This window comes from Arachis hypogaea, chromosome 20 (assembly GCF_003086295.3).
Source record: "Arachis hypogaea cultivar Tifrunner chromosome 20, arahy.Tifrunner.gnm2.J5K5, whole genome shotgun sequence".
Taxonomy (NCBI): domain Eukaryota; kingdom Viridiplantae; phylum Streptophyta; class Magnoliopsida; order Fabales; family Fabaceae; genus Arachis; species Arachis hypogaea.
This window is the reverse complement of record NC_092055.1, coordinates 36,705,927-36,778,015: the sequence shown is the minus strand read 5'-3', so window position 1 is coordinate 36,778,015 and position 72,089 is coordinate 36,705,927. Positions and strand designations below refer to the sequence as shown.

The following is a 72,089-nucleotide window of genomic DNA, read 5'->3' as shown; positions in this document are numbered from 1 at the left end:
TAAATGATGTAGAAATCCACTTCCGGGGCCCACTTGGTGTGTGCTTGGGCTGAGCTTGAAGTTTACACGTGGAGAGGTCATTCTTGGAGTTGAACGCCAGTTTGTAACGTGTTTCTGGCGTTGAACTCCACTTTGCAACTTGTTTCTGGCGCTGGACGCCAGACTGCAGCATGGAACTGGCGTTGAATACCAGTTTACGTCGTCAATCCTTATTCAAAGTATGGACTATTATATATTTCTGGAAAGCCCTGGATGTCTACTTTCCAACGCAATTAAAAGCGCGCCATTTGGAGTTCTATAGCTCCAAAAAATCCACTTTGAATGCAGGGAGGTCAGAATCCATTAGCATCTGCAGTCCTTCTTCAACCTCTGAATCTGATTTTTGCTCAAGTCCCTCAATTTCAGCCAAAAAATACCTGAAATCACAGAAAAATGCACAAACTCATAGTAAAGTTCAGAAATGTGAATTTAACATAAAAACTAATAAAAACATCCCTAAAAGTAACTAGATCCTACTAAAAATATACTAAAAACAATGCCAAAAAGCGTATAAATTATCCGCTCATCACAACACCAAACTTAAATTGTTGCTTGTCCCCAAGCAACTGAAAATCAAATAGGATAAAAAGAAGAGAATATACTATAAATTCTAAACTATCAATGAAACATAGCTCCAATCAGATGAGCGGGACTTGTAGCTTTTTTGCCTCTTGAATAGTTTTGGCATCTTACTTTATCCATTGAAGTTCAGAATGATTGGCATCTATAGGAACTCAGAGTTCAGATAGTGTTATTGATTCTCCTAGTTCAGTATGTTGATTCTTGAATACAGCTACTTTATGATTCTTGGCCGTGGCCCTAAGCACTTTGTTTTCCAGTATTACCACCGGATACATAAATGCCACAGACACATAACTGGGTGAACCTTTTCAGATTGTGACTCAGCTTTGCTAGAGTCCCCAATTAGAGGTGTCCAGGGTTCTTAAGCACACTCTTCTTTTGATTTGGACCTTGACTTTAACCGCTCAATCTCAAGTTTTCACTTGACACCTTCACGCCACAAGCACATGGTTAGGGACAGCTTGGTTTAGCCGCTTAGGCCAGGATTTTATTCCTTTAGGCCCTCCTATCCACTGATGCTCAAAGCCTTGGGATCTTTTTTTATTTACCCTTGCCGTTTGGTTTTAAGGGTTACTGGCTTTTTGCTTTTGCCTCTTGGTTTTAAGAGCTTTTGGCTTTTTCTGCTTGCTTTTTCTTTTTTTTTTCTATTTTTTTCGTTATTTTTTCTTTCTTTTTTTTCTGCAAGCTTTTGTATTCACTGCTTTTTCTTGCTTCAAGAATCATTTTTATGATTTTTCAGATTATCAAATAACATGTCTCCTTGTCATCATTCTTTCAAGAGCCAACATATTTAACATTCATAAACAACAACTTCAAAAGACATATGCACTGTTCAAGCATTCATTCAGAAAACAAAAAGTATTGTCACCACATCAAAATAATTAAACTAGCTTCAAGGATGAATTCGAAACCATGTACTTCTTGTTCTTTTGTTTTTAAAACAGTTTTCATTTAAGAGAGGTGATGGATTCATATTCACTACTTTAAGGCATAGACACTTAAATACTAATGATCATGTAATAAGACACAAACATAAATAAACATAAAGCTCAAAAATTGAAAAACAGTAAATTTAAGAACAAGGAATGAGTCCACCTTAGTGATGGTGGCGTTTTCTTCTTGAGGAGCCAATGATGTCCTTGAGCTCTTCTATGTCTCTTCCTTGTCTTTGTTGCTCCTCCCTCATAGCTCTTTGATCTTCTCTAATTTCATGGGAGATGATGGAGTGCTCTTGGTGCTCCTATCCTTAGTTGCTCCCAATAATTGTGTGGAGGAAAATGTATCCCTGAGGTATCTCAGGGATCTCTTAATTTGCAGTCAAATATTCTACCACTGAGCTATAGACCCTTGAGATGTATCTCTCCATCTCCTATGACTCGGAGGTGGAAGCTTTTGTCTTCCCTTTCCTCTTTCTAGAGGTTTCTCTGGCCTTAGGTGCCATCAATGGTTATGGAAAAATAAAAAAGCTATGCTTTTACCACACCAAACTTAGAATGTTGCTCGCCCTCGAGTAAAAGAAGAAAGAATAGTAGAAGAAGAAGAAGATATGGAGGAGATGGAGGGATGTGTGTATTCAGCTATATGGGTGGGCTTGCGTGGAAAAGAGATTTTGAATTTTGAAGGTAGGTGGGGTGTATGGATGTGAGTGATGAATGGAAAACAGAAGGGATGACTGTGAATGGAGAGAGAGAGGGTGATATAGGATTATGAGGAGGGAAGGTGAGTAGAGGTATGTGGGGATCCTGTGGGTCCACAGATCCTGAGGTGATCCTGTGGGGTTCACAGATCCTGAGGTGTCAAGGATTTACATCCATGCACCAATTAGGCATGTAAAATGCCTTTGCAAGCATTTCTGGCGTTTAGACGCCGAAGTGATGCTTGTTCTGGGCGTTCAACGCCCATATGCAGCATATTTCTGGCATTGAACGCCAGCTTCATGCTTGTTTCTGGCGTTCAGCGCCAGCTCCATGCTCTATTCTGGTGTTGAACGCCAGCCAGATGCTCCTTACTGGCGTTTAAACGCCTGTAAGTCCTTCCTCCAGCGTGTGATTTTTCTTCTGCTATTTTTGATTTTGTTTTTAATTTTTGTATTTATTTTGTGACTCCACATGATCATGAACCTAATAAAACATGAAAGAACAATAAAAATAAAAATAAAATTAGATAAATAAAAATTGGGTTGCCTCCCAACAAGCGCTTCTTTAATGTCAATAGCTTGACAGTGGGCTCTCAAGGAGCCACACAGGTGATCAGGTCAATTTTATAGACTTCCAACACCAAACTTAGAGTTTGGATATGGGAGTTCAACACCAAACTTAGAGTTTGGTTGAGGCCTCCCAACACCAAACTTAGAGTTTGATTGTGGGGGCTTTATTTGACACTGTACTGAGAGAAACTTATCGTGCCTCTTTTCCATGTTTACAGAAGGATAACCTTGAGTTTTAAATACAAGGGAGTCCTCATTCAATTGAAGGACTCGTTCACCTCTGTCAACATCAATCACAGCTTTTGCTGTGGCTAGGAAGGGTCTTCCAAGGATGATGGATTCATCCTCATCCTTCCCAGTATCTAGGATTATGAAATCAGCAGGGATGTAAAGGCCTTTAACCTTTACTAACATGTCCTCTACTTGTCCATAAGCCTGTTTTCTGGAGTTGTCTGCCATCTCTAATGAGATTCTAGCAGCTTGTACCTCAAAGATTTCCAGTTTCTCCATTACAGAGAGTGGCATGAGGTTTATCCCTGACCCAAGGTCACATAGAACCTTCTCAAAGGTCATGGTGCCTATGGTACAAGGTATTAGGAACTTTCCAGGATCCTGTTTCTTCTGAGGCAATCTCAGTTGATCCAATGCATTTAGTTCATTAGTGAACATGGGAGGTTCATCTCCCCAAGTCTCATTACCAAATAAATTGGCATTCAGCTTCATGATTGCACCAAGGAACTTGGCAACGTGCTCTTCAGTAACATCCTCATTCTCTTCAGAAGAAGAATACTCATCAGAGCTCATGAAGGGCATAAGGAGGTTCAATGGAATCTCTATGGTCTCTAGATGAGCCTCAGATTCCTTTGGTTCCTCAAAGGGAAACTCCTTGTTGATCACTGAACGTCCCAGGAGGTCTTCCTCCTTGGGATTCACGTCCTCCCCTTTCTCCTTGGATTCGGCCATGATGGTTATATCAATGGCCTTGCAATCTCTCTTTGGATTCTCTTCTGTATTGCTTGGGAGAGTACTAGGAGGAGTTTCAGTGATCTTCTTACTCAGCTGGCCCACTTGTGACTCCAAATTTCTAATGGAGGACCTTGTTTCATTCATGAAACTCAGAGTGGCCTTAGATAGATCAGAGACTAAATTTGCTAAGCTAGATAGATTCTGCTCAGAATTCTCTGTCTGTTGCTGAGTGGATGATGGAAAAGGTTTACTATTGTTAAACCTGTTTCTTCCACCATTACTAAAGCCTTGTTGAGGCTTTTGTTGATCCTTCCATGAGAAATTTGGGTGATTTCTCCATGAGGGGTTATAAGTGTTTCCATAAGGTTCACCCATATAATTTACCTCTGCTATTGCAGGGTTCTCAGGATCATAAGCCTCTTCTTCAGAAGATGCCTCTTGAGTATTGTTGGATGCAGTTTACATTCCATTCAGACTCTGAGAAATCATATTGACTTGCTGAGTCAATAGTTTGTTCTGAGCCAATATGGCATTCAAAGCATCAATTTCAAGAACTCCCTTCTTCTGAGGTGTCCCATTACTCACAGGATTCCTCTCAGAAGTGTACATGAACTTGTTATTAGCAACCATGACAATGAGTTCTTGAGCTTCTGCAGGCGTTTTCTTTAGGTGAATGGATCCACCTGCAGAAGTATCCAATGACATCTTAGCTAATTCAGACAGACCATCATAGAATATATCCAGGATGGTCCATTCTGAAAGCATGTCAGAAGGACATTTTCTGGTCAGTTGCTTATATCTCTCCCAAGCTTCATAGAGGGATTCACCTTCTTTCTGTCTGAAGGTTTGAACATCCACTCTAAGCTTACTCAGCTTTTGAAGAGGAAAGAACTTGGCTAAGAAAGCCGTGACCAGCTTATCCCAAGAGTTCAGGCTATCTTTGGGTTGAGAGTCCAACCATACTCTAGCTCTGTCTCTTACAGCAAACGGGAAAAGCATGAGCCTGTAGACCTCGGGATCAACCCCATTGGTCTTAACAGTATCACAGATCTGCAAGAATTCAGTTAAGAACTGAAAAGGATCTTCAGATGGAAGTCCATGAAACTTGCAGTTCTGCTGCATCAGAGAAACTAATTGAGGTTTCAGCTCAAAGTTGTTTGCTCCAATGGTAGGAATTGAGATGCTTCTTCTATGTAAATTGGAATTAGGTGCAGTGAAGTCACCAAGCATCCTCCTTGCATTATTATTATTTTCGGCTGCCGTCTCCTCTTCCTGTTCGAAAATTCCTGTTAGGTTGTCTTTGGATTGTTGTATTTTAGCTTCTCTTAGTTTCCTTTTTAGAGTCCTTTCAGGTTCAGGATCTGCTTCAACAAAAATGTTCTTGTCCTTGCTCCTGCTCATATGACAAAGAGGGGAATAACAAAGAAAATATGGAATCCTCTATGTCACAGTATAGAGATTCCTTTGTGTGAGTAGAAGAAGAAAAGAATGTAATGTAAAGAAGGGAAGAGGAAAAACTCGAACACAGAGAGGGAGGTGGTGTTCAAATTTTTGGATGGGAGAGAAATGTTAGTAGATGAATAAATAAATAAATAGAAGGGGATGACAGAGAGGGAATTTCGAAAATTAAACAAAATAAAATATTTTAAAATTAAATTTAAAATTCGAAAATTAATAATTAAAATTAAATTAAAATTAAAACAATTAGTTAATTAAAAAGGAATTTTGAAAAAAAAAGAGAGGGAATTTTCGAAAATAAGAGAGAGAAGATTAGTTAGGTAGTTTTGAAAAAGATATGATTGAACTTTAAAAAGATATGATTGAAACAAAAAGATAAGATTTGAAAATCAATTTTAAAAAGATAAGAAAGATTAAATTTTGAAAAGATAGGAAGTTAGAAAAGAAGTTAGAAAAGATTTTGAAATTGAATTTGAAAAAGATATGATTGAAATTTTAATTTGAAAAAGATTTGAAAAGAAAATTAAAAAGATTTGATTTTGAAAACTAAAGTTGATTACTTGACTAACAAGAAACTAAAAAAATATGATTCTAGAGTTTAAAGATTGAATCTTTCTTAATAAGCAAGTAACAACTTGAAATTTTTCAATCAATCATATTAAATGTTAGTAAAAATTTTGAAAATTAAGAAATAAAATAAGAAAAAGATTTTGAAAATCAAATTTAAAAAGTTTTCGAAAATACGAAGGTAAAATGAAAAAGATTTGATTTTTGAAAAAGATTTTGAAAAGATAAGATTTTTTAAATTGCAAATTTGATTTGATTCATAAGAAACAATTAAATTTAAAAATTTTTTGACTAAATCAAATCATATTTTCGAAAATTTTGAGTAAAATAAGAAAAAGATATTTTTTTATTTTTGAATTTTTAATGAAGAAAGAGAAAAACATGAAAAAGACTCTTAACATAAAAATTATGAATCAAAACACTCAATGCATGCAAGAACACTATGAATGTCAAGATGAACACCAAGAACACTTTGAAGATCAAGATGAACATCAAGACTTATTTTTGAAAATTTTTAAGAAAAGAAAAACATGCAAGACACTAAACTTAAAAATTTTTATTCTTTAGACATTAATAATTCAAGAATGCATATGAAAAATAAGGAAAGACATAAAACGAAAAAACATGAAGATCAAACAAGAAGACTAGCCAAGAACAACTTGAAGATCATGAAGAACACTATGAATGCATGAATTTTCGAAAATTTTTAGAAAAATAAAAATATGCAATTGATACCAAACTTAAAAATTGACTCAAGACTCAAACAAGAAATACTAAAATTATTTTTGATTTTATGATTTTGTAAAATTTTTTTGTATTTTTCGAAAATTAATTGGGAAAAACGAAAAATAAAATTTTTTTTTGAAAATAAAATGAAAAAGAAAATTACCTAATCTGAGCAATAAGATGAACCGTCAGTTGTCCAAACTCGAACAATCCCCGGCAACGGCGCCAAAAACTTGGTACGCGAAATTGTGATCCCTGGTAATGGCTCGAAAAACTTGGTGCTCTAATCTTAATTCATAATTTGTCACAACTCCGTGTAGCTGACCAGCAAGTGCATTGGGTCGTCCAAGTAATAAAACCTTACGTGAGTAAGGGTCGATCCCACAGAGATTGTTGGTATGAAGCAAGCTATGGTCACCTTGTAAATCTCAGTCAGGTGGATATCAAATGGTTATGGAGTTTTTGAATAATAATGATAAATAAACAGAAAATAAAGATAAAAATACTTAGTTAAAGCATTGGTGAGAATTTCAGATAAGCGTATAGAGATGCTTTCGTTCCTCTGAACCTCTGCTTTCCTGCTGTCTTCATCCAATCAGTCTTACTCCTTTCCATGGCAAGCTTTATGTAGGGCATCACCGTTGTCAATGACTACGTCCCATCCTCTCTGTGAAAAAGGTCCAAATGCTCTATCACAGCACGGCTAATCATCTGGAGGTTCTCGATCATACTGGAATAGGATTCACCCTCCTTTTGCGTCTGTCACTACGCCCAGAACTCGCGAGTTTGAAGTTCATCACAGCCATCCCTTCCCAGATCCTACTCGGAATACCACAGACAAGGTTTAGACTTTCCGGATCTCAGGAATGGCCATCCATGGGTTCTAACTTATACCACAAAGATTCTAATATCTCGGACTCGGTCCTCTGTATTAGATATCTAAGAAATACTCATTCTAGCTTGTTTGCATGTAGAACAGAAGTGGTTGTCAGGTACGCGTTCATAAGTGAGAATAATGATGAGCGTCACATAATCATCACATTCATCATGTTCTTGGGTGCGAATGGATATCTTAGAAGCGGAATAAGTTGAATTGAATAGAAAAACAGTAGTACTTTGCATTAATCTTTGAGGAATAGCAGAGCTCCACACCTTAATCTATGGAGTGCAGAACTTATACCATTGAAAATACATAAGTGATGGTCCAGGCATGGCCGAGAGGCTAGCCCCCAAGGTCTAAGAACTAAACATTCCCAGATTGTCTAATACAATAGTAAAAAGTCCTATTTATACTAAACTAGTTACTAGGGTTTACAGAATTGAGTAAATGATGTAGAAATCCACTTCCGGGGCCCACTTGGTGTGTGCTTGGGCTGAGCTTGAAGTTTACACGTGGAGAGGTCATTCTTGGAGTTGAACGCCAGTTTGTAACGTGTTTCTAGCGTTGAACTCCACTTTGCAACTTGTCTCTGGCGCTGGACGCCAGACTGCAGCATAGAGCTGGCGTTGAATGCCAGTTTAGGTCGTCAAACCTTATTCAAAGTATGGACTACTATATATTTCTGGAAAGCTCTGGATGTTTACTTTCCAACGCAATTGGAAGCGCGCCATTTGGAGTTCTGTAGCTCCAGAAAATTCACTTTGAATGCAGGGAGGTCAGAATCCATCAGCATCTGCAGTCCTTCTTCAACCTCTGAATCTGATTTTTGCTCAAGTCCCTCAATTTCAGCCAGAAAATATCTGAAATCACACAAAAATGCACAAACTCATAGTAAAGTCCAGAAATGTGAATTTAACATAAAAACTAATAAAAACATCCCTAAAAGTAACTAGATCCTACTAAAAACATACTAAAAACAATGCCAAAAAGCGTATAAATTATCCGCTCATCACCCTGGCATCCAAACACCAGTGAGGGATCAGACACACACAAGTGCTTATTGCAACCCCTCTAAAAAGGCTTCTCCAACCACCTCTGTAGGAAATAAACCTACAGCAACCAAGGTTGAGGAATACAAAGTCAAGATGCCTTATCCTCAAAAACTCCGCCAAGAGGAGCAGTATAAGCAATTTGCCCGCTTTGTAGACTATCTCAGGACTTTTGAAATAAAGATTCTGTTTGCAGAGGCAGTTGAGCAAATACCCTCTTATGCCAAGTTCATGAAAGAGATCTTGAGTCATAAGAAGGATTGGAGAGAAACTGAAAGAGTTCTCCTCACTGAAGAATGCAGTGCAGTCATTCTGAAAAGCTTCCCAGAAAAGCTTAAAGATCCCGGGAGCTTTATGATACCATGCATATTAGAGGATAATTGCACCAAGACAGCTTTATGTGATCTTAGGGCAAGCATCGACCTAATACCTGCATCCATTATCAGAAAGCTTGGTTTAACTGAAGAAGTCAAACCAACCCGGATATGTCTCCAACTTGCTGATGACTCCATTAAATACCCATCAGGCGTGATTGAAGACATGATTGTCAGGGTTAGGCCATTCGCCTTCCCCATTGACTTTGTAGTGCTGGAAATGAAGGAGCACAAGAGTGCTACTCTCATTCTAGGAAGACCTTTCCTAGCAACTGGACGAACTCTCATTGATGTCCAAAAGGGGGAAGTAACCCTGAGAGTCAATGAGGATGAGTTTAAGTTGAATGCTGTCAAAGCCATGCAGCATCCAGACACACCAAAAGACTGCATGAAAGTTGATCTTATTGACTCTTTAGTTGACGAGATCAACATGGCTGAGAGTCTCGAATCAGAGCTGGAAGACATCTTTAAAGATGTTCAGCCTGATCTGGAGGATTCAGAGGAATTGAAAGAGCCCCTGAAACTTTCTCAGGAAGAGGAAAAACCTCCTAAACCCGAGCTCAAACCATTACCACCATCCCTGAAATATGCATTTCTGGGAGAAGGTGACACTTTTCCGGTGATCATAAGCTCTGCTTTAAATCCCCCGGAAGAGGAAGTGCTACTTCAAGTGCTAAGGACACACAAGACAGCTCTTGGGTTGTCCATAAGTGATCTTAAGGTCATCAGCCCAGCGAGATGCATGCACAAGATCCTATTGGAGGACGATGCTAAGCCAGTGGTTCAACCACAGAGGCAGCTAAATCCAGCCATGAAGGAAGTGGTGCAGAAAGAGGTCACCAAGTTACTGGAGGTTGGGATTATTTATCCTATTTCTGATAGCCCCTGGGTGAGCCCTGTCCAAGTTGTCCCCAAAAAGGGAGGCATGACAGTGGTTCATAATGAAAAAAATAAACTGGTTCCTACAAGAATAGTTATAGGGTGGTGCATGTGTATTGACTATAGAAGGCTCAATACAGCCACCAGAAAGGATCATTTTCCTTTACCATTCATAGACCAGATGCTAGAAAGACTAGCAGGTCATGATTATTACTACTTTTTAGATGGCTATTCAGGCTACAACCAAATTTCAGTAGATCCCCAGGATCAAGAGAAAACAGCATTCACATGTCCATCTGGAGTATTTGCCTACAGAAGGATGCCATTTGGGCTATGTAATGCACCTGCAACCTTTCAGAGATGCATGCTCTCTATTTTCTCTGATATGGTGGAAACATTTCTGGAAGTCTTCATGGATGACTTCTCAGTATATGGAGACTCATTCAGCTCTTGTCTTGATCACCTAACACTGGTTCTGAAAAGATGCAAAGAGACTAACCTAGTTTTAAACTGGGAAAAATGTCACTTTATGGTGACTGAAGGGATTGTCCTTGGGCACAAGATTTCAAACAAGGGAATAGAGGTGGATCAAGCTAAGGTAGAGGTAATTGAAAAATTACCACCACCTGCCAATGTTAAGGCAATCAGAAGCTTTTTGGGGCATGCAGGATTCTATAGGAGGTTTATAAAGGATTTTTCAAAAATTGTAAAACCTCTGAGCAACCTGCTAGCTACTGACACGCCATTTGTGTTTGACACAGAGTGTCTGCAGGCATTTGAAACTCTGAAAGCTAAGCTGGTTACAGCACCAGTTATTTCTGCACCAGACTGGACATTACCATTTGAACTAATGTGTGATGCCAGTGACAATGCCATTGGTGCAGTATTGGGGCAGAGGCATGACAAGCTTCTGCATGTCATTTATTATGCTAGCCGTGTTTTAAATGATGCCCAGAAAAATTACACAACCACAGAAAAAGAATTGCTTGCAGTGGTTTATGCCATTGACAAGTTTAGATCATACTTAGTAGGATCAAAAGTGATTGTGTACACCGACCATGCTGCTCTTAAATATCTACTTACAAAGCAGGATTCAAAACCCAGGCTCATAATATGGGTGTTGCTTCTGCAAGAGTTTGATATAGAAATAAGAGATAGAAAATGGACAGAAAACCAAGTGGTTGATCATCTGTCCCGGATAGAACCAGTAGAAGGGGCGTTCTTTCCCTCTATTGAGATCTCTGAAACCTTTCCGGATGAGCATTTGTTCGCTATTCAGGAAACACCATGGTTTGCAGACATTGCAAACTATAAAGCTGCAAGGTTCATACCCAAGGAGTACAGCAGGAAACAAAAGAAAAAATTAATTACTGATGTAAAGTACTACTTGTGGGATGAACCCTATCTCTTTAAGAGATGTGCAGACGGAATAATCCGTAGGTGTGTGCCTAGAGAAGAAGCACAGAAGATCTTATGGCATTGCCATGGGTCACAATATAGAGGTCATTTCGGAGGTGAGCGAACAGCCACCAAGGTCTTCCAAAGTGCCTTCTACTGGCCTACCCTCTATAGAGATTCCCGAGAGTTTGTACGTAACTGTGACAGTTGCCAGAGATCTGGTAATCTGCCTCATGGTTACGCCATGCCTCAACAAGGAATCTTGGAGATTGAGTTATTTGATGTATGGGGTATTGACTTCATGGGGCCTTTCCCACCATCATACTCAAACACTTATATTCTGGTTGCAGTCGACTATGTATCCAAATGGGTAGAGGCCATTGCCACACCCACTAATGATACTAAGACAGTGCTGAAGTTCCTCTAGAAATATATCTTCAGCAGGTTTGGTGTCCCTAGAGCACTAATTAGTGATGGGGGCACTCACTTCTGCAACAAACAGCTTTACTCTGCTATGGTCCGGTATAGAATTAGTCACAAGGTGGCAACTCCATATCATCCACAGACAAACGGGCAAGCTGAAGTCTCTAATAGAGAACTGAAAAGAATCCTGGAATGGACTGTAAATACTCGTAGACAAGATTGGGCGAGAAGCTTAGATGATGCTCTGTGGGCTTACAGAACAGCATTCAAGACTCCTATAGGGACCTCTCCATACCAGCTTGTGTATGGTAAGGCCTGTCATCTGCCCGTGGAACTGGAACATAAGGCCTATTGGGCAACCAGATTCCTAAACTTTGATGCCAGATTAGCTGGAGAAAAAAGATTGCTCCAGCTAAATGAGCTAGAGGAATTCAGACTCACTGCTTTCGAAAATGCCAAGCTTTACAAAGAGAAAGCAAAAAGGTGGCATGACAGAAAGCTGTCATCTAGAGTCGTTGAACCAGGACAGAAGGTTCTGCTATTTAACTCTAGGCTCCGGCTATTCCCCGGGAAACTGAAATCCCGGTAGAGGGGACCATATGTGATTACAAGTGTGTCACCATATGGCTATGTGGAGCTTCAAGACATTGATTCTAATAAGAAGTTCATTGTTAATGGACAGTGAATGAAGCATTATCTTGAAGGCAATGTTGAGCAAGACTGCTCAAGGCTGATGCTAGATTAAAAGCTCAGCAAGGTCCAGCTAAAGACAATAAAGAAGCGCTTGCTGGGAGGTAACCCAACCATTAGCAAAACTTTTTTTGTTATTTTATTTTATTCTATTCTTCATTTTATTTATTTTTAAATTATAGAAGTTCAATATTAATAATCTTCAAGGTAAAGAATCAATTGCATAAGTTCACAGGGTTACAGAAGGATTTAGAGCACAAAACAGGGAAAAGAAGTTCACTGGCAAGAAAACGCCAGTAAGAGGCACAATTGGGCGTTAAACGCCCAAAAGAAGCATCTACTGGGCGTTTAACGCCAGTAATGATACCTTTCTGGGACTTAAACGCCAGAATGGGTACCATTCTAGGCGTTTAACGCCATACTTGCAGCGTCCTGGGCGTTCAGGAAAAATGCCCAGTGATAAAGGAATTCTGGTGTTTAATGCCAGCCAGAAGCAACAGCTGGGCGTTAAACGCCCAAAAGAAGCTACAGAGGGGCGTTAAACGCCCAAAACATGCAGCAATTGGGCATTTAATGCCAGGATTGTGGAAGGGAGGAAGTTTTTGTTCCCAACTTGATTTTTTTTAAAATTTTCATATTTCAATCCATTTTTCTTGCATAAACATGTTCCCATACATTCATTTTTTAAAATTTTTTTCCAAAAAATTTTAAAAATATCTTAATCCTAAAATTAAATCTTTCTCAATTCTTCTTCAACCTCTTCTCAAATCTTTTTCAAAACAAATCTATCTTTTTCAAAATTCTTTTTTTCAAACTCATCAATCTCTTTTTCAAATCTTCACAATATTTTTAGAACAAATCTATCTTTTTCAAATATCTTTCATATCTTTTCAATTTTAAATTACATCTGTTCCTATCTTACTTATCTTTTCCAAATCACATTTTCTATCATATCTTTTTAAAAGATTTTCGAAAACCCACCCCCTTCCCTTTAAATCCTCGTTCGGCCTCCCCCTCTCTTCCACAATTCAAACTTGGCTCACCCTCTATCCCTCTCCTTTCTTTTCTTTTGCTTGAGGACAAGCAAATCTCTAAGTTTGGTGTGTTTATCCATGATCACTAAGCCAATACCCACCAAGATCATGGCTCCTAAGGAAAAACAAACCGACTCAAGAGGCAAGAAAGAGAATATTCCAAAACCACTTTGGAATCAAGAAAAGTTCTTAACCAAAGAACATTCAGACCATTACTACAAAACAATGGGTCTAAGGTCAGTGATCCCAGAAGTTAAATTCGATCTGAAAGAAGACAAATATCCAGAGATCCAAGAGCAAATTCGAAACAGGAGCTGGGAAGTCCTAGCTAATCCTGAAACAAAGGTGGGAATAAACATGGTTCAGGAATTCTACTCTAATCTGTGGCAAACAGACAGACAGAGAATAGCTGGAACTGCGTTCTATGACTATCGAACTCTGGTCAGAGGGAAGATTGTTCACACCCACCCTGACAAAATAAGGGAAATCTTCAAGCTGTCTCAACTGCAAGATGACCCAGACTCCTTTAATAGGAGAATGATGAGACCAAATCAGATCTTGGAAAAAATCCTAGAGGACATATGCCTCCCTGGAGCTAAATGGACAACCAACACAAAGGGTGTCCCAAACCAACTCAAAAGAGGGGATCTCAAACCAGTCGCCAGAGGCTGGCTGGACTTTATTGGGCGCTCTATACTGCCCACTAGCAACCGCTCTGAAGTCACCATCAAAAGAGCAGTGATGATCCATTGCATTATGCTGGAAAAAGAAGTGGAAGTTCATCAGCTGATTTCTTGTGAGCTTTACAAAATTGCAAACAAGAACTCCAAAGATGCTAAATTGGCTTATCCAAGCTTGATCTCCCTGTTATGTAAAGATGCTGGAGTAAAGATGGGAGTAGATGAGTATATTTCATTTGAGCAACCAATCACCAAAAAGTCAATGGAAGGACAAGTGCAGGACGATCCCATCAAGAGGAGAGCACAGGAGTTCCTCCCGAAAATTCCTCAATTTGAATACTGGGGGCACCTAGAAGCATCTATCACCAAGTTGCAAGAAGCTATGGATCAACTGAAGGAAGAATAGCAAAATCAAAACAGCATGCTCTGCAAGCTGCTTAGGGAACAAGAAGAGCAAGGGCGTGAACTGAAAGAACTGAATCGCCAGAAGCTATCTCTTGAAGGGCCAAGCACTCCACAGACTAAAGAGGCATCTACCTCCCAAAGCAAAGGTTGTTGAGTCCTAACTCTGTGATAACCTTTTATCTATTTTAAGAGTCTATGAGTATTAAAATTAGAGTCATTTGTCTTTATGTCTTTAGTTTCTTTTCTTTTATTGCTAAGTATCTGCTTTTATGCCTAATTTATATTATTTCCAATAAATAATAAATAAAGATTAGAGTCTATGCCTTAAAGTTATGAACATCCTATGAATCCATCACCAACAAGAAGTACATGGTTTCGAATTCATCCTTGAAACTAGTTTAATTATTTTGATGTGGTGACAATACTTTTTGTTTTTTGAATGAATGCTTGAATAGTGCATATGTCTTTTGAATTTGTTGTTTATGAATGTTAAAATTGTTGGCTTTTGAAAGAATGAGGAAAACGGATAAATGTTATTTGATAATCTGAAAAATCATAAAAAATGATTCTTGAAGCAAGAAAAAGTAGTGAAGAACAAAGCTTGCAGAAAAAAAATGCGAAAAAAAAGAAGAAAAAAAATATATAAAGAAAAAGAAAAAGCAAGTAGAAAAAGCCAATAGCCCTTAAAATCAAAAGGCAAGGGTAATAAAAAGGATCCAAGGCTTTGAGCATCAGTGGATAGGAGGGCCCAAAAGGAATAAAATCCTGGCCTAAGCGGCTAAACCAAGCTGTCCCTAACCATGTGCTTGTGGCGTGAAGGTGTCAAGTGAAAACTTGAGACTGAGCGGTTAAAGTCAAGGTCCAAAGCAAAAAGAAGAGTGTGCTTAAGAACCCTGCACACCTCTAATTGGGGACTCTAGCAAAGCTGAGTCACAATCTGAAAGGGTTCACCCAGTTATGTGTCTGTGGCATTTATGTATCAGGTGGTAATACTGGAAAACAAAGTGCTTAGGGCCACGGCCAAGACTCATAAAGTAGTTGTGTTCAAGAATCAACATAATGAACTAGGAGAATCAATAAAACTATATGAATTCTGAGTTCCTATAGATGCCAATCATTCTGAACTTCAATGAATAAAGTGATATGCTAAAACTATTCAAGAGGCAAAAAGCTACTAGTCCCGCTAATCTGATTGGAGCTAAGTTTCATTGATATTTTGGAATTTATAGTATATTCTCTTCTTTTTATCCTATTTGATTTTCAGTTGCTTGGGGACAAGCAACAATTTAAGTTTGGTGTTGTGATGAGCGGATAATTTATACGCTTTTTGGCATTATTTTTACTAAGTTTTTAGTATGATTTAGTTAGTTTTTAGTATATTTTTATTAGTTTTTTAATAAAAATCATATTTCTGGACTTTACTATGAGTTTGTGTGTTTTTCTGTGATTTCAGGTACTTTCTGGCTAAAATTGAGGGACCTGAGCAAAAATCTGATTCAGAGGCTGAAGAAGGACTGCAGATGCTGTTGCATTCTGAGCTCCCTGCACTCAAAGTGGATTTTCTAGAGCTACAAGAGTCCAAATTGCAAGCTCTCAATTGCGTTGAAAAGTAGACATCCAGGGCTTTCCAGCAATATATAATAGTTTATACTTTGCTCGAAGATAAATGATACAAACTGGCGTTCAACGCCAGTTCTCTGCCCTATTCTGGTGTTAAACGCCAGAAACAGGTTACAAGTTGGAGTTAAATGGCCAAAACAGGTTACAACCTGGCGTTTAACTCCAGAAACAGCCTAGGCACGTGTAAAGCTCAAGTTTCAGCCCCAGCACACACCAAGTGGGCCCCGGAAGTGGATTTCTGTACTATCTATCGTAGTTTACTCATTTTCTGTAAACCTAGGTTACTAGTTTAGTATTTAAACAACTTTTAGAGATTTATTTTGTATCTCATGACATTTTAGATCTGAACTTTGTACTCTTTGATGGCATGAGTCTCTAAACTCCATTGTTGGGGGTGAGGAGCTCTGCTGTGTCTCGATGAATTAATGCAACTATTTCTGTTTTCTATTCAAACACGCTTGTGTTCTATCTAAGATGTTCATTCACACTTCAATATGATGGATGTGATGAACCGTGACATTTATCACCATTCTCAACCTATGAACACGTGACTGACAACCACCTCCGTTCTACCTTCGATTGAATGAGTATCTCTTGGATTCCTTAATCAGAATCTTCGTGGTATAGGCTAGAATCCATTGGCAGCATTCTTGAGAATCCGGAAAGTCTAAACCTTGTCTGTGGTATTCCGAGTAGGATTCAGGGATTGAATAACTGTGATGAGCTTCAAACTCACAAGGGTTGGGCGTAGTGACAGACGCAAAAGGATCAATGGATCCTATTCCAGCATGAGTGAGAACCGACAGATGATTAGTCGTGCGGTGACAGCGCACCTGGACCATTTTCACTGAGAGGACGGATGGTAGCCATTGACAATGGTGATCCACCAAGACACAGCTTGCCATAGGAGGAACCTTGCGTGCATGAAGAAGAAGACATGGGGAAAGAAGAGATTCAGAAGACAAAGCATCTCCAAAACTCCAACATATTCTCCATTACTGCATTATAAGTACTATTTAATTTATGCTTTTTACTCTTCATAAATATAATCACTCTTATCATTGATTTCCTGACTAAGAATTACAAAATAACCATAGCTTGCTTCAAGCCGACAATCTCCATGGGATCGACCCTTACTCACGTAAGGTATTACTTGGACGACCCAGTGCACTTGCTGGTTAGTGGTACGAGTTATGAAAAGTGTGATTTACAATTCGTGCACCAGCAACCCAATGTTATTTAATTATATCTATTTTATTTTTATTGTTATTTCATATTTTATTAGGTTGATGATAATGTGAAGTTACAAAAACTATTGAAAAATAAAAAATAAAATGAAAAACAGCATTAAAAACAGCACACCCTGGAGGAAGAGCATTTTGGCGTTTAAACGCTAGAAACAAGCATCTGTCTGGCGTTTAACGCCAGAAACAAGCACCAAGCTGGCGTCTAACGCCAGAAACAAGCACCAAGCTAGCGTTTAACGCCAAAAACAAGCATGAACCTTGCGTTAAACACCAAAAACAGGCTACATTTGGGCGTTTAACGCCAAAAATAGGCAGCAGTCTGGCGTTAAATGCCAGTATTGCATACTAAGGGCGTTTTACACGCCCAATTGGAGCAGGGATGTTAAGTCCTTGACCCCACTGGATCTGTGGACCCACAGGATCCCCACCTACCCTAACTCTCTCTCTTCACACCTTTTCATAACCCTCTTCCCCAAATACCCTTCACCAACCACCTCAATCACTCTTCCCCATCACCTCTTAACCACTCACATCCCTCCACTCTTTCCCATAAACCCCACCTACCTCCAAAATTCAAAATTATTTTCCCTCCCAAATCCAACCCTAATGGCTGAACCCTAAACCTCCCCCAACTCCTATATAAACCCCTCATTCCTTCTTCATTTCCACACAACACAACCCTTTCTTCTTCCCCTTGGCCGAATACACACCTCTCTCCCTCTTCTCCATTTTTCTTCTTCTTCTCTTTCTTTCTTTCTTCTTTTGCTCGAGAACGAGCAAACATTTTAAGTTTGGTGTGGTAAAAGCATTGCTTTTTGTTTTTCCATAACCATTAATGGCACCTAAGACCAAAGAAACCTCAAGAAAGAGGAAAGGGAAGGCAATTACTTCCACCTCTGAGTCATGGGAGATGGAGAGATTTATCTCAAAGGTCCATCAAGACCACTTCTATGAAGTTGTGGCCAAGAAGAAAGTGATCCCTGAGGTTCCTTTCAAGCTCAAAAAGAGCGAATATCGGGAGATCCAACAAGAGATTAGAAGAAGAGGATGGAAAGTTCTCTCTAATCCTATTCAACAAGTCGGGATCTTAATGGTTCAAGAGTTCTATGCAAACGCATGGATCACTAGGAACCATGATCAAAGTGTGAACCCGAATCCAAAGAATTGGCTTACCATAGTTCGGGGGAAATACTTAGATTTCAGTCCGGAAAATGTAAGGTTGGCGTTCAACTTGCCAATGATGCAAGAAAACGCACGCCCCTACACTAGAAGGGTCAGCTTTGATCAAAGGTTGGACCAAATTTTCATGGACATATGTGTAGAAGGAGCTCAATGGAAAGTTGACTCAAGAGGCAAGCCGGTTGAATTGAGAAGACCGGACCTTAAGCCTGTAGCTAGAGGATGGTTGGAGTTTATTCAACGCTCAATTATTCCTACTAGCAACCAGTCTGAAGTTACTGTAGACCGGGCCATCGTGATCCATAGTATCATGATTGGAGAGGAAGTAGAAGTTCATGAGATTATACCTCAAGAACTCTATAAGGTGGCTGACAAGTCTTCCACTTTGGCAAGGTTAGCCTTTCCTCACCTCATTTGCTACCTCTGCAATTCGGCTAGAATTGACATAGAGGGAGACATCCTCATTGATGAGGACAAGCCCATCACTAAGAAAAGGATGGAACAACAAGAGATCATGGACCTCAACAAGAGCATGAGAAAATTCCTCACTATGAAATTCCTGAGATGCTTCAAGGGATGCACTTCCCTCCATAAAACTATTGGGAGCAAATCAACACTTCCCTAGGAGAATTAAGTTCCAACATGGGACAACTAAGGATGGAGCACCAAGAGCACTCCATCATCCTCCATGAGATTAGAGAAGATCAAAGAGCTATGAGGGAGGAGCAACAAAGACAAGGAAGAGACATAGAGGAGCTCAAGAGCACCATTGGTTCTTCAAGAAGAGGAAGACGCCACCCTCACTAAGGTGGACCCGTTCCTTAATCTCCTTGTTCTTATTTTCCTATTTTTTGTTTACTATGCTTCATGTTTATTTATGTTTGTGTCTTTATTACATGATCATTAGTGTTTAAATGTCTATGTCTTAAAGCTATGAATGTCCTATGAATCCATCACCTCTCTAATTGAAAACTATTCTAAAAACAAAAGAACAAGAAGTACATGGTTTCGAATTCATCCTTGAAACTAGTTTAATTATTTTGATATGGTGACAATACTTTTTGTTTTCTGAATGAATGCTTGAACAGTGCATATGTCTTTTGATATTGTTGTTTATGAATGTTAAATATGTTGGCTCTTGAAAGAATGATGAAAAAGGAGAAATGTTATTGATAATCTGAAAAATCATAAAATTGATTCTTGAAGCAAGAAAAAGCAGTGAATACAAAAGCTTGCGAAAAAAAAGAAAAGAAAAAAGAAAAATGACAAAAAAAAGAGAGAAAAAGAAAAAGCAAGCAGAAAAGGCCAAAATCTCTTTAAACCAAAAGGCAAGAGCAAAAAGCCAATAGCCCTTAAAACCAAAAGGCAAGGGTAATAAAAAGGATCCAAGACTTTGAGCATCAATGGATAGGAGGGCCTAAAGGAATAAAATCCTGGCCTAAGCGGCTAAACCAAGCTGTCCCTAACCATGTGCTTGTGGCGTGAAGGTGTCAAGTGAAAACTTGAGACTGAACGGTTAAAGTCAAGGTCCAAAGAAAAAAAAAGAGTGTGCTTAAGAACCCTGGACACCTCTAATTGGGGACTTTAGCAAAGCTGAGTCACAATCTGAAAAGGTTCACCCAGTTATGTGTCTATGGCATGTATGTATCCGGTAGTAATACTGCTAAACAGAGTGCTTAGGGCCACGGCCAAGACTCATAAAGTAGTTGTGTTCAAGAATCAACATACTGAACTAGGAGAATCAATAACACTATCTAAAATCTAAGTTCCTAAAGATGCCAATCATTCTGAACTTCAAGGGATAAAGTGAGATGCCAAAACTGTTCAAAGGCAAAAAGCTACTAGTCCCACTCATCTGATTGGAGCTAAGTTTCATTTATATTTGGAATTTATAGTATATTCTCTTCTTTTTATCCTATTTGACTTTCAGTTGCTTGGGGACAAGCAACAATTTAAGTTTGGTGTTGTGATGAGCGGATAATTTATACGCTTTTTGGCATTGTTTTTACTAAGTTTTTAGTATGATTAAGTTAGTTTTTAGTATATTTTTATTAGTTTTTAAATAAAAATCACATTTCTGGACTTTACTATGAGTTTGTGTGTTTTTCTGTGATTTCAGGTAATTTCTGGCTGAAATTGAGGGACTTGAGCAAAAATCAGATTCAGAGGTTGAAGAAGGACTGCAGATGCTGTTGGATTCTGACCTCCCTGCACTCAAAGTGGATTTTCTGGAGCTACAGAAGTCCAAATAGCGCGCTATCAATTACGTTGGAAAGTAGACATCCAGGGCTTTCAAGCAATATATAATAGTCCATACTTTGCTCGAGTTTAGATGACACAAACTGGCGTTCAACACCAGTTTTCTGCCCTATTCTGGAGTTAAACGCCAGAAACAGGTTGCAAAGCAGAGTTAAACGCCAGGAACAGGTTACAAACTGGCGTTTAACTCCAAGGAAGACCTCTACACGTGAAAGCTTCAATGCTCAGCCCAAGCACACACCAAGTGGGCCCGAAAGTGGATTTCTGCATCATTTACTCATTTCTGTAAACCCTAGTGACTAGTTTAGTATAAATAGGACTTTTTACTATTGTATTTACAATATTTGATCAGTCTTATGCTATCTTAGACCTTTATGGAGGCTAGCCATTCGGCCATGCCTGGACCTTCATCACTTATGTATTTTTAACGGTAGAGTTTCTACACACCATAGATTAAGGTGTGGAGCTCTGCTGTTCCCCATGAATTAATGCAAAGTACTATTATTTTTCTATTCAACTCAAGCCTATTTCTTCTCTAAGATATTCATTCGCACACAAGAACATGATGAATGTGATGATTATGTGACGCTCATCACCATTCTCACCTATGAACGCGTGCCTGACAAGCACTTTCGTTCTACATGAAAACAAGCTTGAATGCATATCTCTTAGCCTTCTGATTCACGATCAGAGTCTTCGTGGTATAGGCTAGAATTATTGGTGGCCATTCTTGAGATCCGGAAAATCTAAACCTTGTCTGTGGTATTTTGAGTAGGATCTGGGAAGGGATGGCTATGACGAGCTTCAAACTCGCGAGTGCTGGGCGTAGTGACAGACGTAAAAAGATTACTGAATCCTATTCCAGTATGATCGAGAACCGACAGATGATTAGCCGTGCGGTGACACCGCATTTTGGACCATTTTCACTGAGAGGACGGAAAGTATCCATTGACAACGGTGATGCCCTACATAAAGCTTGCCATGGAAAGGAGTAGGAATGATTGGATGAAGACAGCAGGAAAGCAGAGGTTCAGGAGGAACAAAAGCATCTCTATATGCTTATCTGAAATTCTCACCAATGAATTACATAAGTATCTCTATCCTATTTTATATTTTAATTATATTTTAATTATCAATTCACCATAACCATTTGAATTCGCCTAACTGAGATTTGCAAGGTAACCATAGCTTGCTTCAAGTCGACAATCTCCGTGGGATCGACCCTTACTCACATAAGGTTTATTACTTGGATGACCTAGTGCACTTGCTGGTTAGTTGTACAAAGTTGTGACAAAGAACTAAGATTATAAACGTGCGTATTAAGTTTTTAGCGCCGTTACCAAAGAATGAACGATCACGATTTCGCATACCATACTTCAACCTCGGGTCGTTCTCTCTAGGACGCAATTGGAAGTGTTTATCTTTCAGTTGTGGAGGCAAAAAGGGGGGTTTTATGCAATCAAAGAACTAAAGATTAAAGAAACTAAGCAATAAAAGAACTAAGAGATGCTCAAAATTGTAATAAATCCAATTAAACAGAAGACGAGATCAAAACTAGTGAAAATGCTAGAAATTCAATAAAGAGCCTTGACTTGGGAATGAGAATCCAAGGAATCCTATCATCGCCATAACCACAACTATGATAATTATGATGAGTCAATCTCGCCTAATCAACCCTAACCATCGAGGAGTAAGTCAAGCAAGCATAATTGACCTTAATCCATAAGTCCTAGCTAACTTACCAAAATAGTTGATAAAAAGCTAGCGTCAATGGAAACAAGAGTCAACTAACTACCCAAGAATTACCACTAAATGTCGGACATTATGACTCTAGTATCCTAGGAACTCAAACCACAAGCTAAGGTGTGAAAATCTACTCAAATTCTAAGGTTGGCATTTTTACAAACACCTTGTGTGCATGAAAGTAAAACATGAAAAATTGCAAAGTAAAATAGAAAACTATGACCAACTATCAACAAAACCAAACATAAACAAGCAATCAAACATAAAAGAAGCATGAAACATAAAATTCACCAATCAAAACTTCAAGAACTCAAAATTGCAATTATAAACAATGTGCTTGAACAAAAGGAAATGAAAATAAAGACAATGTAATTAAAGAGGAATTAAAGAGTACTTACGATTGAAGATGATCAAAATCCAAAATTAAGCTTGCTATAAAATGCTACATGGAAATGAAAATGAAAACCCTAAGAGAGCAATCTACTCTACACTACTCCTACTCCTAATTACTCTCTAAAACTATCTAAGTGAACCCCCTCTAACTAATGTGTTGAATCCCCCTTATATAGCACTCCAAATTCAGCTCCAAGCCTTCAAAATTTGGGCCAAAAGCCCTCAGAAAATGCATAGCACGCGTTTCATTAACAAAATCACGTGCAGGGACCTATGCGGACGCACAGATGTATGCATCCACACACGCGGGTAAAAAGTCCTATGCGTACGCACAGGTACTCGTGCGTACGCACACGTCGCTGTGTGTGCTTTCCTTGTTTTCTTCATGTTTTCTCCCTTGTACATGCTTCCTTCCACTTTTGGTCATCCATTCTTGCCTCTAAGGCCTGAAATCACTCACAAACTATATCACATCATCGAATGACATAAAAGTGGAATTAAATTGCTCATTTCAAGCACAAAATTTCATGTTTTCACATTTAGGATCAAATTGGGGACAAAACACAAAAGTATTCTATTTTGGTGCTTAAGTATGAGTTCATGTGCTAGAATCCATCCAATTTGAGTCAAAATATACCATCAAATATGACTCATCAAGTTAGTAAGAGTTTTGTACACTATATGTACACAAAAAAATTATCTAAAGTTCATACTATTTCTCCATCATATATGGTTGATATCTTCATCATTAAAAAAAGTCACTCTTTCCAACTCCGGTTCATCAAGAGAAAGGTGAGCCAAGAGAAGCATATATAGAACCAAAAATTAAACCATGGAAAAACATTCTCTCTTACTTGGAATGGAGTAGGCAGACGACGACCGAAGATGCGATGACAGGCAGCGAGAACTGGTGAACAGGGAGAAACGACGACGAGCACAGAGGAAGTGGCGGCGACGACCAAAGGTGTTGAGATTGACGACTAACACTCATACAGTGACGATGACCGGAGGTGGTGGCAGACCAGCAGTGACGAGGAGAAAGTGTGGTGCCAAAGAGGGTGTGACAGCGGAAGGGAAAAAGTTAGGGACTTAGGGTTTTACTATTTTACTTTTGTAAAAACTAAAAATCACTAAAGTTTAACTTTTGGGCCATGTCCTGCGTGTCCAGGTTGTGTCCGGCAATGTTTTTTGTTTTTTTTTGGATAGGACACGGATGGACACGCAAGACAAGCGTGTCAGACGAGTGTCTATATGCGTTATGTTCACACACCGACACGACAACTCAACGAAGTGTCTGTGATTCATAAACCACCAATGTGTGTTTGTGTTTTATATATATATTGTGCATGTGAGGTTGAGCTAGTCTAATTTTGCAAGGGCCAAAATTTAATTCTGTAGACTCTAAATTATATTATCCGTGCAGAGATAGAGCTAGTCCAATTTTGTAGGGACTAAAATTTAGTGCATAATTTTAAAAGTTGGTCAGAATTAGTTAGTCGAACTACGAATTGATTGAAAATAAAGTTTGATTTAATGAAAAACTTGCTTCATAAAAGAACCAGATGAAAATCGAAAAATTAGCAAATTTCTAAATTATGAACAAAATGACGTCGTTTTAGGTTTGGAGAAGGAAAAAAAAAGTCAAACAAAACTCGAAATGAAGAGAAAAAAAACCCTAAAGCTTAAATCATCCATTCTTCCTTTTCCTAATCATGTTCTACCTTGCTTTCCTCATACCTAACCGTTGCATTTCCTTTTACCACCATTATCGCCTTCCCTTCACTAGCGCTAGCACCTTCCATCCTTGCGTTACTTATCATCACTATCGTTGCCTTTGTTGTCACTATCATAATCCAGTTAACTTTCCTCATAATCCAGTCACCTTACTTGTAAGTCTTAGTAATAACAAAGTATTTTTTTATGAACATATAAAAAAATTTTATTTAAAAAAAATTGATTATAAAATTTTTTCAACATCCATATGAAAAGCAATGTTAAAATGATTTTGTACTTGTTGAAGCAAAGTTCAACTTTACACCAAAAATGAAATTAAAGTAGGAATCGAGACTAGACCCTTAAGTCTCATGGTAAACTTTGAAGAATGTTTGCCAGACCAAAGAATAGCTTAACTCGATCATAACATTAGTCGTGAAGGGCGAAGATGAGCTTTGACTCTAAGGAAAAAGAACAAAGCTGGGGCTTTGAGCTTGATTCGAAGGGAATAGAAGGCTAATAGTTAATACGAGATAGGTTGAAAGGAAGCTTGAGACTAACAAGCACTACAATAAAAATGACCGTCGAATTTATTGTCAAATTTAGCGTCACAGAATAATGACAGATTTACTAGCAGTAAAGATATCGAATTCGTCAGGTTAAATTATTACCGGCAGATTTATGTTTTCGACTGTAAATTTGTCGGTAATAATTGGAGGGAAACAACAAAAATAGGCGCGTAAGTTTGTATTGGATTTGCCGTTGGATAAACCTACCAGTAAACTCAATGAGTAGAAATGCTGCATTTTAGTGACCTACAATGGTTTACCGTTGGATTTTTTTTACGGTAATTTTATCCTAAATTTGAAGTATGAACGTTCTCCCCCTTTTTTTCGAAGCCGTCTCTCTCTCTCTCTCTACCCTTTCTTCTCCTTCTCTCTTTCTCTCTAACCCTCTCCCTCCTTGCCACTCCGTCAACCCCGCCACTGCCTTCTCAATTAGTCTCTCTCTCTCTCTCTCTACTTTCTGCTTCCACTCTCTCTCTAACTTTCTCCTTCCCTGCCGCTCCATCGGCCCCGCCACCACATCCCCTCCAGCAGTCCCTCTCCCTCTCACCGCCATCCAATTCTGCTAGCCGCCCCCAATAGCACCAGCCACCACCAATATTTTCCTGTCCACCTTTGTATCTGTATTCTTTGGTAAATAAATTTCTATTTTTATTTTCGTTAAAGTTAGGATTAATTTAGGTTTTAGTTGTTAATTAGTATAATAATTTAGTTAGAAATAATTTTTCTGTTTAGTGAATTTATGTGGTTAAGATAGGATTAGATTAGGTTATTAGACTTTTGTGAGTTCTAATGCTGTAATAATGTGATACTGTTGTTGTTGTGATGTTAGTTTTGAATTGGAGTTGAATTTAGTAAATTAGTGATGCTCAAGCTTGAATACATATACTTCACATAGTTTAATACTGTTCAAATAGGCATATTACTAAATGTCTGTGTAATTAAATAATTAATTATCTATCATTCTAGTAGTTCTTTATTTTATGCATAGTTAGTGAAATTAACTATATTATATTACCTGTTATAATGTATCTGTTATAATGTATATTATATGTTAAATATTGCTTATGGATGACTTCTTGAGATCATTTTAAATGACTTATGGATGACTTCTTATTTGCATACGGACAAAATTATACATGTAGTAATATATATTGCTAAATGTTTGTGAAGTTGGAATGTACACTTACCTCTTTGGTTTTAGTTAATTTTAACATATAATGTATTTCTTTAACTAAGTTTAACGTAGTTTATTTTGATTAAGTATTTTGAATGATGTTGTGAATATGTTTAGCAGATTTTTGATTGGTATGTTCTTTGCAAACATGACGACAAGTAGATCTTGATGGAAATTTTTTAAAATGATTTTGTACGTCTAAAGATGGAAGGTCTGTTGTTGGACTAAACCTCAGTGAGTATGTACGCCACAATATTTAACCCATGTTATTGGCCATTAGATCTTTGCTTCAAGCTGTGAAGCTTGATTTGTTGAGACCTAGATCTTGATATCAATTGAAGATTTTTAATGGCCTAGAGAGGGGTGGGGGGGATTGAATTTGTGGCCTCTTTTAAATTTGTACACTTTAACTTCAAACTAAATTTAAATCAGAGTTGCTGATAAGTCTAAAATATTGATTATGCAAGCACAATTTAGTTTTGTCTCTTGACAATTAATCAGTAACAAAGCAAAAAAGTTACTTTTGAATACACTGAGTTGCTGTGACGTCTGTGAGATTGATGATGCAGGAGACAATTTCATTTTGTTTCATATCAAAAGAAAACAGAAATAGAATAGAGAAGAGTAAATGACACAGCTATGTATTCTGGTTTAACCACCGTGTAGAATGTGACTTACATCCAGTCTCTACCACAACAGTAGTAGAATTTTTACTATCTTTTCAAAAATTTACAAACACCAATTTCCAATTATTCAACTTAATCCTATCAAGGACAAACCAAATTTCTAGCTAATTTGATTTAGCTAGGTTCACTCTTAGATTTTCAACATCTAAGTGCTCACCCAACTTAGTAAGAGAATCTTCTCAGTATCATAAATACAAAACAATACATACAAAAGAGATCGAAATAATTTTTTGACTTTTCTCCATGATTACTTTCTTTGAATTTTTTCTCAATGGCTTTGACTAATATCTCACATATTTGCATTTTTCCATTGATTAAAAAGACAAAGAAGGATAAAACTGAAGAATAGAAAATTCAATGTAAAATCATAAAGGAGAAGAAGTTATAGCTAAAAAGCTATGAAGACTCAAATAGTGTGCTAACTCTACTTACTTCAATTTTTAGTCGTTTACTCTTATAGCTTCCAAAACTTGAGTTTGGTTGAACATCTTTGACTTTGTTCTTCTTTCCCATAAATTATATCAGAGACGCAGATAAGAGATGAGACAACAGTAATGATTTCATGGATTATAGAGTTGGCTTTAATCTTTACCTAGTTGATTCTCTTTCTTCCTTTTTCTTTCACTTCAAAAATTTGAACTATTGATCTATTCTTTGGCTCCAAGTTTCAATTGTGACCTTTAATTTATAAGGGAGTAAAACAACTTCTATTTTTTTTTCTTGCCCAAAAATGTGCAGTTAGAAGATGGTAGTTTCAACAAGTTAGAATGATTCCATAAAGATGATAGCTTTCTTTGTTTTGCCTCTGAACCAAATCTAATTTTATTTTTCTCTTTTGCCTTCAATCTTTGACTTTTTCCTCTTTTTCCCTTTTGGTGCATAAGTTTGGTGATCCACCTTTTTTCACTTTGCTTAAACCTAATCTGAACATATCTTTTTGCTTGTGAAACATCTTTTTCTCCTTAATTTAAAGTTAGTGACATGGGTTATGGTTATAAGAGAAAAGTAATTGCTTGTTTAGAGAGTTGAACACTTAATTACGGGCCAAAGAAGGGAATAAGTGCTATCAAGGAAGCTCTGGACTAGTTTTTGAACATTTTATTTTTCTGCACAATGAAAACATACATTACTCACATTTTTGGGCTTTCAACCCAATCTGTTTGTCCTCATCAATTTATTGCTATTTTTCTTTAAACTCAACAATGTTTTAGAGTGAAAGCTATGGACAAATGAGTAAATACTTCTTTCAAATTAAAGTATCATCTTATGGTACTGCATTGGAAGCTTATTTGGTTAACAATAATGTGGAAGAAACTGAGTGTCATAATCTTGAAGTTTGTAACAACTTCGTGAAGCTCAACCACTAGTGTCTACACCTTGCTATGATAATTTAAAGCTTGACGATAATTCTCCTTCAATGAAGGAGGAGCCACCAAAAGTAGAATTGAAATAGATTCCTAGTCACTTAAATTTATCTTTCATGGGAGAAAAAATCTTCATGTTATACTCGGTACATTTTTAAGTGACTTGGAAGAAGGAAAGCCGCTTAGAGTTTTGAAGGGCCACAAAGATGCTATTGGATGGAAAAATTCTGATTTACAGGAAATTAGTCCTACCCTCTGTACATAGAAGTTTTATGAAAGTCAATTACAAACTACATGTTCAACCCCAACAGTGAAGAATGTAGTTAAAACATGTTGTCAAGGTTAGACTTGTGTAGGTTGTACCAACAAAGAGAAGAATCAGTGTGGTTAAAAATAATTACAATGAACTCATTCCGAACAAAACAATTAGAGGATGATGTATATTCATTGACTACAGAAACTTAAATGATGCAATCAAGAGAAATCATTTTCCACTTTCTTTATTGACCAAATATTAGAAAGAATTACAGGTTTGTTATGCATAATATTATTTTTTTATGGTTATTTTGGTCATAACCAGATTTACATAGCTCTAGAGAATCAAAAGAAAAATACTTTCAGTTATCCTTTTGGAAAATTTGCATGCCAAAAGATGCCTTTGGATTATGAATGCCCCTACTAGTTTTCAACGATGCATAGTAATTATGAACCACCTTTCAAGGATGCAATGGGAAGATAATCAAGATTATTATAGACCAGTAATTATGAACAAAATTCACCCTCCAAATATAGAATTTATATTTAAACAGAAGTAAGATTTTTTATCATTAACTAAAAGAAAACCAATCCCAAAACATTGGGTAAGAATCAGAGGTTCACTACTTAAAGAACTGATGCATATAGCAGTACCAAAGACAGAAAAGTATCTGAGAATATGCCTGACATCACAAAAACATAATCCAATAAATATACCACAGATTAAAAATAGAATCAGTCCATAATTTGTTCCCTTTTCCTCCTCATGTAGTCTTCTCATATTAGCTACCCTGAGTCTCTGATCCCAAGTAACAAAAATAAAGCTCTCTCCCAGATCTAGCACTAATTTATCAGAAAATATTTTGATAAATAACAAAATCGCTTTTATAATATCAAATGTGTGTGTCTTTAGTCTTTACAATGCCATTCTAAAAAAAAAGATAAAAAAATTCAATTTAGTGGCCAATCAATGCGATCAATCTAAAAGAAAATGTACCAGATCATTATATAATTGGCTAAAATTAAATATGGTCTGCTGTAATTGAACAAAAAAGATGACACTGGCCGAAGAACAAAAATCTTTCCAAAGAAGAAGTATCAAAGAGATTAAAAAAATGCTTTGTACACAACAAAAATTAGTTATCGGGTATTTGTATATATTTACATGTGTTGTTTTATACATTTTCAAAATATATTTTACATTTCAAATATGTATTCTATATGGGTAACTTATTTATGACTAATATTTTGTGTATATGTTAGAATGTTCACAACATACCACATGATGCAATTCCTAACCTTTGTCCATATTACCTGAGTAATGAGCTTTAACTTGCTCTTTGTTTTAAATACATTATATGATATAATTTGGATAACCATTCACGTGGTCAATGTAAAAGGTAGTTATTTTGCTGACGTAGCATTACATAGTTGAATGTACGTGAAAAACTGTTTTATCTTGCTCCTACCCAAAAATACCAAGGTATTAGGATTTATCCTATGGATGGAATAGTTTAAGTAATGGAGTGAGTAAGATGGTTTGGTATTTCATCAAGGGATGGTGTATATGATATAATTTGGATAACCATTCACGTGGTCAATGTAAAAGGTAGTTATTTTGCTGACGTAGCATTACATAGTTGAATGTACGTGAAAAACTGTTTTATCTTGCTCCTACCCAAAAATACCAAGGTATTAGGATTTATCCTATGGATGGAATAGTTTAAGTAATGGAGTGAGTAAGATGGTTTGGTATTTCATCAAGGGATGGTGTTTGTTTCGGTGTTCTATGAATAAGGAATATTATGCATGAGCAGTGATTGGAGCTACAGACCACTGGTGTGACAAAAATGGTAGAGTTGCAGCTTAGATGGGAACCTTGAGGTATGTTCCCCTCTCAAAAGTTATTCTAAGGAAATTATCTTCGATGCTGATTGGAAAACCTCTCCTCCAAAATTATTAATCTCTGCACAAGAATGTACTTGAAAACATCTCAGTTACGACAAAAGTTCTCTCAAAGTCACTTAAGGCACATTCACATGACCATAATGATCATTTGTTTACATGTAAATTAAGAAGAATTTTATACAGTAAATGCCAACTAAATTTTGAAAAACAAAAAGTAACTATAGTTCTTGGGAGGTTTATATATTTGAGATTACATCAGAGCAAGTTATGTGCAAAAGGCATCTACGTTATGGACAATAAAAAGGATCTTTTGATGTACAAATTCTAGCAACTATACTCACCAGTACAGAGGCTTTGCTTTTCAAAGACACTCAAAGGAGTTTTGTAATAGTTAGAACAATCGAAACCCTATAGTTGCAGTCAGCTAGTCACCATAGAATGACCAACTACCAGTAGTCCATACAAGAACATGAATCTTGCTCAAATGGTGAAACCGCTTCCTGTCCCTGATAGTTATCTTGTGGTTGTAAATCTTTGATATTAATTTCATGGAGGAATGACAATCTTCACAAATTCGCAAGTTTTTCACAATCTGAAGTGGGGTCTTTGGTGTTGTACTAGTTAAGCCAAAGGCAACTGCAATATTCTCACTGTGGTAATGCAGCACACTTTCTTTGTGTCTCGTCCATCTTAAGCAAGACTTGTGTGGTCTCTGGCCTATAACCAAAATTTAATTTGTTCGAAATTTCTTCCAACATTGAGTGTATTTCTTTGGCACTAGGTGATGAGGAAAAAATGATTCCACACAAACTCACCGACAAGTGTATTGGGTTGCATCAAGTAGTAAAACTCACAAAAGTGAGGTCGATCCCACAGGAATTGATGGATTAAGCACTTTAGTATGGTGATGAATTTAGTTAAGCTAATATTTGGTGATTTGAGTGAAATTTAGTTAACAGAAAGTGAATTGCAAGAAAACTAGAGTGCAGAAAGTAAATTGACAGAACAGTAAATGGCAGAAAGCTTAAATGACTGAAACTTAAAGTGCAAGAAATTAAAAGAGCTGAAACATAAATGGCAAGAAATGTAAATAACTGAATCTTAAAGAGCAATGAATTTAAATTGCAGAAATCTAAATTGCAAGGAAACTTAAATTGCATGAATAATAAAGGGAAATGGGTGCAGTAAATCAAAACAAAGTTGAACAAAGTAAATTACAGTGAAATCAGAGAGATCTAAATGAAGAAATCAAAGAAAGTGATTCATCAGGGATTGGAGATATTGTAGTCCTTCAGGAATCAAGTGGGTCTCAACTCCTTTCTCGATCATTTGAGTAGATCTATGGCGGATTGAAATTGATTGGATCCCAATTTCTTGGCAATTCAATCTCTCTAATCACAATCAATCTTGCCAATTCCTTGATCTAATTGTCATGAGAAGAGTTAGAGCACATTCTCTCATCCATAAGCCACACTAACTCTCAAGATCTCAATTCCTCCCGAATGGTGTTGATCAAGAGAGTAGTGAAGGATAGAGCTCCAATTCTAATGCAAGTGATTCCCCTTCTGAGGCTCACACAAGAATTCAATTGAATTCAACCTCCTTCCGAAGTGAGGAATTCTAAATCAAAACAGAAGCTATCCAATAGATACAAAAATGAATTGAGAAGAAGAAGAATTTTATTGATTTATTGGAATTACAATAGAGCTCTTTCCCCTAATAAAATTGGGGTTTAATTCATCATTGCTCTAGTATCAAAACAGAAAAGAAAAAAATTGCAGAAGAAGATGAAGAACAAAAAATAAAATCAGATCTAGAATTCTTTAGACTCCTAAAAACTAAAAGAAAAGCTAAAAAGAAGATCCAAAGTAAAAGTCTCTAATGAAATCAAATTTTCTTCTATTTATACACTTTCCAATTCAGTCATCAAGTACTTGGAGTGGGCTTTTGGCCTCTGATGAAGTGGGTCAGGATTGGTACTTGGTTGCAGCTCCAGGATAACGTAGCATTCTGAAAGAGAGCAGAGCGTTCATTCACCGACGCGTACGCGTCTACTGCGCTTGCGCGTCCTTGCTCGCTAAATGCTCATCACGCGTATGCGTGCCGCACGCCCATGCGTCCCTTTGCGTTTTTTCACATCGACGAGTACGCGTCACATACGCATGCGCGTCCTTGTCATCTTCAGCCTCCATCATGCTTGCACGTATAATGTACACGTACGCGTCCCTAGTAGCGTTCTTTAAACGAGCGCTACGTTCGTGCCATGAGCGCTCCCCACGCGTGCGCGTCCTCTTCGCGTGCGCATGGATGGCAAAATTGTAACTCTCATCCTTTGCGCCATCCTCTACATTCGAATACGATGCACAAAATTAAGCAACTACAATAAAGAGTCCTGTTGTACTTACGACCCTAGCTATGTATCTCTTCTACGGACAACTTTTAATCTCCAACATTATAAATCACCAGGAACAAAGTTGAAAGCCAGACCTTTGTCGCAACCTGCATCGTAAAACACCACATGATTCTTCAATGGCTCGTTCGAAAGTGCTACCCCGCTTATTAAAACCGATGTCCAAACCTATTGGCGGACGAAGACTTTCCAATCGCATCCTGAAAGAAGTGATTAAAATCGGTAATTTACATTGATCCATTAGAACGTTACAAACTTATTTGTAGTGGTATTAAGTAGGACATAAGTTTATACAGCTATGCAAGGTATAAACGATGGAAGATGCAAACCTCAAGTACCCACAATTGGAAGGCGTCAGAACTTGGAATATTAAATTGTGTCAGAGTGAAAGCGGCAGCGCGTTCGGGTGAGGTTGCTGTGGCAGCTGGTTGGGTAGGAAGGCCGCCGTGGTGTGTGGAGCAGCTCGGTGCGGCGAAGAACTGTTGTATATGCTGGCCCCCAAGGAAGAAGTTGTCGTCGCCAGCTCCCCTGGGTTCAACTGGGGTAACCACGAGTGGGTTGCGTTTGGTTCGAGTGGACTCGGTATGTATGAGTCTGAACCTCAGGCAAGACCCAGGCCAGATTCTACCTCTACAGCCTGCAAATTATTGAAAATAGATTTCAAATGAGAAAGAATTCTATCAAAAATATAGTTATGCGAAGCAATGAAGGCCACAAAGTAAAGCATGATGCTCTCTTGACACCTATACCGAATGGATACGTTTATCACTATATATGTGCCAACTGTACAATGTATACTAAACTAAAATTGCATGTTATACCCCTCTCATGTATCCTCAATAACTTTTCAAATTACGTTTGTACGAACCAGACACAACCCAATATTATTGTATATACCATAATACTGATAGCTTGTAACTTATGTGTCAATAATAATCACTGAATAAGATGATGAAATAAAAACTCGAAAAGTGCTGAAACATACAAAATTGATACATCACTGAAAGAAAAGATATACGAGTCTATTGAACAATTAGGTAATAAGAAAGATTTTTATATTATTCAACACACACTTTATCTTTCAACGTAGACTTGCAGACGAGATTGCAACCCACATTACCAAAAATTGTGTACGTTAAATAGATCCTATTAACTTTGGCCAGCTATTATCCTTAGGATTGCAGCTGCATATTTCAAACTAGTTCACTCTTCTTTACCTGTCGGTGTGTACTGCTTGGGAATCTCAGAGACGATAGATAACTACAGATTCCATATTCGATTAATTACAACCTATTATATATAGTTTAATTAATCATTGATTTAGAGAGCCTTATTCAATTTTCCAAACTACTGGATGTCACCGTGCATCGCTAATTAATATCTAAAAAATAACAGAAGGCGCGAAACATACCTCCGAAGAAGTAGGTTGCTCAGGATTCCCACTGGGCTCTCTCGATGAAGAATTTCCGAGAGTGCCTGATATCCCTTTCGGAGACCGAATTTTCTCATATCCTTTTGCGACAGACACGTCCTCTTCGTGTGACCTGGCTTCCCACAAGAAGTGCAGCAACGCCTCTTCCCCCCAGGCTCATCCTGTGTCGAGGGTGCGGTCTCCCTACCGTGCTTAGGGGCCCCTTTGTCCTGGCTACAGACGGTTCCTTGACGACTGGTGCATGAAATTGTGATCATCAACAATGGCACCAAAGACTTGGAGCTCTTAAACGTGAATCACACTTTGTCACAATTTTGCACAACTAACCAGCAAGTGCACTGGATCGTCCAAGTAATACCTTACGTGAGTAAGGGTCGATCCCACGGAGACTATCGGCTTGAAGCAAGCTATGGTCACCTTGTAAATCTCAGTCAGGCTAATTCAGATGGTGATAGAGAATTGATAATTAAAAAATAAATAAAACATAAAATAAAGATAGAGATACTTATGTAATTCTTCGGTTGGAATTTCAGATAAGCGTATGAAGATGCTTTGTTCCTCTTGAACCTCTGCTTTCCTATTGCCTTCTTCCAATCATTCATACTCCTTTCCATGGCAAGCTTTATGTTGGGCATCACCGTTGTCAATGGCTACTTCCCGTCCTCTCAGTGAAAACGTTCTAAATGCGCTGTCACCGCACGACTAATCATCTGTCGGTTCTCGATCATGTCGGAATAGGATCCATTGATCCTTTTGTGTCTGTCACACGCCCCACAATCGCGAGTTTAAAGCTCGTCACAGTCATCCCTTCCCAGATCCTACTCAGAATACCACAGACAAGGTTTAGACGTTCCGGATCTCAGGAATGGCCGCCAATAATTCTAGCCTATACCACGAAGGTTCCAATCTTAGATCAGAAACCCAAGAGATATGCATTCAAGCCATTGCTAGTAGAACAGAGGTGTTTGTTAGGCACATGTTCATAGGTGAGAATGATGATGAGTGTCACGGATCATCACATTCATCAAGTTGAAGAACGAATGAATATCTTGGAGAAGAAGTAGGCGTGAATTGAATAGAAAAACAGTAGTACTTTATACTAATTCATGAAGAACAGCAGAGCTCCACACCTTAATCTATGGTGTGTAGAAACTCCACCGTTGAAAATACAAAAGTGATAATGGTGTAAGCATGGCCGAATGGCCAGCCTCCAAGGTCTAGGGACTAAACGTCCAAAGATGTGTGTCGAATACAATAGTAAAAGGTCCTATTTATAGAGAACTAGTAGCCTAGGGTTACAGAAATAAGTAATTAATGCAGAAATCTTCTTCCGGGCCCACTTGGTGTGTACTTGGGTTGATCATTGAAGCTTCCATGTGTAGAGACTTTTCTTGGAGTTAAACGCCAGCTTTTGTGCCAGTTTGGGCGTTTAACTCCAGCTTTTGTGCCAGTTTTGGAGTTAAACGCCAGGATTCTTGAGCTAACTTGAAACGCCTGTTTGGGCCATCAAATCTCAGGAAACGTATGGACTATTATATATTGCTGGAAAGCCCAGGATGTCTACTTTCCAACGCAATTGAGAGCACACCAATTGGGCCTTTGTAGCTCCAGAAAATCCACTTTGAGTGCAGGGAGGTCAGAATCCAACAGCATCTACAGTCCTTTTTCAGCCTCTGAATCAGATTTTTGCTCAGGTCCCTCAATTTCAGCCAGAAAATACCTGAAATCACAAAAAAATATACAAACTCATAGTAAAGTTCAGAAGAGTGATTTTTATTTAAAAACTAATAAAAATATAATAAAAACTAATTAAAATATACTAAAAATATACTAAAAACAATGCCAAAAAGCGTATAAATTATCCGCTCATCACAACACCAAACTTAAATTGTTGCTTGTCCCCAAGCAACTGAAAATCAAATAGGATAAAAATAAGAGAATATACAATGAATTCCAAAAATATCTATGAAGATCAGTATTAATTAGATGAGTGGGGCTTTTAGCTTTTTGCTTCTGAACAGTTTTGGCATCTCACTTTATTCCTTAAAGTTCAGAATGATTGGCATCTATAGGAACTCAGAATCCAAATAGTGTTATTGATTCTCCTAGTTAAGTATGTTAATTCTTGAACACAGTGGTGCACGAAATTGTGATCCCTAGTAATGGCTCCAAAAACTTGGTGCTCTAATCTTAATTCATAATTTGTCACAACTTCGATACAACTAACCAGCAAGTGCACTGGGTCGTCCAAGTAATAAAACCTTATGTGAGTAAGGGTCGATCCCACGGAGATTGTTGGTATGAAGCAAGCTATGGTCATCTTGTAAATCTCAGTCAGGCGGATATCAAATGGTTATGGAGTTTTCGAATAATAATAATAAATAAACAGAAAATAAAGATAGGAATACTTATGTAAATCATTGGTGAGAATTTTAGATAAGCGTATAGAGATGCTTTCATTCCTCTGAACCTCTGCTTTCCTGCTGTCTTCATCCAATCATTCCTACTCCTTTCCATGGCAAGCTTTATATAGGGCATCATCGTTGTCAATGGCTACATCCCATCCTCTCTGCGAAAAAGGTCCAAATGCTTTGTCACAGCACGGCTAATCATTTGAGGTTCTCGATCATACTGGAATAGGATTCATCCTCCTTTTGCGTCTGTCACTACGCCCAGCACTCGTGAGTTTGAAGTTTGTCACAGCCATCCCTTCCCAGATCCTACTCGGAATACCACAGACAAGGTTTAGACTTTTCGGATCTCAGAAATGGCCATCCATGGGTTCTAACTTATACCACAAAGATTCTGATTAAGGAATCCAAGAGATACTCATTCAATCTAAGGTAGAACGGGAGTGGTTGTCAGGCACATGTTCATAGGGAATGATGATGACTGTCACGATCATCACATTCATGTTGAAGTGCGAATGGATATCTTAGAAGCGGAATAAGTTGAATTGAATAGAAAAACAGTGGTACTTTGCATTAATCTTTGAGGAACAGCAGAGCTCCACACCTTAATCTCTGGTGTGTAGAAACTCTACCGTTTGAAAATACATAAGTGATGAAGGATCAGGCATGGCCGAATGGCCAGCCCCCAAACGTGATCAATATGATCCAAAGATGAACTAAAAATCATAATATGTCGAATACAATAGTAAAAAGTCCTATTTATACTAAACTAGCTACTAGGGTTTACAAAAGTAAGTAATTGATGCATAAATCAACTTCTGGGGCCCACTTGGTATGTGCTTGGGCTGAGCTTGAAGTTTACATGTGCAGAGGCTTCTTTTGGAGTTGAACGCCAAGTTGTAACGTGTTTTTGGCGTTCAACTCTGGTTCGTGACGTGTTTCTGGCGTTTAACTCCAGACTGCAGCGTAGAACTGGCGTTCAATGCCCTTTTGCGTCATCTAAACTCGGCCAAAGTATGGACTATTATATATTGCTGGAAAGCCCTGGATGTCTACTTTCCAACACAATTGGAAGCGCGCCATGTTGAATTATGTAACTCCAGAAAATCCACTTTGAGTGCAGGGAGGTCAGAATCCAACAGCATCAGCAGTCCTTCTTCTACCTCTGAATCTGATTTTTGCTCAAGTCCCTCAATTTCAGCCAGAAAATACCTGAAATCACAGAAAAACACACAAACTCATAGTAAAGTCCAGAAATGTGAATTTAACATAAAAACTAATGAAAACATCCCTAAAAGTAACTAGATCCTACTAAAAACATACTAAAAACAATGCCAAAAAGCGTATAAATTATCCGCTCATCACAACACCAAACTTAAATTGTTGCTTGTCCCCAAGCAACTGAAAATCAAATAGGATAAAAAGAAGAGAATATACTATAAATTCCAAAATATCAATAAAACATAGCTCCAATCAGATGAGCGGGACTTGTAGCTTTTTGTCTCTTGAATAGTTTTGGGATCTCACTTTATCCATTGAAGTTCAGAATGATTGACATCTATAGGAACTCAGATTTCAGATAGTGTTATTGATTCTCCTAGTTCAGTATGTTGATTCTTGAACACAGCTACTTTATGAGTCTTGGCCGTGGCCCTAAGCACTTTGTTTTCCAGTATTACCAACGGATACATAAATGCCACAAACACATAACTGGGTGAACCTTTTCAGATTATGACTCAGCTTTGCTAAAGTCCCCAATTAGAGGTGTCCAGGCTTCTTAAGCACACTCTTCTTTTGCTTTGGACCTTGACTTTAACCGCTCAGTCTCAAGTTTTCACTTGACACCTTCACGCCACAAGCACATAGTTAGGGACAGCTTGGTTTAGCCGCTTAGGCCGGAATTTTATTCCTTTAGGCCCTCCTATCCACTGATGCTCAAAGCCTTGGGATTCTTTTTATTTACCCTTGCCTTTTGGTTTTAAGGGTTATTGGCTTTTTGCTCTTGCCTTTTGGTTTTAAGAGCTTTTGGCTTTTTCTGCTTGCTTTTTCTTTTTCTATTTTTTTCGCTATTTTTTTCTTTCTTCTTTTTTTTTCTGCAAGCTTTTGTATTCACTACTTTTTCTTGCTTCAAGAATCATTTTTATGATTTTTCAGATTATCAAATAACATGTCTCCTGTTCATCATTCTTTCAAGAGCCAACATATTTAACATTCTTAAACAACAACTTCAAAAGACATATGCACTGTTCAAGCATTCATTCAAAAAACAAAAAGTATTGTCACCACATCAATATAATTAAACTAAGTTCAAGGATAAATTCAAAACTCATGTACTTCTTGTTCTTTTGAATTAAAAACATTTTTCATTTAAGAGAGGTGATGGATTCATATTCACTACTTTAAGGCATAGACACTTAGATACTAATGATCATGTAATAAGACACAAACATAGATAAACATTTAGCATAAGAAAACGAAAAACAGAAAGTTTAAGAACAAGGAATGAGTCCACCTTAGTGATGGTGGCGTTTCCTTTTTGAGGAACCAATGATGTCTTTGAGCTCTTCTATGTCTCTTCCTTGTCTTTGTTGCTCCTCCCTCATTGCTCTTTGATCTTCTCTAATTTCATGAAGGATGATGGAGTGCTCTTGATGTTCCACCCTTAGTTGCTCCCAATAATTGTGTGGAGGAAAATGTATCCCCTGAGGTATCTCAGGGATCTCTTGATTTGCAGTCAAATGTTCTACCACTGAGCTATAGACCCTTGAGATGAATCTCTCCATCTCCTATGACTTGGAGGTGGAAGCTTTTGTCTTCCCTTTCCTCTTTCTAGAGGTTTCTCTGGCCTTAGGTGCCATCAATGGTTATGAAAAAACAAAAAAGCTATGCTTTTACCACACCAAACTTAGAATATTGCTCGCCCTCGAGCAAAAGAAGAAAGAATAGTAGAAGAAGAAGAAGATATGGAGGAGATGGAGGGATGTGTGTATTCGGCTATATGGGTGGGCTTGGGTGGGAAAGAGATTTTGAATTTTGAAGGTAGGTGGGGTGTATGGATGTGAGTGGTGAATGGAAAACAGAAGGGATGACTGTGAATGGAGAGAGAGGGTGATATAGGATTATGAGGAGGTAAGGTGAGTGGAGGTATGTGGGGATCCTGTGGAGTCCATAGATGCTGAAATGATCCTGTGGGGTCCACAGATCCTGAGGTGTCAAGGATTTGCATCCCTGCACCAATTAGGCATGTAAAATGCCTTTGCATGCAATTCTGGCGTTTAAACGCCGAATTGATGCTTGTTCTGGGCGTTCAACACCCATATGCAGCATATTTCTGGCGTTGAACGCCAGCTTTATGCTTGTTTCTGGCGTTCAGCGCCAGCTCCATGCTCTGTTCTGGCGTTGAACGCTAGTCAGATGCTCCTTACTAGCGTTTAAACGCCAGTAAGCCCTTCCTCCAGGGTGTGATTTTTCTTCTGCTATTTTTTATTCTGGTTTTAATTTTTCTATTTATTTTGTGACTCCACATGATCATGAACCTAATAAAAAATGAAAGAACAATAAAAATAAAAATAAAATTAGATAAATAAAAATTGGGTTGCCTCCTAACAAGCGCTTCTTTAATGTTAATAGCTTGACAGTGGGCTCTCATGGAGCCACACAGGTGATCAGGTCACTGTTGTAGACTCCCAACACCAAACTTAGAGTTTGGATGTGGGGATTCAACACCAAACTTAGAGTTTGACTGAGGCCTCCCAACACCAAACTTAAAGTTTGATTGTGGGGGCTTTATTTGACACTGTACTGAGAGAAGCTTATCGTGTCTCTTTTCCATGTTTACAGGATGATAACCTTGTACTTTAAACACAAGGGAGTCCCCATTCAATTGAAGGACTAATTCACCTCTGTCTACATCAATCACAGCTCTTGCTGTGGCTAGGAAGGGTTTTCCAAGAATGATGGATTCATCCTCATCCTTCCCAGTATCCAGGATTATGAAATCAGCTGAGATGTAAAGGCTTGCAACCTTTACTAACACGTCCTCTATTTGTCCATAAGCCTATTTTCTTGAGTTGTCTGCCATCTCTAATGAGATTTTAGCAGCTTGCACCTCAAAGATTCCCAGTTTCTCCATTACAGAGAGTGGCATGAGGTTTATTCCTGACCCAAGGTCACATAGAGCCTTCTCAAAGGTTATGGTGCCTATGGTACAAGGTATTAGGAACTTTCCAGGATCCTATTTCTTCTGAGGCAATCTCAGTTGATCCAATGTATTTAGTTCATTGGTGAACAGGGGAGGTTCATCTCCTCAAGTTTCATTACCAAATAAATTGGCATTCAGCTTCATGATTGTACCAAGGAACTTGGCAACTTGCTCTTCAGTAACATCTTCATTCTCTTTAGAAGAAGAATACTCTTCAGAGCTCATGAATGGCATAAAGAGGTTCAATGGAATCTCTATGGTCTCTAGATGAGTCTCAGATTCCTTTGGTTCCTCAGAGGGAAACTCCTTGTTGATAACTGGATGTCCCAGGAGGTCTTCCTCCTTGGGATTCACGTCCTCCCCTTCCTCCTTGGATTCGGCCATGATGGTTATATCAATGGCCTTGCACTCTCCTTTTGGATTTTCTTCTGTATTGCTTGGGAGAGTACTAGGAGGGATTTCAGTGATCCTTTTACTCAGCTGGCCCACTTGTGCCTCCAAATTTCTAATGGATGACCTTGTTTCATTTATGAAACTCAGAGTGGCCTTAGATAGATCAGAGACTAAATTTGCTAAGCTAGATGGATTCTGCTCAGAATTCTCTGTCTGTTGCTGAGTGGATGATGGAAAAGGTTTACTACTATTAAACCTGTTTCTTCCACCATTATTAAAGCCTTGTTGAGGCTTTTGTTGATCCTTCCATGAGAAATTTGGGTGATTTCTCCATGAGGGATTATAGGTGTTTCCATAAGGTTCACCCATATAATTTATCACTACTATTGCAGGGTTCTCAGGATCATAAGATTCTTCTTCAGAAGATGCGTCTTGAGTACTGTTGGATGCAGCTTGCATTCCATTCAGATTTTGAGAAATCATATTGACTTACTGAGTCAATATTTTATTCTGAGCCAATATGGCATTCAGAGTATCAATTTCAAGAACTCCCTTCTTCTGAGGCGTCCCATTACTCACAGGATTCCTCTCAGAAGTGTACATAAACTGGTTGTTAGCAACCATGTCAATGAGTTCTTGAGCTTCTGCAGGCGTTTTCTTTAGGTGAATGGATCCACCTGCAGAAGTATCCAATGACATCTTAGCTAATTCAGACAGACCATCATAGAATATATCCAGGATGGTCCATTCTGAAAGCATGTCAGAAGGACACTTTTTGGTCAGTTCCTTGTATCTCTCCCAAGCTTCATAGAGAGATTCACATTTTTTCTGTCTGAAGGTTTGAACATCCACTCTAAGCTTACTCAGCTTTTGAGGAGGAAAGAACTTGTCTAAGAATGCCTTGACCAGCTTATCCCAAGAGTTCAGGCTATCCTTAGGTTGAGAGTCCAACCATATTCTAGCTCTATCTCTCACAGCAAAAGGGAAAAACATGAGCCTGTAGACTTCAGGATCTACTCCATTAGTCTTAACAGTATCACATATCTGCAAGAATTCAGTTAAGAACTGAAAAGGATCTTCAGATGGAAGTCCATGAAACTTACAGTTCTGCTGCATCAGAGAAACTAATTGAGGTTTCAGCTTAAAGTTGTTTGCTCCAATGGCAGGAATGGAGATGCTTCTTCCATGTATATTGGAATTAGGTGCAGTAAAGTCACCAAGCATCCTCCTTGCATTATTATTATTTTCGGCTGCCATCTCTTCTTCCTGTTCGAAAATTCCTGTAAGGTTGTCTCTGGATTGTTGTATTTTAGCTTCTCTTAGTTTCCTTTTCAGAGTCCTTTCAGGTTCTGGATCTGCTTCAACAAGAATGTTCTTGTCCTTGCTCCTGCTCATATGACAAAGAAGGGAATAACAAAGAAAATATGAAATCCTCTATGTCATAGTATAGAGATTCCTTTGTGTGAGTAGAAGAAGAAAAGAATGTAATGTACGGAAAGAGAAGGGAGGAGAATCCAAACACAAGGGTGAGGAGAGTAGAGATATGAGATGAAGAGAAGTGTTAGTAAGTAATTAAATAAATAGAAGAGGATGAGAGAGAAGAGAATTTTCGAAAATAATTTTTGAAAAAGAGTTGATGATTTTCGAAAATTAAGATAAAATTAAAATTAAAATTAAAATTTGAAACAATTAATTAATTAAGAGAATTTTTGAAAAAGAGGGAGGTATTTTCAAAAATTAGAGAAGGATAGTTAGTTAGGTAGTTTCGAAAGAGATAAGAAACAAACAAAAAGTTAGAAAAGATATTTTAAAATCAAATTTTTGAAAAAGATATGATTTTGAAAAAGATAAGATACAAAGATATTTTTGAAAAGATATGATTGAAATTAGTTTTGAAAAAGATTTGATTTTTAAAATCACAATTAATGACTTGATTCACAAGAAATCACAAGATATGATTCTAAAACTTAAAGTTTGAATCTTTCTTAACAAGTAAGTAACAAACTTGAAATTTTTGAATCAAAACATTAATTGTTGATGATATTTTCGAAAATATGATATAAAATTAAGAAAAAGATTTTTGAAAAATATTTTTAAAATTTTCGAAAATAAATAAGAAAAATGAAAAAGATATGATTTTTGAAAAAGATTTTGAAAAAGAAAAAATTTTTAAATTGAAAATTTGATTTGACTCATAAGAAACAACTAAATTTTTAAAAAGTTTTGAAAAAGTCAACTCAAATTTTCAAATTTATGAGAAGAAAAAGGGGAAGATATTTTTTTTTTGAATTTTTAATGATGAAAGAGAAAAATATTAAAAAGACTCAATGCATGAAAATTTTGGATCAAAACATGTGATGAATGCAAGAATACTTTGAATGTCAAGATGAACACCAAGAACACTTTGAATGTCAAGATGAACACCAAGAACATATTTTTGAAAAATTTTTTAATGCAAAGAAAACACCAATCTTGGAAATTTTTAATGCTTAGACAATATGAATGCATGAATGCATATGAAAAACACCATACAACACAAAATAATATAATATGAAGATCAATCAAGAAGGTTTATCAAGAACAACTTGAAGATCATGATGAATGCAATGCATGAATACAATTTTCGAAAAATGCAAGATGAGTATGCAATTGACACCAAACTTAAAAATTGACTCAAGAATCAAACAAGAAACACAAAATATTTTTGATTTTTATGATTTTATTAATTTTTTTTTTGGATTTTTGTATATTTTTTTTTCAAAAAATATATAGGAAAAAGAAAATAAGAAATTCAAAAATTTTTAATAAGAATTCCAGGAATCTTTCAATGTCAGCCTAAAGCTCCAATCCACGGGTTAGACATGGCTTAATAGCCAGCCAACTTTAGGATATAAATCAGACATTCAGCAGCTAAGTCATCAAATTAACTTGCCTCTATGCTGATGGTTTGGAAGCCTCAGTCCAAAAGAATTTGGATATGGCTTTACAGCCAGCCAGGCTTCAACATGCTTCATGAAACACTAGAATTCATTCTTAAAAATTTAGAATAATTTTCGAAAACAGATGAGAAATTTTTGAAAGATTTTTGAAAAATTTTTGAAGATAAAATAAAAACAAAATTACCTAATCTGAGCAACAAGATGGACCGTCAGTTGTCCAAACTCGAACAATCCCCGGCAACGGCACCAAAAACTTGGTATGCGATATTGTTACTCAGGTTGTAAAATTTGTTGTTTGTTCTCTCCCCGGCAACGGCGCCAAAAACTTGGTGCACGAAATTGTGATCCCTGGTAATGGCTCCAAAAACTTGGTGCTCTAATCTTAATTCATAATTTGTCACAACTTCGATACAACTAACCAGCAAGTGCACTGGGTCGTCCAAGTAATAAAACCTTACGTGAGTAAGGGTCGATCCCACGGAGATTGTTGGTATGACGCAAGCTATGGTCATCTTGTAAATCTCAGTCAGGCGGATATCAAATGGTTATGGAGTTTTCGAATAATAATAATAAATAAACAGAAAATAAAGATAGGAATACTTATGTAAATCATTGGTGAGAATTTCAGATAAGCGTATAGAGATGCTTTCATTCCTCTGAACCTCTGCTTTCCTGCTGTCTTCATCCAATCATTCCTACTCCTTTCCATGGCAAGCTTTATATAGGGCATCACCGTTGTCAATGGCTACATCCCATCCTCTCTGTGAAAAAGGTCCAAATGCTTTGTCACAGCACGGCTAATCATCTGAGGTTCTCGATCATACTGGAATAGGATTCATCCTCCTTTTGCGTCTGTCACTACGCCCAGCACTCGTGAGTTTGAAGTTCGTCACAGCCATCCCTTCCCAGATCCTACTCGAAATACCACAGACAAGGTTTAGACTTTTTGGATCTCAGGAATGGCCATCCATGGGTTCTAACTTATACCACGAAGATTCTAATTAAGGAATCCAAGAGATACTCATTCAATCTAAGGTAGAACGGGAGTGGTTGTCAGGCACGTGTTCATAGGGAATGATGATGACTGTCACGATCATCACATTCATGTTGAAGTGAAAATGGATATCTTAGAAGCGGAATAAGTTGAATTGAATAGAAAAACAATAGTACTTTGCATTAATCTTTGAGGAACAGCAGAGCTCCACACCTTAATCTCTGGTGTGTAGAAACTCTACCATTTGAAAATACATAAGTGATGAAGGTTCAGGCATGGCCAAATGGCCAGCCCCCAAACGTGATCAATATGATCCAAAGATGAACTAAAAATCATAATATGTCTAATACAATAGTAAAAAGTCATATTTATACTAAACTAGCTACTAGGGTTTACAGAAGTAAGTAATTGATGCATAAATCAACTTCTGGGGCCCACTTGGTGTGTGCTTGGGCTGAGCTTGAAGTTTACACGTGCAGAGGCTTCTTTTGGAGTTGAACGCCAAGTTGTAACGTGTTTTTGGCATTCAACTCTGGTTCGTGACGTGTTTCTGGCGTTTAACTCCAGACTGCAACATAGAACTGGCGTTCAACGCCCTTTTGCATCATCTAAACTCGGCCAAAGTATGGACTATTATATATTTCTGGAAAGACCTGGATGTCTACTTTCCAACGCAATTGGAAGCGTGCCATTTTGAGTTCTGTAGCTCCAGAAAATCCACTTTGAGTGCAGGGAGGTTAGAATCCAACAGCATCAGCAGTCCTTCTTCTACCTCTGAATCTGATTTTTGCTCAAGTCCTTCAATTTCAGCCAGAAAATACCTGAAATCACAGAAAAATACAAAAACTCATAGTAAAGTCCAGAAATGTGAATTTAACATAAAACTAATGAAAACATCCCTAAAAGTAACTAGATCATACTAAAAACATACTAAAAACAATGCCAAAAAGCGTATAAATTATCCACTCATCACACAGCTACTTTATGAGTCTTGGCCGTGGCCCTAAGCACTTTGTTTTTCAGTATTACCACCGGATACATAAATGCCACAGACACATAACTGGTTGAACCTTTTCAGATTGTGACTCAGCTTTGCTAGAGTCCCCAATTAGAGGTGTCCAATGTTCTTAAGCACACTCTTCTTTTTGCTTTGGACCTCGACTTTAACCGCTCAGTCTCAAGTTTTCACTTGCACCTTCACGTCACAAGCACATGGTTAGGGACAGCTTGGTTTAGCCGCTTAGGCCAGGATTTTATTCCTGTGGGCCCTCCTATCCACTGATGCTCAAAGCCTTGGATCCTTTTTATCACCCTTGCCTTTTGGTTTAAAGGGGTATTGGCTTTTTCTGCTTGCTTTTCTTTTTCTTTCTTTTTCTTTTCTCTCTCTCTTTTTTTTTGCATATATCCTTTTTTTTCTGCAAGCTTTTCACTACTTTTTCTTGCTTTAAGAATCAATTTTATGATTTTTCAGATCATCAGATAATATTTCTCCTTTTCCCATCATTCTTTCAAGAGCCAACAATTTTAACATTCATAAACAATCAAATTCAAAAATATGCACTGTTCAAGCATTCATTCAGAAAAACAATAGTATTGCCACCACATCAAAATAATTAAACTGTTTTAAAATTTGAAATCCATGCACTTCTTTTTCTTTTTCAATTAAAAACATTTTTCATTTAAGAAAGGTGATGGATTCATTTTCATAGCTTTAAGGCATAGACACTTAGACATTAATGATCATGTAATAAAGACACAAACATAGATAAACAAAAGCATAAAATTCGAAAAATAGAAAATAAAGAACAAGGAAATTAAAGAATGGGTCCACCTTAGTGATGGCGGCTTGTTCTTCCTCTTGAAGATCTTATGGAGTGCTTGAGCTCCTTAATGTCTCTTCCTTGCCTTTGTTGCTCCTCTCTCATGGTTCTTTGGTCTTCTCTAATTTCATGGAGGAGGATGGAATGCTCTTGGTGCTCCACCCTTAGTTGTCCCATATTGGAACTTAATTCTCCTAGGGAGGTGTTGATTTGCTCCCAATAGTTTTGTGGAGGAAAATGCATCCCTTGAGGCATCTCAGGGATTTCATGATGAGGAGTTTCCTCATGCTCTTGGTGAGGTTCTCTCACTTGCTCCATCCTTTTCTTAGTGATGGGCTTGTCCTCATCAATGAGGATGTCTTCCTCTATGTCAATTCCAGCCGAATTGCAGAGGTGACAAATGAGATGAGGGAAGGCTAACCTTGCCACAGTGGAGGACTTGTCCGCCACCTTGTAGAGTTCTTGGGATATAACCTCATGAACTTATACTTCCTCTCTAATCATGATGCTATGAATCATGATAGCCCGGTCTATAGTAACTTCAGATCAGTTGCTAGTAGGAATGATTGAGCGTTGGATGAACTCCAACCATCCCCTAGCCACGGGCTTGAGGTCATGCCTTCTTAGTTGAATCGGCTTCCCTCTAAAATCTCTCTTCTATTGAGTGCCCTCTTCACATATGTCCATGAGGACTTAGTCCAACCTTTGATCAAAGTTGACCCTTCTAGTGTATGGGTGTGCATCTCCTTGCATCATAGGCAAATTGAATGCCAACCTTACATTTTTCGGACCAAAGTCTAAGTATTTCCCTCGGACCATTGTAAGCCAATTCTTAGGGTCCGGGTTCACACTTTGATCATGGTTCTTGGTGATCCATGCATTGGCATAGAACTCTTGAACCATTAAGATTCTGACTTGTTGAATGGGGTTGGTGAGAACTTCCCAACCTCTTCTTCGAATCTCATGTCGGATCTCTGGATACTCATTCTTTTTGAGCTTAAAAGGGACCTCAGAAATCACCTTCTTCTTGGCCACAACTTCATAGAAGTGGTCTTGATGCACCCTTGAGAGAAATCTCTCCATCTCCCATGACTCAGAGGTGGAAGATTTTGCCTTCCCTGTCCTCTTTCTAGAGGTTTCTCCGGCCTTTGGTGCCATAAATGGTTATAGAAAAACAAAAAAGCTTTAGCTTTTACCACACCAAACTTAGAAGGTTGCTCGTCCTCGAGCAAAAGAAGAAAGAAGAGAGTATAAGAAGAAGAAATAGAGGAGATGGATGGGGCTTTGTATTTCGGCCAAGGGGGAGAAGTAGTGGTTAGGTTGTGTGAAAATGAAGGAGTGAAGATGGGTTTATATAGGAGTGGAGAGGGGGGTATGGTTCGGCCATTATAGGTGGGTTTGGGTCGGAAAGTGGTTTGAATTTGAATGGTGAGGTAGGTGGGGTTTTATGAATGATGGATGTGAGTGGTGAAGAGAATGGTGGGATTTGATAGGTGAGGGGTTTTTGGGGAAGAGGTATTGAGGTGATTGGTGAATGGGTGAAGAAGAGAGAGAGATGTGGGGTAGGTGGGGATCCTGTGGGGTCCACAAATCCTGAGGTGTCAAGGATTTCTCATCCCTGCACCATATGGCGTGTAAAATGCCCCTTGCTGCCAATCCTGGCATTAAACGCCAGGCTGCTGCCTATTTCTGGCATTTAACGCCAGCTTCTTGCCCATTCCTGGCGTTAAACGCCAGTCTGGTGCCCATTTCTGGCGTTAAACTCCCATAATGGTGCCAGACTGGGCGTTTAACGCCCATTCTGCTACCTTTACTGGCGTTTAAATGCCAGTAAGTTTCTCCTCCAGGGTGTTCTGTTTTTCATTCTATTTTTCCTTCTGTTTTTACTTTTTCAATTGTTTTTGTGACTTCACATGATCATCAACCTACAGAAAATATAAAATAACAAAAGAAAATAGAAATTTAACATAGATAAGTAAAGATTGGGTTGCCTCCCAACAAGCGCTTCTTTAATGTCAATAGCTTGACAGTGGCTCTCATGGAGCCTCACAGATGTTCAGAGCAATGTTGAAACCTTCCAACACTAAACTTAGAGTTTGAATGTGGGGGTTCAACACCAAACTTAAAGTTTGGTTGTAGCCTCCCAACACCAAACTTAGAGTTTGACTGTGGGGGCTCTGTTTGACTCTATATTGAGAGACGCTCTTCATGCTTCCTCTCCATGGTGACAGAAGGTTATCCTTGAGTTTTAAACACAAGGAAGTCTTCATTCACTTGAATGATCAATTCTCCTCTATCAACATCAATCACAGCTTTTGCTGTGGCTAGGAAGGGTCTGCCAAGGATGATGGATTCATCCATACACTTTCCAGTCTCTTGGATTATGAAGTCAGCAGGGATGTAGTGGCCTTCAACCTTTACCAAGACATCCTCTACAAGTCCATAAGCTTGTTTCTTTGAATTGTCTGCCATCTCCAGTGAGATTCTTACAGCTTGTACCTCAATGATCCCTAGCTTCTCCATTACAGAGAGAGGCATGAGGTTTATGCTTGACCCTAGGTCACATAGAGCCTTCTCAAAGGTCATGGTGCCTATGGTACAAGATATTGAGAACTTCCCAGGATCTTGTCTCTTCAGAGGTAATCTCTGCCTAGTCAAGTCATCTAGTTCTTTGATGAGCAATGGAGGTTCATCTTCCCAAGTCTCATTACCAAACAACTTGGCATTTAGCTTCATGATTGCTCCAAGGTACTTAGCAACTTGCTCTTCAGTAACATCTTCATCCTCTTTAGAGGAAGAATACTCATCAGAGCTCATGAATGACAGAAGTAAATTCAATGGAATCTCTATGGTCTCTGTGTGAACCTAAGATTCCCATGGTTCCTTTTTAGGGAACTCCATGGAGGTCAATGGACGTCCATTGAGGTCTTCCTCAATGGAGATCACTGCCTCTTTCTCCTCTCCAGGTTCGTCCATGTGAGACGTGTTTATGGCCTTACACTCTCTCTTTGGATTCTCTTCTGTATTGCTTGGGAGAGTACTGGGAGGGAGCTTAGTAATTTTCTTACTCAGCTGACCCACTTGTGCCTCCAAATTTCTAAATGAGGACCTTGTTTCAGTCATGAAACTTTGAGTGGTTTTGATTAGATCAGAGACAATGGTTGCTAAGTCTGAGTGGTTTTGCTTAGAATTCTCTGTCTGTTGCTGAGAAGACGATGAAAAAGGCTTGCTATTGCTAAACTTGTTTCTTCCATCATTGTTGTTGAAACCTTGTTGAGGTCTCTGTTGATCCTTCCATGAGAGATTTGGATGATTTCTCCATGAAGGATTATAGGTGTTTCCATAGGGTTCTCCTATGTAATTCACCTCTTCCATTGCTAGGTTCTCAGGATCATAAGCTTCTTCTTTAGAGGAAGCTTCCTTAGTACTGCCTTTTGCTGCTTGCATTTCAGACAGATTCTGAGAAATCATATTGATTTGTTGGGTCAATATTTTATTCTGAGCCAATATGGCATTCAGAGTATCAATCTCAAGAACTCCTTTCTTCTGAGCTATCCCATTATTCACAGGATTCCTTTCAGAAGTGTACATGAATTGGTTATTTGCAACCATTTCAATGAGTTCCTGAGCTTCTGCAGGCGTCTTCTTCAGATGAAGAGATCCTCCAGCAGAGCTATCCAATGACATTTTGGATAGTTCAGACAGACCATCATAGAAAATACCTATGATGCTCCATTCTGAAAGCATGTCAGAAGGACACCTTCTGATCAATTGCTTGTATCTTTCCCAAGCTTCATAGAGGGATTCACCTTCCTTCTGTCTGAAAGTTTGGACTTCCACTCTAAGTTTGCTCAATTTTTGAGGTGGAAAGAACTTTGCCAAGAAGGCATTAACTAGCTTTTCCCAAGAGTTCAGGCTTTCTTTGGGTTGTGAATCCAACCATGTCCTAGCTCTGTCTCTTACAGCAAAAGAAAAAAGCATAAGTCTGTAGACTTCAGGGTGAACCCCATTGGTCTTGACAGTGTCACAGATTTGCAAGAATTCAGCTAAGAACTGATGAGGATCTTCCAATGGAAGTCCATGAAACTTGCAATTCCGTTGCATTAGAGAAACTAATTGAGGCTTAAGCTCAAAGTTGTTTGCTTCAATGGCAGGGATTGAGATGCTTCTCCCATAGAAGTCGGGAGTAGGTGCAGTAAAGTCACCAAGCACCTTTCTTGCATTGTTGGCATTGTTGTTTTCGGCTGCCATGGTTTCTTCTTCCTTGAAGAGCTCTGTTAGGCCCTCTAAAGAGAATTGTTCTTTAGCTTCTCTTAGCTTTCTCTTCAAAGTCCTTTCAGGTTCAGGATCAGCTTGAACAAGTATGCCTTTATCTTTGTTCCTGCTCATATGAAAGAGAAGAGAACAAAAAAGTAGGGAATCCTCTATGTCACAGTATAGAGATTCCTTGAGGTGTCAGAGGAAAAGAAGAATAGAAGGAGGAGGTAGATAGAAGAGAATTCGAACATATAAAGAAGGAGGGAGTTCGAATTGTACCTTGAGGAGGAGTGTTAGTCCTTTAACTAGAAGGATGTGAGAAGAGGGGAAGAATTTTTGAAAATTAATTAAAAGATTTTGAAATAATTAAAAAGAAATTTGAAAATTTGATTGAGATTTTCGAAAATTAAGATTACGAAAGAAATTAAGTGATTTTTGAAAAGAGTTTGAAATTAGAAATTAAAAAGATATGATTGAGAAGTAATTTTGAAAAAGATGTGATTGAAAAGATATGATTGAGAAGATATGATTGAAAATCAATTTAGAAAAAGAAAGTTTTTAAAATTAAAGTTGATTACTTGACTAACAAGAAATTAAAAGATATGATTCTTAAAATTTAAAATTTGATCCTTTCTTAATAGGCAAGTAACAACTTGAAAATTTTGAAGTAAATCTTTAATTATAACAAGGATTTTCAAAAATTAAAAAAAATGGAAAGAAATTGATTTTGAAGAGATATGATTGAAAGGATATGATTTGAAAAAGATTTGATTTTGAAAAATTATGAAGATTTGAAAAAAAAATTGAATTAAAAACAAAATCTTCCCTCTAGTGTCCTTCTGGCATTAAACGCCCAGAATGGCATCTATTCTGGCGTTTAACGCCTAAAACTCTACCTTTTTGGGCGTTAAACGCCCAGCCAGGTACCCTGGCTGGCGTTTAAACGCCAGTTTGCCTTCTTCACTGGGTGTTTTGAACGCCCAGCTTTTTTTGTTTGATTCCTCTGCTGAATGTTCTGAATCTTCAATTCTCTGTATTATTGACTTGAAAAGACACAATTTTGAAAATATTTTTGAATTTTTGATGATGAGAAACAGTAAAAAATGCAACTAAGATCAAATAAACAATACATGCAGGACACCAAACTTAAAAATTTTCATATAAGAGACATTAACAAATTGATAATGCATATGAGAAATAACAAAACACACAAAACAAGAGAATTTAAAGATCAGAGCAATGAAATCATCAAGAACAACTTGAAGATCAATGAAGAATAATATGTATAAATTCGAAAAATGCAAGAAGAAGAAAGTCATGAAATTGACACCAAACTTAAAAATTGATACTAGACTCAAACAAGAAACATAAAATATTTTTTATTTTTATGGTTTTATAATTTTTTTTGTGATTTTTGAAACTTATATGGAAAAGAAAATAAAGAGAATCAAAACTTTTAATAAGAATTCCAGGAATCATGCAATGTTAGTCTAAAGCTTCAGTCTAAAAAGATTAGACATGTTTGGCCAAGCTTCAGCAGGACATTACATTCAGCAGCTATATTGATGAGAATCAATCAACTTTTGTGATGATAAGAACATCACCTTGAAACTCTAGAATTCATTCTTAAAAATTCTGAAAAGTAAAAAGAAAAGTACCTAATCTAAGCAACAAGATGAAACGTCAATTGTCCAAACTCGAACAATCCCCGACAATGGCGCCAAAAACTTGGTGCACGAAATTGTGATCATCAACAATGGTGCCAAAGACTTGGAGCTCTTAAACGTGAATCACACTTTGTCACAATTCCGCACAACTAACCAGCAAGTGCACTGGGTCGTCCAAGTAATACCTTACGTGAGTAAGGGTCGATCCCACGGAGACCGTCGGCTTGAAGCAAGCTATGGTCACCTTGTAAATCTCAGTCAGGCTAATTCAGATGGTGATGGAGAATTTATAATTAAAAAATAAATAAAACATAAAATAAAGATAGAGATACTTATGTAATTCTTCGGTTGGAATTTCAGATAAGCGTATGAAGATGCTTTGTTCCTCCTGAACATCTGCTTTTCTATTGCCTTCTTCCAATCATTCATACTCCTTTCCATGGCAAGCTTTATGTTGGGCATCACCGTTGTCAATGGCTACTTCCCGTCTTCTCAGTGAAAATGTTCCAAATGCGCTGTCACCGCACGGCTAATCATCTGTTGGTTCTCGATCATGTCGGAATAGGATCCATTGATCCTTTTGCGTCTGTCACACGCCCCACAATCGCGAGTTTGAAGCTCGTCACAGTCATCCCTTCCCAGATCCTACTCAGAATACCACAGACAAGGTTTAGACGTTCCGGATCTCAGGAATGGCCGCCAATAATTCTAGCCTATACCACGAAGGTTCCAATCTTAGATCAGAAACCCAAGAGATATGCATTCAAGCCATTGCTAGTAGAACAGAGGTATTTGTTAGGCACATGTTCATAGGTGAGAATGATGATGAGTGTCACGGATCATCACATTCATCAAGTTGAAGAACGAATGAATATCTTGGAAAAGAAGTAGGCGTGAATTGAATAGAAAAACAGTAGTACTTTGTATTAATTCATGAAGAACAGCAGAGCTCCACACCTTAATCTATGGTGTGTAGAAACTCCACCATTGAAAATACAAAAGTGATAATGGTGTAAGCATGGCTGAATGGCCAGCCTCCAAGGTCTAGGGACTAAACGTCCAAAGATGTGTGTCGAATACAATAGTAAAAGGTCCTATTTATAGAGAACTAGTAGCCTAGGGTTACAGAAATAAGTAATTAATGCAGAAATCTTTTTTCGGGCCCACTTGGTATGTGCTTAGGCTGAGCATTGAAGCTTCCATATGTAGAGACTTGGAGTTAAACGCCAGCTTTTGTGCCAGTTTGGGCGTTTAACTCCAGCTTTTGTGCCAGTTTTGGAGTTAAACGCCAAAATTCTTGAGCTGACTTGGAACGCCTGTTTGGGCCATCAAATCTTGGGCAAAGTATGGACTATTATATATTGCTGGAAAGCCCAGGATGTCTAATTTTCAACGCAATTAAGAGCGCGCCAATTGAGCTTCTGTAGCTCCAGAAAAGCCACTTTGAGTGTAGGGAGGTCAAAATCCAACAGCATCTACAGTCCTTTTTCAGCCTCTGAATCAGATTTTTGCTCAGGTCCCTCAATTTCAGCCAGAAAATACCTAAAATCACAAAAAAACACACAAATTCATACTAAAGTCCAGAAGAGTGATTTTTATTTAAAAACTAATAAAAATATAATAAAAAATAATTAAAATATACTAAAAACATACTAAAAACAATGCCAAAAAGCGTATAAATTATCCGCTTATCAATGACGTCCTGCTGCCTCACTCTAGCCTCACGGTCTACCCTATTCTCCCTTCGCCCATGTAGAATTTGTGCCAAAGAGGCTATTGCATCCCTGGCTACTGCAAAGTCATCCGCATCATCGGAAGCAAGTTTTGCGACAACACTCATTGCGCTACACAACGCGCCAAACCTTAGTAACCGAGTGTCGTGCCCCTCTGTCCCTGTTGGCGTCCATTCCTTGGCATATTTACACCACCGCATCAGTATCAAACCTGGTGGGATTTCGTCCAAACCCTCATACTTCATCATGCAAAATATGTGGCAGCAACGAATACCTTCACTGTTCCACATTTGACAATCACATTCAATCTTAGGCTCACTCAGATCCTATAGCACCTTGCGGACCTTACGACAGTTTGCCATATTTGAGAACTTGTAGACGGATGTCGTGCTTATGCTGTCTTTCCCCAAAAACAGTAAAATCCTAACCCCTTTGATTTGTTTTCTAACCTCCTTAAAGATTTTTCTGGTGTATATCTTTGAAGCAAACAGCTCTGTCTTATGAAGACCTGTCGTTAGTACGGGCGTGTAATACGACGAATAAAACTGGGCCGTCACCTCATTATTGCGGTAATCCTTCACCACCCTATCCAAGTTATGAAGCAATTCCAAAAGGCTGTTTGTCGATTTAAGGAACCCTTTGATGAATGCATTTATCCCCTCACATCTCGAAGTTGTCCTGTAGCCGGCACAAAAAGTTCCCCATAGATATTTCGTTGCCCAACTATGTCTTAATTCATAGGTGCTTTTGACCCAGCTATTGTTAATTAATCCTAGACTCTCCATGGCCGTCCTTCAATACTCCTTAAACTCCGTAACATCGAAGTTTGCGTAAACTGCCTTCTTGAACACCTTTCAAAATTCAGGTTCTTTCACTTGCAAGACACAATTTTTTTCCAAGTGCCACTCGCATAGGTGATGCCTAGCTGAAGGCACCACATCCACTGTTGCTACCCGCATGGCTTTATCCCCGTCAATGACCACGACAGAAGGCTTCTTGTTATCTATGACGTCGAGAATATTCAACAAAACCTACCTATATGTACGGACCTTCTCGTCCTCCAGTAATGCAAACCCAAAAATCACCGTTTGCTTGTGGTGATTTGATCAAGAGAAGACTACTAGAGGCTTCTTGTACTTGTTGGACCGGTATGTTGTATCAAATGCAAGCACGTCACCGAACAACTGATAATCTGCCATCATCTGCCCATCAGCCTAGAAGAGGCTACCAAGTCGATCCTCTACTGTTTTGGTGTATCTGGCGACCGTCATCATGTCAGCATTAGCCTTGCCTTCCAAATAACTTATCGTTGCTGCCATGTCTCCGTCGTTTATTTGAGCTATTCTTTGGCTGTGAACATAATTATATAGATTCCTTTTCGTAAATCAAAGCATCCCATATCCTCCTTACTGCCCGGCCATGTAAGCCATAATCTTCGGTGTGGCAATACCGAACTTCTTCAGACTATCAACTTGAGCCTTATCACTCTCACTCAAATTCCGATGACTAGGAAGAAGATGACTAAACATAGTTGCAATAAGAGGGTGGTTATGGCTGTCGTTGATCCTCCTGACTTTCCAAACCTGGACTTGCACATCAAAGTAAATTTTTAACTTTGCCATACAACCCGTGCGATTCTCCAATTTCTCCTCCCGTACTCTTTCTGTACGATTGTAGTGTTTCTCATGCCTTGTACCTTGCCAGTGACAAAAAATGTCTCGCGGTACCAAGACACCATTTATTCGAGCCAAGTCACCCTTCCTTACACCGAAACCCTTAGCCGGGCCAATTGTTTATAAGCTGCATAAGCCTCTTCCTCGGTATTAAACACTTTATCCAGAAAATCCTCTGCGAACCTAAACCCTGAAGCATCACCCTCACATGTCATCGGGTCTGCGCAAATGCCATTCCTGTGGACGTCGTCACCCTTTTCACCTGCCTCAAAGTCATTCCCAAATGAGGAGTTGTCATCGTCCCCACTCGAACTAGAAACACCAAAATACTCCTCTTCACTTAGCCGATCTGAGTCATCCTCTCCACCAATGAACTGAAAGCTCAAATCCATCTTCAAACTCATAGGACCTCAATCACCTGGAAGATATTCGTCGGTAACATGCTACAACCAAGGCGGATGTAAGTGAAGAAAATCGTACAATGGATTAAGAAGTTATCACAACCTAAGCATATGTAAATAGCTAAACCATACTTTAACAACAATAGATGGTCATCATCCATCCACTTGCAAATCGACCTAATGCAATGACTAGTCCCAGCCGAGAAAGATGCTGTAATAATCTCAACTTGAATACAGAGTCACAACCAGCAAATTTTTACATAATTAAACACATATCAAATCACTGTTGTTAACTGCAACTCCATATTTAACGCACATTGAATAACTAGTGAACTCATCAAGAAAGTTACAACAACAACAACAAACTTACATATAGTAGTATCCAATCTTGGAATAGTGTGTAGCGACCATGAATAAGCATCAATGTCTGAATGTTCCCTCAATACTTGCTCTCTTTCTACCTTCTCTTCCTGAATGAATGGTTTAGTTGAGCAATTCAGCAAAATTCCATAAGGTCAAAATAGTAAAGAACAATAACAATAACTGACTTAATTGACATTATAATAAGAACCAATATAGAAACGAATGGCAGCCATACTCTATCACAGTATTAGTATAGGAAATGTTTTCTTCCAAAAAGAGATAAGATAGATATTCCTACAATAGTGGTTTATTTATACGTCTACAGATTTAGGATAGATCAAGCATTTCCTCTTACAATATCTATTTTATTCATTATTGCCTTCAAAAAAATTTAAAACTAAGGGTTCCAGAAAAGAACCAAAGTCTTGCCATTTTTCATAATTTTATCAATAAAGTGTTGATTAGATAAAAATTTTAATTGTTTTATAGTATGCATTTAAATAAAGGATGAATACGAGGCCTGAAAGAGTTGACTTCCTTGTTCATCATAAACAATGAGTAAATTCCCTGCCTAGGTTCATTGATGTCATATTTGAGGCATGACTCACATGAAAACAAGTCTCACAAAGCATCTTCAAATGGTAAAATACCCTGCACCTGTTTTTCCAAGTTTACTAAAATATAAGAAGAAATATTTGACCTAAAAAAAATTCCAACCTTCGTTGAAAGCATTGAAACATTCCTAACATTTTCATTTCCAAACAGCACCTTTCAAGAGAAAGAAATGGTTCCAATGGGCAATGGCCAATGGCAATGATCAGTTACATAAAAAAAATAAACTTTTTCACACAGGCACCATTTTTTTACCCCCACATGCTTATAGCCATTACCTCCTACATTTTTCCTTAAATAATTTTTTCAAAAAAACCAGAAAATAAAATATGCCTACAAAATTGAATTACCACTCAAATCTATATGATTCATTTTCTCTCCCAATCACATAAGAGTTTCAAACTTCCAAATGAAATAATTGGCGAGCACATGATAAAAACTTCACTACTCACCGGAAAACATGGATAAGACGGCTAATGCTGCAAGGTTGAACCAGAGAAAATAGACCCTGTGGTTGAGTGACATAGAGCCCAAAGACAAGTGACAGAAATTGTATAGTGTGAGAAACTGTGCTTGCGTGTGTCTAATAAGAGAAGCTTGTGAATACAGTATAATCCAACAGAGCAAAAACAACCGATTTCATACCTCCCACTACAGGAAACACGAAAGATAGCAGTGATAAATTGCCTGCGGTTTTTCCATCAGCTGCAATTTGCTAAGATAGCTGCAATTGGCTTCCAATCTCTTCAATGTGACGCAGAATCGGATAGATTAGCGTCGAATCCATGAAGCACCGCCACTAACCCCAACTCTTTATCATATACTTGGTGGTTGTGTTACCTAATCAGATCAGATTACCCAAAATCAAGAAAAACAGGAACCTGCGAAAGGAGAGTGGAAGCACGCGAACCCCTGTTCTCTGCTCCACCGTATACCGCTGTGTCACCCTGGAGTCACGTGGCTGCCGACCCATCCTCCTCTTACCGCCGTTGACCGTTCTCCTCTACTCTACAGTGCGTGAAACCCCTAATCCCTATTCCACGGTGTGCGAAACCCACCCCTGTTCTCTGCTCCACGCGTCTGTGCCATCTTTGAGTCGCGTAGTTCCTCAGACATCCTCCTCTCACCGTCCTCGACTGTTCCCCTCTCCTCCACCCCTTACTCCCTCCTCTATCGTGCACGATTTGAGCTATCGCGACCTCTCCCCTAGTTCGTTCTTCCATCTAAATTTGTTTCCTATTTTCATCAAAATTTTCTATATCTTGTTAGTTCAACTTATGCTTTTAGGTTAGTTTGATTTAAATTTTGTCTATATCTTCTATTAATTCAGGATAATTGTTACTGTATAGAGTTAAAGGATTTGAAGGTACCACTATTGTGTTTTTGGGTTGGTCTGTTGGAATCAAAACATTAAGTTTGTATATAATTTTTTTTTCTTCTGTCTTCTATATGTTTGTGAATTGTGACATGGAGAGCCCATTGTGGCTTATGTTCTTAAGTTGTTTATTGTTGATTGAAAATAGGGTGCAGAGTTGATGAGCAAGTACGTAGTGAGTGTTTTGAGAGGCATAGTTGTTTCCTCTGTTGAAGAAGCAAGGAAGGCTATCAAGGATGTCTTTCCTAATGAAAGCGAGGTAATTTGATATAGTTATCAAATATTTTTTCTATATAGGAATTTCACTCTCTAATATGTTGAGATTTTCGATAGCGATGCTTTATAATTACTTCTTGTGGTTGCTTATAGATATTCTTGTTTTATCCAACAAATAAAAAGGAAGAAAGATAGGAAGGATATGAGTTGTGATAACCTTGATGCTTTCACATAAATTGAAAACTAAATGTTAATGTTTAGTTTCATAAATTGTCTGCATTTTTTCCTTTCAATATTAAACGAAAAGGATTTATTTGATCATTATCTACAATTTTTATTTGTGCAAATGTCTTCATTTTCAGTATGCATGTATATGCTAGCAATTTTCATCTTTTGACAATGATATTTATAGATGTAATACAGTGGCACTAGCCTTTTCAGATAATTAATACTTGTGGTGTCTAATTTTTTTAAATATTTTTTTAGCCAAAGTTGCATGGTTAGAACACATAGTTTCTTATACTGTATGTTTGTAGGATGAATAAAATGTTCATGTTGCCTTTTTAGCATATGATCTGGTAGTGTTTTCTATGGTTGGATTGGTCACCTGGACTTGCTTGTATTCATATGTGCTATTTGGTGCCTAGAAATTTGTTCTTATCATCTACGTATATACTTCTAGTTGATTCTATACATTTGTTGGACATTGCAATATATATATATATATATATCCCACCACCAATTACATAATTTGATGAGCACAATATACCCAATGAGAGTTGTTGTTTTGTTTGGAAATGATGTTCAAATTTTTTTATGCACAATCATATATGAAATGGATACACAGTCCTGCTCGATAGATTGATTTTTTGATATTTCTAATTGTCTGTTTTCTACAGATTTATTTGTGTAAAAAACTAGCACTTGTGAATGAGATGTACTTTTTTCTATAATCCTGGATCGTAAGTCTGCTAGTCCTGTAAGTATTCTGTACCGTTTGTGTAAATTTAATTTGCGTTATTTGCAAAGCGTTAAACCCTTGCAACTTCTTTATGGTATTTATGTAACTGAATTTCAATTCTTTTTCCTTTTATTAGTTTTACAGCTTGTCATTGCATGTAGTAAGGGAGGAACCAGTATTGAAGACCTTGCAGAGAAATTTCCAAGCATGATTATAAAGGTCTTATTCTTGACATTTCTCATTATTACTAAAATTTTTTGCGCTGCTAGTATATTTTCTTTGCATGATAGCCCGATGGGCTCCTTTTTTCTAGTAGGTACCAATTGATGTTTTTAAAGGAATTATTGATGAAGATGCTACAAAGGTGGTTGATGGCTTGGCTCCCAAAGGAGCTGATAGAAATAAATTTATTGAACAAGTGAAGAATTTGTATAATATTTTTCGCAAAACTGACTGCACTCTTTCGGAGTAAGCACATGGAATGTCTTATATTTGTTTTCAATATATTATTTTAAAAAGAATATGTACATTAATGACAATTTATTATCTTGAACATATCAATCCTTTTGTCAAGTCCTTTTTATGTAGTTTATTTCTCATCACTTATATGTATTATGTGTCTTTCTTCTTTCAACAAGTGGTCGCTGCAAAGGCAGATTTAAATTATATTTGGTTAGATGGAGAAATTGGTTGCATGGTGAATGGTGCAGGGTTAGCAATGGCCACAATGAATATAATTAAATTGCATGGGGGTACTCCTACCAATTTTCTAGATGTAGGTGGAAATGCCTCTGAAGGTCAGCTAATGTTAAAAAGAGACTCACATAAATTTGCGGCAGTTTCAAAACCGCCGCAAATCTTTCTTAAATCCACTGACCAAAATAGCGGCGGTTCTACAACTGCCGCAAAATCAATTATCTGATTTTGCTGCGGTTGTACCAGCGGTTCGTTATAACCGCCACAAAATCAAATTTCCACCCCCTAACTTGCAACGTTTGTGGAAAAGCTGGTATACTATTTTGTGGCGGTTAAAAGCCGTCGTAAATCCCTAAAAAAACCACTGCTATTCGGCGTGTCTCTTGTAGTATCCAACAACGACTGAACGCCAACAGCAACAACTTCCGATCACGCCGGCAGCGGAAGCATCTACGGCCAGACGCAGTCAACGCGGGATACGCCACGAACCCGCAACATCAATTGTAGCCTGTTTCCAGGCTTGGACCTCCACCACCCTAAGACCTTCAGCGGCTGTATCCCTATCCCTCGACCTTAGGGCTTCGCTTTTAGGAATAACATCTTCCTCAATGTTTCGCCTTCCATGGATGCATTAGGGCATGCGTTTCTCTTTTTTCCCTCCCATTCACAAAGAAAAAAAAAACCATCTTCTTTGGATACCTAATTTTTTGTTGGCAAAGCCCACCTCAAAAAGTCTATCAACAAATACTGCAACCAAAAAATCTTGACTTATAGCTCAGCCACTGTTACCATCAACCGGGAGACAAGTCCTGCAACAACAGAATAACGTGTCAATCTCATACTCATTTAGACACAAAATCTATAAATCTGTATAATTTAAATCTTTACCATAGATTGACCCATTAAATCCATGTCATAGTTAACTCCGTCACACAACTAAAGCTCACTACTCCCTCACAAAGCCTGATGCCTACGATGCTGCACCCTGAAAGTGGGACAAGGAACATGTAAGACACTGCCACAAGAACAAGATTTTTCTATACATCTTTACAAACTTGATCTGTACGGAAAGGAGCCCGTGATATTAATATCAAAGTATTTTTACATTAGAGACCAACATAAATAATGTTAAAAATTGCCATTGTAATGGTCTCGTCTGGCCGCTTGAAAATATAGAGTTCATTATTGGCTAAATTAAAAAATAGAATTCTATAGTTATTAAAAGCAGTAATTCAATCCACGCCTTAGTATAATTAATGTCTAATCCCACATCATTCCTTAACAAAAATATTATTTATATATTAAATTAATTATTATATATTTTTATATAAATATATATAATTTAATTTATTTTTAATATATATTTTATATTAATAACTAATTTTAATATACACTTAAATTGGTTATTTAAAGTTTAAAGTTATGCGTTAGACTCTCATCCTTTTTTCACTTCTTTTGTTATATATAAAGCACCAAACAGATTTTATTTTGTAATGATATAACTATAGAAAGGTGCCTATTTTGATCTTGACATTTTAGAGAATTAATAATGATTTCTATTTTCTAACATATACAAATATAGAAATTCCCTGCTCATTATTCATAATTTCTTGGTCCTACATTCATGATTGTATATATATATCTTAGTGATGATGGAATTTTCAAGTTTAGGCGTAAAATAAAAAGTGAAGGCAATATTTAATATAAACTCCATGAGTACAGAATAAAGAAGATTAAGTATTTTATTAATTAAGTATTTTTACAAACGTATACACACAACTGCAACTTTTTTTCAAATTAATTAGTTGAATGATTGAACCGTTAAATTGATTTAATTATTATAGGGACTAAAGATCATAATAAGAATGTCCTAGGATGCTTATTTCTAATTTCTAATCCTAATAAGTAATAAAGGTGATTCTAAAGTCAGAAAGGTGAGAAAATTAACATATCGAGTTTATTTAGCCGTACAAAGCAAAATTTGAACCGTAAAAATTTAGAAATAAGGAGAAGTTAAAATACTATTTTTTCTTTCCAACTATCTCTTTTTATTAAAAATTTTTGAAATTAGTAATTTCAAATTGTTAAGTTTTTTGAGCTCCCTTTTTATGTGGAGAAAAAGTTTAAATGTTAGTATCCAAACTCATGAATAATTGAGGAGTTAGGGTTGAGCAAAAGAGGTCTCATTTAGAAGAAGAACACTAAACACTAGAGAGAAGAGAAGAGAGAAAGTTATTTTCGCACATATACAAAGCTATCTCTATAAATTTGTCGCTGCAGATTCGTTAACTGTTGGATTGGGCTCAAATTCGAAGAATATGTTCCACACACATGGTTCTTTGTTTTACCGTTTGGATCTTTGATTCGATGTTTGTATTTGGAGATATTGACCACGCACAACAACTCTATTTTTGTGGTATTTTCATCTTCTTGTTCTTATTTTGTAAGCTTTGAAGCTTGGATTGTTTGGCTTATTGTATGCACGTTTTGTGCAGTAATTTGTGACTCTCTTGTATCCTATTTTTCATCATAGTGAAGTGATTTCCTGGTCTTGGTGACTCGTAATTTTTACTTCTCGCATTGAGGAGGTTTTCCACATTAAAAATCTTGGTGTGTTAGTTTGTTTCTAATTTCTAATTTATGTGATTTTTTCACTGTTACTGGATATTATTGTGCTGCTATTAATACTTATTGTGAGTGGGTATTGTTGCTCCTCTAATTCTTGCAAGTAGGGAATTGTGTATTTTATTCCTATCAATTAACGTCAGAGCTCATATTTGGGCATTTGGTTATAACTTGCTTGAAAGATGGAGACAAATAATTCTACTAGGACCATAAGTTTGAATTGCACTAATTACCATCTAAGGAATGGCAAAATAAAGAATTTGTTATTTGTCAAAAATCTATATTTACCCGTATTTTCTACACAAAAATTAGAATTTAAAACAGATAAGGAATGAGAGTTTATACACCAACAAGTTTGTGGTTTTATTAGGCAATGGTTAGATGATAATGTTTACAATCACATTACCAATGAGACTCATACTAGAACTTTGTGGAATCAAATTGAATCCTTATATACTTCCAAGTATGACAATAATAAATTGTACTTGTTAAATATTTTAATGAATTTGAGATACAAGAAGGGATCACAAGTATTAGATCACTTAAATGAATTTCAAGGGGTTTTGGATCAGTTGTCAAGCATGGGATTCAAGTTTGAAGATGAGGTTTAAGGGTTATGGTTGCTAAATACTCTACCAGATTCTTGGGAGATATTTTGTATCTCTCTTACTAATTCTACTCCGAATGGTAAAATGAGCATGCAACTTGTTAAATGTGGTATTTTAAAGAAAGAGATGAGAAGAAAGATGCAGAATTCTTCGTCACACTCTAAAATATTGGTCATTGAAAACAGGGAGAAATCAAAATAGAGGTCAAAAGGATAGAGGTAAAAGCAGGAGTAAATCTAAGTCAAGATACAAGAATATTGAGTGTCATTACTAATTGTCACAAAATAGGTCACGTTCAAAAATATTGCTTTCTTTGGAAAAAAGAGAACAAAGGTAAGGAAGAAAATAAGGATGATGGTGATAATAATCGTGTATCTTCTATTTTAGATGATCTCTTTACTGTTGATATTGTTGATTATGAGTATAAGGTCAAACTTGTTTCTGATGATGAGTTCAGCTGGATAATTGATAGTGGCGCCTCAATACATGTTATACCAAAGAAGAAGTTCTTCACTTCTCATACTCCAGGTAATTTTGAAGTGCTTAAGATGGATAATGATGGCTTGGCCAAGGTTATTGGTGTATGAGATATTTGTCTTGAGACTAATATAGGAATGAAGCTACTACTCAAAGATGTTAGACATGCTCCAGATGTTCGCTTGAATTTGGTTTCAGTTAAAAGGCTTGATAATGAAGGCTTTGTAAACACTTTCGACTTTGGACAATGGAAACTTACTAAAGGCAACTTAGTGGCGGCTCAAAAAAAAGGTACTTCAAGTTTGTATGTGATGCATGCCATGATTACAAAAGGTAGTGTGAATGCATTTGAAAATAAAGAAGTTTGTAGCTTATGGCACAGAAGACTTGGTCATATTAGTGAAAAAGGACTTAATTGTTTGGCTCAAAAGGATGCTCTTTTTGGTTTGAAAAATGCAGAGTTGGAAAGATGTTCTCATTGCATGGCTAGCAAACAAAGGAGATTATCCTTCAAGAAGCATCAACCTTCAAGAAAATCAAATTCTTTGGAATTGGTGCACTCTGATATTTGTGGTCCTTTAAAGGTACGGTCTTTTAGTGGAGCTATTTACTTTATTACTTTTATTGATGATCATTCAAGAAAGCTTTGAACTTATAATTTGAAAACAAAGAACCAAGTTTCAAAAAAAGTTCAAACAATTTCAAGTTTTGGTTGAGAGACAAACAGGTAAAAAGCTTAAATGTATTTGCACTGATAATGGTGGTGAGTATTGTGGATGATTTGATGAGTATTGCAAGCAACAAGGCATTAGGTATGAAAAGACGTCTCCTAAAATACCTCAGTTGAATGGTTTTGCAGAAATGATGAATAGAACATTGATTGAAAGAGTTAGGTGAATGCTTATTGAAGTTAAGCTACCTAAAGTCTTTTGGGGTGAAGCACTACTTATAGCAGCTCATGTGATTAATCTGAGTCCTACATAGGGATGGCAAAAACTCCTGATGGGGTGGATATTGATCGCAAGAATTTTGTTGTCGGTAGGGAATTTCACAAGATATTTGCGTTGCAAGTATAGCCCCAAACCAACGAACAGTTCTCGCATCAAATTAAATTATGGTGGTTTTGTCACAATTAACGAACCCCAAATAAGAATTAACCGGAGTATTTAGACTCCGGATCGTCTCCCTAGAAAACAATGTAGTGCTTAGTTATTGGCTATGAAGGGGGTAAAGAGGGGGGGGGGGTTTGGTTCATGAGATGGCAAGAAAGTAAATTAAGTGAGTAAGTAAAGAAAGCAAAATAAAGAACTCTTGGCTAAGATTTGAGTAATTGAGATCACCATCCTTCTCAACAAACCGAATATTGATAATCATGAGAGGCCAACCTATTAAGTCTACTTCCCAAAAGCCTTAAGTACGTAAAATTTACTCCTAAGCTTGAAGTACATCAAATAGATTTGATCACGTCAACCCTTAAGTCCTAACCTACCTACTAATTAACTTAGTAGTGGGTTAGCGTCAATGGGTATCAAATTGATCACTATGGGTTCTCAAATCACCAATTCCATCATACCCAATGACTCAAGATTACCCAATTCCCTTGGCTTAGACCAAGAGTTGACAAAACTACTCAAAAACTAAAGAGAACATTTCATCAAACACATAGAGTGCAACAAATGTAAATTTCATAAATTGCAAGAATAGTAAAATCTAACAACTACTAATGTGCAAGAAAATTGAGATCAACAACTCAAATCAACTATAAAGAAACATCAAACATTAAATTACATTAAAAGTAAATCAAATCCAACATGGGTTCATCACTACAAAAGAGAGCAAAATGAGAAATTAACATTACAAATAAGAGAATCAAGACGTAGAAATGAGAAATTATAAAAGGAACAAGATGAGATCAAGTAATTAAACATGAATTTAGAATAATCTAACCTAATCCTAACCTAATTCTAGAGAGAAGAGGGAGCTTCTCTCTCTAGAAAACTAACTAAAGGCTCATGTTGGCTAAACTAATTGCTCTCCCTTTTGCTTGGACTTTAATTCTGCATGAAATACACTCAGAAACAAGTTGAAATTGGACCTGAGCAGCTCAGAAATCGCCCCCAGCGTTTTGCTTATAAGTGGGCCATGTAAGAGTATTGGCGCGTGCGCGCCATGTGCGCGTGTGCGTCAATGAGCAAATTTTTCATCCGCGCGGACGCGGCATGTACGCGTGCGCGTCTATGGGCGAGACCACTTTTTCCCGTGCGCGCCCTTGGATGCATTCCGAATCTTTGTTTCTTTATGAATTCTCCCCTTTGTATGCTTTTCTATTCATTTCTTCCATCCAATACTTGCCTTATAAACCTGAAATCACTCAACACACGCATCAAGGCATCGAATGGAATTAAAGTGAATCAAAATTACCAATTTAAGTCCTAAAAAGCATGTTTTTACACTTAAGTAAAATTCAAGAGAGAATTACAAAACTATGCTATTTTATTGAATAAATGTGGAAAGGGTGGTAAAATCCCCCAAAATAAGCACAAGATAAATCACGAAATCAGAGTTTATCAAATCTCCCCACACTTAAACTAAGCATGTCCTCATGCTAAATCCAAGAAGAAGCAAAGGGTATTAACATTTATTCAATGCAACTAACTAAATGCACTCTATTTTCATGATGTAATGGTTTAGTCAAAATAAATCAATCTCCAAGAATACACATGCAAGCACAAGGGCTAATGTATTAGCAATCAAAGCAAACCACAATTGGATTGAATCATTGAAAGAGTTCACAAACTTGCAAGAAAAGATGATCATGGATGGAAACATGTAATTGAGTGATCGAACCCTCACCGGATGTGTATCCGCTCTAGGCACTTAAGTGTATGGGGTTGATTCACTCAATTCTCTCCTAATCATGCTTTTCAAGATTTTTTTTTCATCTAACAATCAACAATTATTTTATGCATGCATACAAATATCAAGAGGACATCTCATAGGTTGTAATGGGGTTAGGGTCAAGGTAGGATGCATATGGTCAAGTGAGCTTGAAATTTGAATATTTGATTAACTTAAACTTCCCACCTAACCTATGAAAACCTAAACAATTCTAAACAAACCTAGCTATCTATTCTTCACTTTTCACACACTCATGCAATTCCTTTTTAATACCTCACATATGCATTGAATTTATGAAACCTTAAACTTTGGGACCCTTTGTTCCCTTTCTGTTGCAATATATATATATATATATATATATATATATATATATATATATATATATATATATATATATATATATTAACTAAGATATATACAAGAACATCAATGCATATGGCTTACATGTGATTACTACATGAGTATGTACCCAATTCTTGAGAAATTTTTAACAAAAATATAAATACGCTTTTTTCTCTAACCAATGTACCCAAGCTTCCCAAAATCAAGTAATGAACACTCTCACTAGCCTAAGCTAATCAAAGATCTAAACAAGGGACATTTATTATTTTTCACTTAAGCTTGTAATGTGCTATAATAATGAACAAATGGGTTAAGCATAGGCTCAAAATTGGCTAACAATGGAAGATAAAAAGGTAAGTTATTTTGGGTAAGTGAGCTATTTGAACAATGGCCTCAATCATATAATTGCATGTATACACAAAATAATGGACATAAAGAATCAAACAAATCAAAAATTACAATCATAGGAAGAGAATAATGCACACAAGAATGAAAGTAAGTGGTCATAGGATGTAACCACACAATTAAGCTCAAATCTCACATGCTTGTGTTCTTTGCTCAAAACATGATCCACAAGTATATAATTCAAGCAAGTTCTAAAAAAAATTTTCAACCAATTGGGTGGTACCCTAAAATTGAATTTCTTAAAAATTTTCATCATATTGACTAAGCTTATTCTAATGCAATGTTGTGATTTAGAAAATTTGAAAAATTTTTCCTAGTTTACCCCCTTTTCAATCAAAACATAATTCTTATACAAAAAGGGTCAACTAGAATTTATCAAACCAAAATATTTTTCTAATCACAATCAAAAACTAAGATGCAAAACATATATAATAATAATAATAATAATAATAATAATAATAATAATAATAATAATAATAATAATAATAATAATAATAATAGTGTGCAACAACCAGAATAAAAGTATCCACAATAGCAAATATGTACAGTAATCCCAAAATGATCTAAAAGATAAAGTGCAAAATAACATAAAGTAGCAGAAACTAAAGCTGGATGTCCGAAAGTTCACCACATAAATGTAAACACCGGTCACGAACGGTGACCTCCCCACACTTTAGAATCAAGCATCGTCCTCGATGCTACTGCTGAAGCTCGGGATGAGGGTCAACAATCGCGCCGGGCTCCTCAGGCTCGGACTGTGGGACTGGGACTGGCTGTGACTCTGGATGTGGCTGTGGATCCTCAGGAGGCTGCTGGACCTCAGTGGTGGCCTGTGTCTCTGGAAGTGCATCCTGATGAGTCGGCTCCTCAGCCGGCTCCTCCTCCTGATCCTGCTCGTCGGAAGCGGGAGAGTCTGGGAGCGGCGGTAGCTCGATGCCCTGTGATACAAACACCTGGTCAATGTGATCGAGACGTCGCATGACACGATGCTCGAAGCGCTCCATGAAGCGAAGTAGGTGCTGCACCAACAGATAAGTTGGCTCAGGTTCTGGTGGTGGTGGTGGTAAGGATGCTCGGCTGCTGAAGTAGAGGGGGGTCCTACTGCTGCTGCTGACGATGAGGGCTGAGCTGCCTCCTCCATTGCTCTGGCTCGGGAATGGTGTTTGGGTGGGGGCTTCTCATGCACCCACCTACCCCATGGAATGGTAGTCTCATTGTCATCGTCATCTGGGGGTAGTGGTGTCACATCATCATCCTCCCACGGGACACCTGCCAGCTCAATCATGCTAGTGACCAGTGTAGGGAAAGGTAGCAAGCCATGAATATGAGCTTTCCACATACTATGCCTGATTAGTCGGGGGAAGTTTACCTCCTTTCCCTCCATCACACACCCAATCAGAACCAGTATATCCATCGGGATCTCTGAAAAGTGAGTGTTGGGAAAGACATAGTGGGCGAAGATATGCTGCCAAGTCTTGGCCTCCTTCGTCAGGTAAGTGATGAGCGGATATTTTATACGCTTTTTGGGTTTAATTTCATATAGTTTTTAGTATGTTTTAGTTAGTTTTTAGTTTATTTTCATTAGTTTTTAGGAAAAATTCATATTTCTGGACTTTACTATGAGTTTGTGTGTTTTTCTGTAATTTCAGGTATTTTTCTGGCTGAAATTGAGGGAGCTGAGCAAAAATCTGATTCAGGCTGAAAAAGGACTGCTGATGCTGTTGGATTCTGACCTCCCTGCACTCAAAGTGGATTTTCTGGAGCTACAGAACTCGAAATGGCGTGCTTCCAATTGCGTTGGAAAGTAGACATCCAGGGGCTTTTCCAGCAATAAATAATAGTCCATACTTTGCTCAAGGATAGATGACGTAAACTGGCGTTCATCACCAGTTCTCTGCCCAATTCTGGCGTCCAGCGCCAGAAAAGGATTAAAAGTTGGAGTTCAACGCCAGAAATGGATCCAAACCTGGCGTTGAACGCCCAAAATGGCCTTATGCACGTGAATTGCTTAAGTCTCAGCCCCAGCACACACCAAGTGGGCCCCAGAAGTGTATCTCTATACCATCTGTTATAGTTTACTCAATTTCTGTAAACCTAGGCTACTAGTTTAGTATTTAAACAACTTTTAGAGACTTATTTTGTATCTTATGACATTTTAGATCAAAACTTTGTACTCTTTGACGGCATGAGTCTCTAAACTCCATTGTTGGGGGTGAGGAGCTCTGCTGTGTCTCAATGAATTAATGCAAGTACTTCTGTTTTCTATTCAAACATGCATGTTCCTATCTAAGATATCCATTCGCGCTTAACTATGGAGAAGGTGATGATCAGTGACATTCATCACCTTCCTCAATCCATGAACGTGTGTCTGACAACCACCTCCGTTCTACATCAGATTGAATGAATATCTCTTAGATTCCTTAATCAGAATCTCCGTGGTATAAGCTAGATTGATGGCGGCATTCATGAGAATCCGGAAAGTCTAAACCTTGTCTGTGGTATTCCGAGTAGGATTCAGGGATTGAATGACTGTGACGAGCTTCAAACTCGCGAGTGCTGGGCATAGTGACAGACGCAAAAGGAGGGTGAATCCTATTCCAGCATGATCGGGAACCTCAGATGATTAGCCGTGCTGTGACAGAGTATTTGGACCATTTTCACAAGAGGAGGGGATGTAAGCATTGACAACGGTGATGCCTCAACACACAGCTTGCCATAGGAGGACGTGCGTGCGTGAATCAGAGAACAGAGGAAAGCAGAGATTCAGAAGACAAAGTATCTCCAAAACTCCAACATATTCTCCATTACTGCATAACAAGTAACTTTTAACCCATGCTCTCTTGTTCATTCGCAATTCAACTGATAAATATAATTGACTTCCTGATTAAGAATTACAAGATAACCATAGATTGCTTCAAACTAACAATCTCCGTGGGATTCGACCCTTACTCACGTAACGTATTACTTGGACGACCCAGTGCACTTGCTGGTTAGTGGTACGAGTTGTGAAAAGTGTGATTCACAATTCGTGCACGAAGTTTTTGGCGCCGTTGCCGGGGATTGTTCGTGTTTGAACAACTGAAGGTTTATTTTGTTTCTTAGATTAGGAAAATTTTTCTTTTTGGTTTAGAGTCTCTTATTATTGTTCTTGGTTAAAAATATCCTTCTTCAAAACAAGTGTTACATTTACTGCTCAATTGGTTAGAGCGTTGGTCTGAGTCCGTGGCAGTTTGATACACTTTTCTTTTAAAAATCTTTTTCAAAAATAATTTTTATATTAAATCTAGTGCCAAACTTTAAGTTTGGTGTTTTCTTGTTGATTTTTCTGTGTTTTTCGAAAATTTTATCTTAGTTTTCAAAAAATTTTAAGTTTGGTGTTCTTTCTTCATATGCTTGTGTTTTTGTGAGTCGTCAAAGTGTTCTTGAGTTTTCCTTGTGTCGTGATCTTAAAATTTTAAGTTTAGTGTTCCTTGGTGTTTTTCCTCCAAAATTTTCGAAAACAAGGAGCATTAGATTTAGCAATTTTGAGTCTTGTGCTATTTTAGTGTTTTTCTCTTTCCTCATTAAATTAAAAAATATCTTTTCTCTCTAATTTTAAAACAAATTTTCGAAAATCATTTTAAGAAAAAAAATTTAAAACCTTTTCCAAATCATATCTTTTTCAAAATTTCTTTACCACTTTCTCTCCCCTCATTTTTTTTGAAAATCTTCACC

General features: G+C 37.6%; 3 non-coding genes and 1 pseudogene across 3 annotated transcripts; all 4 read left to right on the top strand.

The window, feature by feature from the left end:
• Positions 1-4,552: 4,552 nt before the first annotated feature.
• On the top strand, positions 4,553-4,660 carry LOC112787593 (small nucleolar RNA R71). Its single transcript, XR_003194998.1, has one exon. It is a non-coding gene; the product is annotated as a small nucleolar RNA R71 (small nucleolar RNA).
• A 37,406-nt stretch (positions 4,661-42,066) lies between these two features.
• On the top strand, positions 42,067-42,174 carry LOC112787059 (small nucleolar RNA R71). Its single transcript, XR_003194495.1, has one exon. It is a non-coding gene; the product is annotated as a small nucleolar RNA R71 (small nucleolar RNA).
• An 8,633-nt stretch (positions 42,175-50,807) lies between these two features.
• LOC112787550 (small nucleolar RNA R71) lies at positions 50,808-50,915 on the top strand. The gene has a single exon (XR_003194957.1). It is a non-coding gene; the product is annotated as a small nucleolar RNA R71 (small nucleolar RNA).
• Positions 50,916-58,232: 7,317 nt separating this feature from the next.
• Positions 58,233-61,246, top strand: LOC112785773 (succinate--CoA ligase [ADP-forming] subunit beta, mitochondrial-like; annotated as a pseudogene).
• Positions 61,247-72,089: the final 10,843 nt, after the last annotated feature.